The following is a 65,881-nucleotide window of genomic DNA, read 5'->3' on the forward strand; positions in this document are numbered from 1 at the left end:
CCACCCCCCAGCAAAAGTCCTCACCTTGGCCACTTCTGTGATCTCTAATCCACTTTCCCTACTAATCTCCCAAGAGCCAGGACAGCAACCTGGAATAAAATTTAGAGATGGAGGCAGCTTCCTGGCTAATCACCCTAGGGTTTTGAGGTGTTGTTGCCAGGCACACAGTGTGTGCTTTGTGGCACACAGCATCAAGCATCCTTGCACCATGTGGCTACACCCTGGCACAATAACTTAATCATCAAGTATTTGAATGCAGTTTGGTAGCTAGTCTAACAGAGGGGGAAATGAATTGCAATATACTACAGCCTATCTCTAGAAGGAAGAATAAGCAGCATTTCCGTTAAAGCATCACATCTGACAGTGAAAAGCATCAACAATAATCAACCCACACACTTGGCACTGAAAATATGCCATGCTTGCAACACTCAGTGGTAGAAGTGAGATACCTACCTAATCCTATTAATCTAGTGCTGTTGGTAACTGTCATAGGCAGTATGTGACTTATGAACAGAAAGATCACAATTTACTAAAGAGCCTACAATGAATTCATAACTTATGAAGAGAATCATAATTCTTTTGCTACCACTTGACATCAGAAAATATGCCCATAAAATACCCATGGATTTCCTACCACAGTACCTCCTGTTTAATAGTAACCACTTGGGGAAGGCTGGAGAAGTATATTGGAATTGTTGACATAACTCCTTTTGATCATGGAGACAGGATAGATCTGCTTACACTGCTTTGTGCAGCCTAGGGGAAGGAACTGGGCATTCTGGGGCATAATGTAGCAAAACTACCGCAGTTGGAGGAAGTGGCTCAGAGGAAGGCCCATCTAACGTATGGACTGTCATATTTCTGTTTTACTCTTAACAGTTACTTAGTTTAAATAAAGCTTTGGTACACAACTGTCCTGTTTTAAAAGATGGGAACATAGCAGTGTTTAATATCTGTATACAGTGTTATTGTGATGTATGTTGTGCTCATGCACAATTAAGATTAAGAGGTAGCACTCATTTGCTTGAGTAGATGACCAGGTACATTAGAACACCTGTGTGATCCAGTGAATATCATATTGAAACTCTTGGATCCAGGAGAGCTGGGTTGAGCTCATCCTCCGTTAATCTCTAAAATGGGAATTTAGAAGAACAAGGTGTACTGTGAAAATAAACGGGTTGAGTGTAAAGCCCTCTGCTCATTAAGTATTAGATCGATGATGTTCTTACCTAATACAGTATAAATCCAAAAGCAACCTTTTGTTAGGACCAATTAAGATGTCATAGAGTAATGAAAAAGCTTTTGAGTTTGGTATTATACTAACAGAAGGTACAGCTACTGTTAATTTTGATTCCCCTCCCCCCCATGGACCATCATGGCTACCCACAATTTTTGCTAGCATAGTACAGTGACTTAGAATAATAGAACTGTAGAGGTGGAAGGCACCTTGAGGGTCATCTACTCCAGGCATCCCCAAACTCGGCCCTCCAGCTGTTTTGGGACTACAATTCCCATCATCCCTGACCACTGGTCCTGTTAGCTAGGGGTGATGGAAGTTGTAGTCCCAAAACAGCTAGAGGGCCGAGTTTGGGGATGCCTGAGCTAGTCCAACCCCCTGCTACGGAGGAATCTCAATGAAAGCATCCATGAAAGATGACCCTCCAAACTGGGCTTTAAAACCTCAAATGAAGGAGAGTCCACCACCTTCTGAGGGGGTTTGTTTCACTGTTGAACAGTTTCTACTATCAGAAAAATTCTTCCTGATTCTTAATTGGAATCTCCTTACTTATAATTTGAAGCCATTAGTCCCTGGAGCAGAGGAAAACGTGGAGTTAACAACAGCCGTACCCTCCAGATTTTATCTCCTATATGGGCTAATAATATTTACCTACCCTTCAGGGTTGCTGTAAGGGGCTGCTGAAATAATGTACCAGTATATGAAACATGCTAAAAACTCAGACAACGCTGTATAATAAATAATAACTAAATGTTGTTCCATGTAGCTAGGAGATAAAGGTGCCTAGTTTTTGCTATATGTATAATAATATCCTGACAATTAGCACTGATTTTCACATTATCCTCTTATAGCAGCAATACACATACCGAAGGTTCTGTGCCTACCTGCAATTCCACATTGCAGTTTGGTGCTTACTAATATAATCCTAATAAAATACATGATATTACTAGGTTTAATTATACAGTCTAGATATTAAGAGCTTTGCCCCTTGCTGTTCTCCATCCTGCTCTCAAGCTGCAATCTCCTTTCATCTTATCCTCACGGCATGAAGCAGGGTAGGTGTTCCCTTTATATGGCTCAGGGCTGTGGTCATATGACTGCCCAAACTCCATTTAATCAGTTCAGAGAATCAGAAACCAGAGTCTTTTTATTACTTTAATCCTCATTCAAAGCATAAAAAGCTGGAAAAATATTAATATTCACACAGACACACTTGAACACCTTGGGAGTATCTGTGTTAAAAGGGCACATGAAAGGAACACCTGTGCCTTATGAGAATTTCTTACCTATTGTTAGGGCAACATCACTGACAATAGTTTTAATTGTGTGTCAGTTTCACAAACTGAAACCTTTGTAAATGCAAATTGTTGCAATTGGGTGGCTGCTATTCATCCAATTGGAAATGTGCAATTCAATTCATGACATTTTAGTGTAGATTATGCTAAACCATCAAAAAGAATTCTTTAGGGAACTTTTCTCCTCACAGCTTCATATATGAACATGCATACTATATGCTGCTTCTCTTATTCTTGTTTTAGGCAGGGGAGCCATTTCCTGAGGGGGGGAGGGTTGTAATTTGGTGTATTGGACATTTCTCATGAGGTGGCCAAAGTACTGAAAGTACAAAGTATTGGACATAGGATAGGAATATAACACGTTCAAAGCTTTCATATTTATTCTGAAATTGAGGTGGAAGGGAAGGACTGCCCTAGACCCTTATGGGGAACTTGGAGTGGGGACGAAGGTACTAGCCCCACTTTCTTCTTTTTTATATTTAGATTTGTTCCCCCTTCCAGTCAGCTTGCTTAAACACAGGCTTAGTGCAACTGTCCAGGCTACAGCACCTTTATTGTTCCTTTACAAGGTCCTCTCCAACTACAGAAAAGAGCCAATCCTCTTCTAGCACTTTCTATTTGTCATAGAAATCTACTCAATATTGATCCAGAGCAGATTCCAGTGTATAATTAGCAGAGTAAAAACTTAAACATGTTGCAGGATTCCCCCCAAAATAGACCAGAGGCAATTGTATTTCATCCAGCAGAGCTTTACTGCTGCTGAAGGTCACAAATCCCATACATTCAGGATTGACGCTGTCCATAAGAAATCCAGTTGCAGCCGACTTAATTAAACTCACAATAACTTATAATGTCTAAACTTTACACTACATACAGAACACCACACCAGAAGGAAAGAAAGACAGAGAGAAAAAGTGAAACCTAGGCTCTTTTGAGCCTTACTATTATAGTCAGCATGACCCTGAAAGAAGATATAACAGAACCAGTTTAAGCCAGCTGTACTCAGCTTCTCTGAAGGAATAACCCAAACATCATGAACCTTCTGTTTGTTTTTTTCACACAGAGAAGCTTCCAGAACCCTCTTGAATTAATTAGAATAGGAAAGATCTCTACACATCAGATCAATACTTTCTGTACTAAGAAATAAAAGCTGACACTATTCTGTCAACAATCAGCCATTGTCTTTTTAAAAAATACAATATTGAGTGGAACCATTTGAAAGTTCTATTCTTATATAAAAGAACAGGAGGCTTTTGGTGGAAGCTTTTAACAAACTTTTAATTTGGACATATCCTGTAGCACTAGTTGAGCACTACTGAGGTTTAAATAGGAAAGCATCGTCATATTTTAATGTAGATTTACATACAAAATATGATTACAACACTGGTCTAGATACTATACACGGAAGCAGGCATGTAGAGTACAGTTCGAAAATTACTATAGGCAGATTGGCCTGTGTATATTTGTTTGTGTGTTCCACCTGTGTTGAGAGTCAGGTGCAGGTACGCATTCATGTGCATTATGCTGAACAATGTTGAAGACCACATTGTACCAGTTAGCTGTACACATCGGTGTGTATGCAAAGTGCCCTCAATGGGTTCACACCTGTATTCATACATGTTATTTGATTTAGGCATGAAAAAGACTTATCTTTCGAACTGTGACTTTTTGCCCCTGTGTTCCCAATATGAGTTTGCATCCATAAGACCCACGCTTCTCACACAAACACAGCCCTTCTCCGCTGAAGGAACCAGTTGCTGGAACAGGATATATATTGCTTATAGGCAACAGAAATCCATCTGGACATAGTTGTACTTTTCTTTCTTAGCTTAGAAAATCAAAGATAAAGTAACATGCTTGTTGAATAAACATAAAAGTCTAGCTTTAAACTTTAAATAAAGCTATTGACATATTATTTGTAATATACAAACTGCAGTATCTGCATAAAAGTTTGTCAGAAAGAAAGGTTTTTGTGTGAATTATAAACCACGTTCTTTTTAAAAATTGCAAGTTGTGTTCTTGTTGGTTGAATTCAACTTGTTGATTGTTTTTAAGGATGAAAATAAATTTGTTCAAATGTTTTGAACATTTTGAAGCAAAAATGTTAAATGTTAAGCAATAGATTCTAAAGTCAAACGATACTAAAGCCATAAAATATGTAGTACAGTGCTTTAAGAGACCATTTAAAAAATACTAATTAGAGACAGATCAATGAACATAGATCATAGCAGGACATCAATTTCCTTTGTCCTTCCAAATCGAGTTGCATTAATTAACTCTCTCTTTGGCCTTCATCCTAATGTACAAGTTAGTTGCATTCATGATGTTAATAGTATTTCTGCATTGAAGTCTGAAGCAGCGGGAGAATTTTGCAGCTCATTTTACATATTCCTATAGGTTTATAAGGACATTCACTAGATGAGGTGATGCTCAAAGGCAACGGGGTGTTGTTTTTTTAAAAATGATCTGTGCAACTTTAGGGAAGTTCTTTTAGGATGCAGTCCTCCACTTTGTTGTTCTAGTTCTGTAAAGAGGCACAGTAGAGTTTGCACAGTAGAGTTCTACCGCTGGACTCTCAAGAGTCTCCTCCAGCACCATAATTCAAAAGCATCAATTCTTCAGTGATCAGCCTTCTTTTTAGTCCAGCTCTCACTTCCATACATCACTACTGGGAAAACCATAGCTTTAACCATATCCATTTATATATTTATTTTTCCTGATTTGAACTATAAAATGGTGATTGAGTCAAAATTAGAGTACCCCAAAACATTTTTTTAAAGAAAAAAAGCACTGCATGGGCCCATGGTGTCATTTTCCAGCTCACATAAACTGTCCCCAAGCCACCTTTTAATCACTGAGGCGTTTGTATCTTCCTCCATCCCTGGGTGAGAAAACAGCTTGGGATTCAGAGTTAAAAAACTATTGGAGTGTGAAGGATTGAGCAGCCTTCCACTGCTCTGACTCACAGCCTCTGCCCAGCCTGATTTTAGTGATTTCGATTTGACTTTGTGATCTAGATCCCTTGATCAGTATCTAGGGTGAGGGGAGATACTGTGTTGCTTAGAGGCATTTTGCCACACTGTGAACTGAACAGGGCAATTACAAGGATCATCAGCGGGGAGTTCTCCATGGAAGTTGAAAGTGGGAACCATATCAATTCAACACTGTATAAATACAGTGCTTCTGCGTATCTATATTGATGTTCATTTCCAAGGTATTGCACTGTGGCTAGTGCAACTATGAAGCACACTTAAGTGCTCCCATCCACTCCAGAACACTAGTTGCTTCTTTTCTAACCCATGGAAAACACCTACCATCACACATTCACACACATGCCTCTGGGGGGAGCATATCCGGCTTCTTTCTTTCTGTCTACATGTTCCAGATCCTATGTTCATCTTGGCACTCCTTCCTGCTCTTTGTATTGTGATAACTAATTCTAACTTGAGTATATTCCCTAGGACTTTTTAATGTGGAGATGAGCCATCTCAGGAATGAAGCGGTTAGACCCAGATTAAAGGATGTTCTTTTATTCCAGATGGAACTTGATTGTTTTTTTGAGGGGGTGTTAGTTTTACTTTGCAATTCAGGGAGCACTGGTAGTATCTTGCCAACCATTAATTTCCACAATTCCTTTCCTGTTTCCTTCCATAAACCTTGTCACCATGTTCCCCAATATCTCACTCGGTGCTGGATTATATTTACCATGAGGGATGCCACTGAAAAAAAAATATTTTGGTGGGCACTCTACTAGCAACACACAACAGTCAGAGGTGCTTGACATAAAGGGCACCAGCACTGTGTTGTGAATCTCTTGCTTTGGGCCGGATGGAGTGTTGAGAAAAAGCACAAAAATTCCCCACATAGTGATGATGTCCCAAAGGAAACTTCTATGAGGTCAGACCATTGGTCTATCTAACTCAGCATTGTCTACATTGACCGGTGGAAATATTAGTGGGGAAAAATCAAGGGATTTAAAACTTATGGGTAATATATAAGTTACCACATGGAAATGTATCAGAGTATCATTCCATATTCGTAATATACATAGCTGCTTATGGTTGTAGTTCCATATCCCGTGCTCTTTTTGATATCTGCCTGCATCATCCTAATACTCAAAGTCAATGAAAGGCAAAGCACTACTGCTTGTTGTATAGACTGGAGTGGCTCTTCTTGCAAATGCTTCACTGGAATGGAGAGCATATTGGTCCTAAAGGTAATGACTGTGCCTTTGCAATACAGCTGAGACCTAGGCTTATTTTTCTAAGCACACAATGCTGGCTTGCTCAAAGCAGCCTGTGTGCAGAAAATTCAGGTTTTGTCCATCCTGTCTTGGACAATTTTTCTCTTAGTGATGTAGTTACCGTAATCAAGCCGATAAGAACTGCTGCCAGACATAGCCAATCAGTCCCATGTTATCATCTGGAAATGATCAGAGCCCTTGGGTTAGATTGAAGCCATTTTTTACAGAATTGATTAGTTCCTTATTTCTGGGTTGTACCTTTTAAAAAGAATGCTGCCTGCTGTCCTTGCTTAATACATCAGGGTTGACTGTTTTACATTGTAAATAGTAAAAACTTTAGCTTATTGTGTGAATCCAAAGCCCTAAGCATGCTTTTGAAGTCTGCAGCTTTGTAATTCAAAACTCCTCTGGATAGTGTCTGCTCCTTTGCCAGCTTTAATCAATGAACAATAATCAATTATCATATCAAAGTGTTCAGTGGCTACCTTGTGATGTAGCAGTGTAGCTGTTTGGTCTCATTTCCTGCGATGACTGTAAGCCCTCCTGCTCCTCTATGCCACACTTTGTGTGTTTCCCAGTTCATAACTTAAAGATGTCAACTCTGTTCATTTCTCCCTTTTTCATTTCTCCTTTTTTCAAGATACAATTGTGTTCCAGTAAATGTGTCATCACCCAGCTCTTTAATTATGAGCCAACATATTATTAAATAAAATTAATTTTAAATAGTTGGAATTTGCTTTTGGGGAAGGGGGGTCTGGCTATTATTATTTGTATTTGTCACTTTGCTCACAGAAATGACTCAAAGTGACTAACAGACACAATAGAAATACTAAAAGCAATTACAATAAACCCAGTCAATAGAAACCTATGACAAAACACTCATATTTATACAAATACTGTAAAAGACAAAATCCTGCCCCACTAAAAGATGTCTCAAATACTATAAAACCCTTCAAACAAAGGGTCAAAAGCCTAGGTAAAAAGAAAAAGTGTTGCCTGGTGCCTCAAATTAGATAAAGATGGTGTCAGGCAAGCTCCTCTGGGGAAAACATTCCACAAGCAGGGAGCCACCACTGAAAAGACCCGTTCTCATGTTGCTACTCTTCCTTGGAGAGGGTGAACAGAGAAGCCCTTCAGATGACAATTGCTGAATCAGAGTGATGTCTTGCCCCACCAACTTGGAGAGTTGCTCCAGAACACCGTGGTCAATGGTACTGTAAGCTACTGAGAGATCAAGGAGAATTAGCAGGGACACACACACCCTGTTTCTCTCCTGACAGAAGTCCTCATACAGGGCTACTAAAGCAGTTTCTGTTCTAAACCTGATTGCGATGGATAAAAAAAAATGGTTTTATCCAAGAGACCCTGGATCTGGCCTGTCACCAGCTGCTCATGAATCTTCTCCAAGAAGAGACTTCAGGATAGGTTAGGGGATCTGTCTTCAGAAGTTAACTTTCATGTTGTACTCTTGAGCCCTGGAATAATCTTCATAAAGAGAAATAGTACTAGTAATAATAATTTATTATTCATACCCCGCCCATCTGGCTGATTTTCCACAAATAGAAACACAAATAGAGAACTGCAAGTTTTCCAAAGCTAGCTGAACAGCAGCACAAATACCTTTAAGGATTCTCTTGGTATTTTATGGTCAAAGTATCTGGAAGAAATTTTGTGTTTCAATAGCCAGACTAGAATGGGCTATTCACATTCACAGTGAATGCCAATCTGTTCCATGTGGGGTGCTGCTTGAAATGCCGTGTTTTAAAACGTGCCTGTCTCCAGCAATGAGGGACCAAAAATAAAAATTGCAGTATGCCTTCTCTGTTGGATCAAAGTACTGAAGCTCCTTGTGTTGCTTCTCTAAAACCAGATTTTCCTATGTGAGGACAGCTGACACGCCATGGGGTTGGACAAGGAAAAATGGGTTTTTAATCCAAAGAGGTTTGTTCTATTGGAACCTCACATGACATCAAGAAAGCACTGCTGGGAGAGGATTCATTGTACTCGGTGATCTCTTCCCCTGCCAGGAGGCCTGCTGCAGATGCCTTCTGGAATGGATTACAAGGGAATTAAATTTCTTCTTTTTAAAAAAAAATATGTTGGTATAGAAACAAAATGAGGCTGAACATCAGATAGGTAGGCTCTGTGATTTGAAAATAAGTCAGTTCTGGAGATCAGATCATGTTTTCTCCAATGAATTTTTTGTGCCTTAATAAATATTATTTCTGTCTCATGAGAACTGTTGCCCTGTTTTACCGTATTGGCCTGAATATAAGCCTCACTTTCCCCCAAATTCTGACCGTGAAAAATTAAAGTGCGGCTTATATTTGTGACTTTACGGTATGCAGCCAGGAGCAAGGGGCAAACAGCGCCAGGAGAGCAGCAAAGCGGTCCCCGCCCCGTGCGCAGTCCCCTGTCCTCTCCCCCAAGACAGGGAAGGGAGAGAGTGAGGAAGGGGCAGCCAGGAGCAGCAAGGAATGGAGCGGCTTATATTCAGGTTTTTTTTCCTGTTTTTTTCTCTCCCCCCACCTCCAATTTTAAAGGTGTGCTTCATATTCAGGTGCAGCTTATATTCAGGCCAATACAGCAATTGACAGTTTCGCCTGCTGCTAATATGAGTTAGACTGGTAAAATATGGACACTGCACAGATTACAGTGGTACCTCGGGTTAAGAACTTAATTCGTTCCGGAGGTCCGTTCTTAACCTGAAACTGTTTTTAACCTGAAGCACCACTTTAGCTAATGGGGCCTCCCGCTGCTGCTGCCGCTGCATGATTTCTGTTCTCATCCTGAAGCAAAGTTCTTAACCCGAGGTATCATTTCTGGGTTAGCGGAGTCTGTAACCTGAAGCGTGCCCAGGTGCAAAAGAGGCCAAGGGTCACTTGGATGAATAACTGAAAGAAGGAAATATCCCCAAGCCCCTCTCCTAGACAAATAAGAATGATACAGGAACCAGGTGTGCCAACTCTATGGGGCCAAGGTGTCTTCAGCCCCCTCAATATCTGTTGGGAGGGCCCCCCCCCATGTTGAGGGGGTGGAGGAGGCTGAGTAGAGAGACGAGCGTGGCTCAGCTTCAGTGGTCCGCTCCTCCCGAGTGCGAGAGGAGAAGCTGCCGGCCATTGAAGCCATGACACGCTAGGCTCTGTACTAGGCCTCCTCCCGATGATGTGATGTTGTGTGTGCATCATGGGCATGTCCCATGCACGCCGGGCGCATGACATCACACACACGTGGTGTGTGCATGTCACACATGCACTGGGCCCCCTCAGCACTGGGTGCAAGTTGGTGCCTCTGGCAGTAGCCCTGGCCTCTTTCTGTACCTGACTACCCTACTGGATTTGCAAAATATGGATAGTAAGTAGACTCAGCCGCCATTCTTCTAGGTGAGTTGTTAGACTTTTATTCCCCTCATAGAGGTACAATTCTCAGAGTGGGACTCAAACCCTGACTGAGCTTTCCCAGCTGCTAAACTGCTGTTGGACTCCTAACTCCCATAAGTCCCACCAGCATGGCAAATGGTCAGAGATGATGAGAGTTTTAGTGCAGCAAAATCTGAAGGGCCACCCCTGCTTTAAGTTGCTCTAGGATGGCCCCTGTGGGGATCTAGAAAGGTTTCACAATTATAAAAAACAAACAAACCAAAAATAAAAAAATGTACTGGTAGGTCTTGCTGGACAGTATCAGTAACTTTGTCTCCCAGATGCTTTGCTAAGTTCTGGTGGACCTGACCTGCAAACCTTGATGATGTCTGGACATATGAGACCTGTATCTTTTCTTCAATGTCCATTCTGCTCCCCTCACCCCACTGTCTCTTTTAAACCCTTTTGCTTTATCTACTCCCCTATGGACTCAATTTATTTCAGGGATGGAACAGATTGCCCAATTTCAAAAATTGGAATGGAACTATACTCAACCGTGTTCTTGATTATTCGCTATTAGTAGAAGCAGCCTTCTCTGCACCAAAGAAAAGAAAAGAAAAAAGAGAAGAGAAGAGAAGAGAAGAGAAGAGAAGAGAAGAGAAGAGAAGAGATAGTGATGGACTGGTGGAGTGGTTGGAAGGCAGCTACAATTAGTCACCATGGAGGATAACCTGTTAGTGGTACTGTGATGAAGATTCCTTTGCACTTGCTGTGTGATACAGCTACCTGATGCTGTTTTAGCTGTCTGTTGCTATCTGACATTGGCCATTTCATCTTCCCCTTTTAAACGCTGTGTCCCTCACACCCCGAAAGGTTATAGCCCTTCAAGAAACTTCAATGCTTCCCAACTAAGATATTTGAAGCTGCTTAATTCTGTACATCACCTCTGCATTGGCGCCTTGTATCTCTCCCTCTTTGACTTTTTATTGACATAGTCAAAGAAAATAAAACTGCAAAGTGCTGCTTTGAGTTTGAGTAAGCTTCGGCCCCTCAATTTCCTGTGAAGCATTCCTGCTGTGAAAGTGAAGCTGAAAGCGGAGCACAAGCTGACAGGATGCCATTGCAAACATGACATGTCTTAAAAATATTGAAACAGAAAATGCAGCTGAAAACACGAACACCATTTCTCAAGATGGTGGAGTGCTGCTTAGATTCATGGTATTAAATATTTCACTGTACTGTATCCCACAGTATCCCACAGAGATCTTTCTTTCAGGTCTATGGTCCAGCTACAAGAAGCCAGGATCCTTGCCTTCTTGACATAGTTCTAAACAGGAATGCCTTTTTTGTTGTGTGGCAGTCAACAGGGAAAGCCTGAACCAATTCCGACAGTGGTTTTAATATTGCTTCCCACTTCTCCTTTCTGGAGCAATGCAGGGTTCAGGATAGGGTTTATCACATGGTTAGCCAACATGGTGCACTTCCCATCATCCTTGACTATTGTTCATATTGACTAGGGGTGATGGGAGTCAGGAGTCCATTCATTGGGTGCCTTTAAAAGAGAATTAAGACAAACTCATGGAGGATAGGTTTTTAGCGGCTATTCGCCATGATGGCTATGTTCTACTTCCACTCTCAGAGGCAGCCTTGCTTTCGAATGTCAGCTGCTGGATATCACAAGAGGCAAGAGCCTAGTTTTCTGACTTCCCATAGATATGAGCTTGACCACTGTGAGAACAGGTTGCTAGATTGGTGTTTGGTTTGGCCCTTCTTATGTTCTTTTGAGATTTTGAATAAGAATGTATAGAAGAGTTACAACCCTAATTTGTTTCACTGTAAAGACCTGACTGGTGCTCAGTTTTGTGAACGTTGCAGAGCTTATAGAAACAACATGTCCACTACATCTGGACTTGCTTTTCAGCATTACAACTCCCTGCTCCTTTGCCGAAGGTCTGTCTTTATTTTTTTCTGTTCTTTTGTGGGCTTAAAATGTTTCTTGCTAATGCTTAGCAAATTGGTGGACAGAGAAATGGTAGATGCAAAATCCCTTGACAATCTTCCTTCTTGGAACAAAAGTAGTTCTGGCACTGTTTCATTACTCATCCAAAGATAAAAATTTCTAGTGTAAAGGCATCAAAATGCCATATAATCAGTTTTCCTCTGTACTCCCTGAACTCCTTTTCCGAGTTCTATAGGTAATTGGGTTGTAACTCCAGAGTCAATCTCAGGTCATCTTTCATTTGGTTAAAATATATTCTTATTGGCAAGCTCTATTCTTATTATTCAGGAACACACATCATGTTTTACTTACAGCTGTTTTGTATTTTATGTTCTCATATAAATGTTATGCTTCAATTATTACAGAAAACTGGATGTCAGTTTTATTATCATTTTTATTCTAATAAGAGAGCAGGATCATTGTATTTATTTTTTCATGATATGATCCTGATGTAGTAATGTGGGGGAAAAACTTACTATTTGCTGTATAAATTATTTCTAGTTGACTTAAAGCAGGCAGCAAACTGTCTTCCCCAGAGGAAGAAAAGTATTTGAAGGGTATGCACAAATATACATAATTTGAGTGATGAGCCTGCTGTGGAACTGTACTCACTTCATATTGTTCAGCCATACCACAGTTTCCCCTGGATCAAGTCTGATGTGTGTGTGCGGAGGGATCAGTTCTGCATATTTGCAACACAAGCCAAATGTGCAATGCTGATTGGCTGTAACTGGTAACATCAGTAACCTGTTCTGTAAACAGTTGTTGATTCTGCTTTAAATACAAACAAAATATGTGATAATGTATCTTTAATTGAATAAATGTGCACATAATACTTTAAAAATAAAAAGTGAGCAATCTTAAAACATGAGGAAGCTGCATAACAACTGACAGTATATTCATCAAAAAAATTATGAAAGGCAAGCAGAAGCCAGAGACACTTGTAGGAGGAAAAGCACAGAATCCTGGTGTGTGTGTGTGTGTGTGTACCCCAAGTATCTCTGCTCTGCCAGCTTGATGCATTTTTACATTGGGTAGTAATTGGAGGGGATGAGACATCTTGATTTTTGAACAGGTAAAGTGGTATCTTTTAAATAAGTATTCTGGATGAATGCTTCATGGTTAGCAAGTATAGGAGAAATTAGTGCAGGAGGCATTCAGTCAAGTTGATTAAAAATATCCTGGAACCTATGCAAAGCTCTGCATCAGATAAGATAAGCAAAGGTATGGTCCGTACCTTAAAGCTCCATTTCCAAGCATTTATTTATTTATTTTTGCTCTAGAGCTTTCCCCACGAAAACCCGCTCTTTAAAGCTGAATTGGAGCAAATGGCAATCTGCAGAAAAGCAACAACCAGGGTGCCTGAACACAGAGCTTGAGAGCACAGACCTGTGCTTGGAAAGAATAGGGCTGAAAGCAAGTGTGAATAAGCCCTCATTTTGAAGAACAGGCCCAGAATCAATAACAGGTAAAATTATGTTGGCCCCTTGGGCTACTTGACTTGCTGAGCTGGTAGTGGTAATGCTACCCTCTAGCTCCCAGCAGTGGTGGGTGGAAACATAGCACTGGGAAGGCCAATAGCGGCTTGCTCTGGTTCCTATTCCTATTGTTTCCCTATCTAACTGAGGATTAAAATAGGATCATCCTATGCAATCTTTCCTGTGTTTGTTAGAGGAAAAGCAGAATAGAAGGCTCTATAGGTAATGTAAAAGACCCAAGCTTTTAGCATTGTTGACACTGTTCAGCTAGTCTTCTTTCTCATCTCAGTATTGATGTGACTGCATGCCAGTTCTTCCATGCAGTATTTTTATATGGAGATGCCTTGAGGGCCCTTGTTGCATAGAAATGTGACATAAATTTAACAGTGAGTCTATATACTGCCCTTCCTCTGAAACCAAGCAGTGTGGAGAGCAAACACGTAGCCTGGGTAATGTGAATGGAGTCTCAACTACATACTGTAGGTTATATTTAGGCTTAGGTTTATTAACTGTTGCTTATTCAAGCTCCTGAGATACTTGGGTATCACTGCAGCTGTTAACTGATGTAGCAAGTCTCCTTAAGAATGCTCTTCTTCCAGATGTGAACATAGATTGAGTCTGGATTTGCAATGCAATTAATAAATGTTATAGAAAGAGCTGCCAATATCTAGTGTTCCAAGAAGAAGTAGATTAATGTGCACCACCACAACACACAAAGTGCTTCAGTTCACTTCTCTCTGAATATTTATATGAAAGTTGCATTGTTGTTTCATTTCTAACACCATTCAGTAACACAATAGCTTGCCAGTCTTTTATTATTTGCAAATACATCTTCATGGAATTGGATGGCACAGCTGGCTCAGAAGAGGAACTCAATACTTAAAATTGATTATAAGTTCCTGTTTCTCTGGGATTGCAGCAGCTTGGCTGCACTACAGTCAGTCAGCGTGAGAGAGGCAGACATTCTACTTGAGGGGATTCTTTGGCAGCTTGCTGACAGGAATGTAACCTAAAGAAGAATGTCAAGCCAAATGACAAGGCACACACAGTGAATTTCAATGATAATGCAAATGCATATCCCTCCCACCTTTCTGAATTGATTTCATTGATACATGTTTCAGCACAATAATGTTCCTGAAATACCATAAGACCACCTGACAATTAAGGCCTATCTTCTTTCTTGCTTACCCTATTCACCTGTAAATAGGCCAAAGAGGCTCCTTTGTGTTTACTTTAATGGCACTTAATGACCAAAAATTAGGTTAATTTTTTTAAGGATATTTGCTTTTGCAGGTTTAGTCTCCATCCATGATAAGGGTGATGACTGGGCACATAAAATAAAGGTTCTGAACTTACGGTTTTTCAAATTGAGTTTAATGCCTTCCTTTTTATTTTTCCGTAGATTCAATGCTTGGTAAAAAAAATCCAAAGTCATAAACTATAATGCAGTTATATTTCCCCCACTAATAATAATAATCCAAATGACCAAAACAAAAATAGGCAAGTGAATTTTAATTACTATACTCTGATGAATGCTAATGCATGCCTAAGTAATCTAAATTGTTTTAAAACTGTTGCTTGAAGTCAACATTTATCCAGCCTTGGCTTAAAAGCTGTAAAAAAACTCAGATATAGGAACACAGGAAGCTGCCTTATCTCAGGTCACACCATTGGTTCTGTCTAGCTCAAAAATGTCTACGTTGACTGGGAGTGCTCTCCAAGGGTTCAGACACGAATTTTTGCCAGTTCTACCGAAGGGCGCTGGGAAACCTGGGACTTTTTGTATACTGTAGAAAGTATTTGCTCTACTACTGAGCACACTGGGTAACGCAGCTGGCCCTACTGTTAGGCAGTTTGGCAGCTGCCTTTGGCAGCATGTCCTTTAGGGCAGGAAGCAACAGAATCGGAGGACGGAATCGTGTGCCACGCAGCTGGCCCTGCATTCTCTAAACCAGAGATGGCTAGCCTATGGCCTGCCAGATGTTGCTGCACTACATAATTCCTGATCACTGGCCATGCTAACAGGGACTGATGGGAGTCCAACAACATGGATAGACACCCCTGCCTTGTTAGCATGCTGCCCTCAGGTGGGCAGCGCTGCCTCATTATCTCTAATGTTGAAGTAAAATTCAACTGCCATCTAGTCACCATGTACAGATGAAATGAGGATGGAACAGCACCATCTTGTCCTTTGCCTCTTGCAGTGAAATGCCTTGGGTTGACCCTGAGTTAGGCATACTTACTTCCCATTTAAATAAATGGGATTCAGTAGGGACTCACTGAACTTCTCACGGGGATAGCAAAGAGTGATTACTTTAATCTAGATCTTATCTATTGCTTGTAACCACTCCTTGTGCCTGCATGCTTGTGTCACAAACAGCTAGCACAATTGGCTCACTGCCACAAACTACAGTGGTACCTCGGGTTACATATGCTTCAGGTTACAGACGCTTCAGGTTACAGACTCCGCTAACCCAGAAATAGTGCTTCAGGTTAAGAACTTTGCTTCAGGATGAGAACAGAAATTGTGCTCCAGTGGCATGACAGCAGCAGGAGGCCCCATTAGCTAAAGTGGTGCTTCAGGTTAAGAACAGTTTCAGGTTAAGCATGGATCTCAGGAACAAATTAAGTACTTAAGCTGAGGTACCACTGTACTGAATGGGGGTTGTGTGTAGCATGCAAAATTGATTTCTGTTCATGTCCAACAACTCAACATAGCAGGCAGGCAGGTCTGACCACCACTAGGGGGGAAAGTGTCACTCAGAAGGAGGCAGCCTAGTTTATTCGTTTTACCTTTAAAATATTTCTACCTTGGTAAATGCTCTGTATCAGGGATGGGGAGCCTGTAGCCTCCCAGATATTGTCAGACTCCAGCTCCCATCAGTCCCAGCCAGTGTGGCTAATGGTCAAAGATGATGGGAGTAACATTTTGAGGGTCCCAGAATCCCCAACCCTGTTCTGTATGCTTGGGAAGTATGGACAAAACAATGAATATATATACTTATAATTTTGTTCAAGCAAAATTGGAAATGACTCCTGCTCTAAATGGTGACTCTCATTCCTCCTCATTACACAGATGACTCTGGTTGCAGACAAATCAGAATCGATTGCAGACAGAACCGGCCCTTTTAAGACGCAAAGTTAATTGCATGCTCTCCAATTTTCTCCATTAGGAGGATCAAAGGACTGGTTGCCTTCACTGGCAAATCTCAAGGATGAGTCGTGGCAGCTAGACCAGAACTAGTCTGTGATGAACTGTAGCTTTCCAGAATGAATTGGCAGTAATTACAGACCAGCTTGGGTCTTCTGGAGTGGCAGTTTAAAACAGCAACAGCAACAAACAAAGGGCCTAAGCCTTTTAACTTAATGCTTGCGAAATCAAGCTCAAGATCACATCCTACTGATTGCAATGAAGTCCATTCATTATATTGTTCACCTCTTATACAGCATTTGTCTTTGTGCGTAAAATAAAAAATAGGAGGATACTTGTGATGTTGGCCAAGATATGGTTGACACTTATTCGTTGATTAAGACATGTTGTCATCTTTTTGGAACATTTTCAGGTAAGATAATCCTCCTTTCACCTTAAAATAAAGAGAGGCTCTAATTCTACCCCTTTTCTTTCCTTGGCAGTCTGTCTGTCTCTCTTTCTATACATATATGCACATATATATTATTCTGGTTTCCTCAAGCACCCATGTCCAGTTGGCTAGTCAACCAACAGTACTTCTTCTAATGCAGACTTCATTTCTCTTTTATTCTGACAGGATTATTGTGAAGCAGCTAGAAGCAAGAACACTTTTCCTGTCAGGTTCTTGCAACAGCTTGCCTTTGGAAAGCAAAGTTCAGTTTTCATATCTATTGTCATTTTTAAAATCAAGTTGAACCTCATTTCATTGTATTGTGGGGGTTTTTAATGTAAAATTTCTACACAGGAAAGTTGCCTAAGGCAATATGCATGCTTTGGGATGTTGATTTAAATTTTTTACAAGACTAAAGTGCAATTTTTGGAGCTGCAATGAAGGGTGTTTATTTTTACATATACCTATTTGAAAAAATAGTGACAGCTCAAGCCAAACGAATTAAGGCTCCAGTCCAGGATTTTCAACAGTACGAAGAGTGAATGGATGACAGATGCAAGAGGAACCATCTTATTATCTTCCTAATGGCTGCAGCTGTCCCTGATTAATGAAATAATTAATCCATCCTCAATTGTTCAGATAGTCTAGGTCAGTTGTAGACTGCAAAATAGCTGTAAATGCGGGGAACAACACAGAGCATAAATTGCTCTTAGTCCGAACACTCCAAATGTAGACTTTGGCTTAGTTCACTTAGACAGCGGGAGGGCTGGCAGACGCAGTGGAAGCTGGTCCATTAGGGGACATGGGGCCACCAACTTCACTTTGTCCACACCCAGCTCCCACCCGCCTGCCTTCGTATTTAGGCAGTGGTTCTGCTTATCCTTGGCTGTGGCTTCATCTACTGCTGGTTTCCCTGTTTGCTGCCCCACCAGTCCCATTGGACACCAGCTACCACTGGTTAAACCTGTTTCTGGATTGTGTTGCTTCAGATAGCAATTGGGGACTCCATATTACTGAACATTTCTTCAAACAGAAAGAGCGAGAGAGATCAAGCAATCCCTGTAACTGATACGCCTGGCTTAGAACCCTTCTTTCCAACACCTAGTTTCCTATATACCAGTGGAGATTTCTTGGGATATGTAGGTGACCTTATGAGTGACCTCCCCTTGGCATTCTGAAGTTCAGGCAGCAGGTATGTCATCCCATCTGCTGTTTTTTACAAACCAGGCCTAACCTATCAAAATTAGATCAGTCGTGTGTATAGAATATTATTCCCATCCATTCTTAATTGCAGAGTGGGCATATAGAGATTGTTGCACCAAATATCAATTCCCTTGTAATGGCAATGCAATTCCCCACCCCAGCCCTGTGGTGGTTTAATGTGCTCCTTTAGCTCCAGTTTTATTTCTATCTTTTTGTTTGTTTGTTTGCTTTTAACATACCAGGATGGGAGAAGGCCCACTGCAGAGGGTTGGGTTGCTACATACGTATTGCCAGAAAATAAGAATTGCATCACCAGCAAAAGAGGGTACCGATTTGCATAATAGTTGTACATACTAATTTATATGTATATATGCAAATTTATATAGAATAGCTATAATTTTAAAATAAATACAATCCAACCCTCATAGCAGGAAAGACTGTGAACAGGTGGCTTGTGTGCCTAATTCCTGATACTAATTCCTGGTACTAATTCCTGAAGGGCAATTTCAGGGCCCCTGCTCTCTCTTCTCATGGTTTAAATCTTTTAACCAGGATTTGGACAGGATAGCCCTTCAGATATAGGAATTTTCAAACAGAATACTGTCTTCTCTAAAACAGGACACATGTTCACTCTATCCTTAAAGCTGCAATCCTATATCCATTTACCTGCTAAATTTTACAATACCATTTTAACTGAAAGTAAGACAAACATAAAATTTACTTCTAAGTAGACATGTTTGTGGTTGTGCTGCAAGCAATCCAAGGGTTATTTTGCTCAGGCTAAGAAATGTTGTGTTTGAGTTGTTTTTTAAATAAAAAAATAAACTGTTCTAAGAAAATATTGTATTATATTTGAAATGGGTTTACGAAAGTTGCATTCCGCCCCCTTCAGAATAGGAGAGAGGGAGGGACATTTTCCAAAGTAGTTGAAGGGTTTAACATGTGATATCCCCCCCCCCCCCCGCGGCTGATGTTAATGAAAAGCACATGATAAAATCTCTAGCCAAGTCTTTGAAGATGTAGAAATAAATGTTAGAAATTCAGTCCATGTAATGCGCAAGCTGGAGTAACAACACACATACGTGCTCCCTGACACCTCTGCAAACAAATTGCTGCCTTATTTCACCATAATGTGATCTTATGCAACAGCTGGGGTGGTAAACAAACAAATCATGAAACTATTACTTAAATTTACTTAAATTCTACATGGTGCCATTGTATCTCTGGATAAGTGATATTTATCATCTCAAGTCCTAATCTTTCAAGCCTTTCTTTGGATGGAAGACATGCCAGGACTGATAGCTTCTCTTCACATTTTCCCCATTCTGCTGCAGACTATTAAAGATGATGTGATGTGAAGTGCCCACAGGCCTCATGGTGTGTACAAGCACCATTCAACTTATATACGGACTACAACATAAAGTACTTACGTATTTGAAAACAGGAGTCATTCCCACAGAGCTAGCCCAGCTCCTCCCAACTTCAGGTGGCAAATGGCCAATGTACTAGTATTTTGTTGGTTTGGTTAAAGGGAAAAATAGATGTGGTGAAATGAAAAGCGGTTCTGGCTTACTTGAGAAAGGAATATACCCCACTTAGGATGACACTACAACCAATTTGCAGTTTTGATTCTTTCAGTGGGGGCATCATTTTGTGAAGGTGTGAAGTCAAGATTATTGGAGACCTTCCTATAGGAATACTGTCATCCCTGATGGTCTTCAGAGAGTCCTTATCTCTTTGTTTAACCTGGCACCCAGGGGCTTGCGAGGGATGCTGAATGAGTGAGTAGTTGCCCCAGCCAAAGTCCACTAGGACTAAACATATCTGAGTTAACAAACTAGCAAGGCTTTAAAGTATTGTGGAGCAAGAGATGTACTGCAATCATATATGGTTATCTTTCCTTAGCTATCTTAAAACACACACACACTTTTATATAGTTCTGGTCCAATAACTGGATGGTCATTTCATGGTACAAATTGGGCCCACACATCCAAAAAGTTGCTACCCTGCTTTAGGCCTTTTGCTGTTCAAAGTTGCTTAGTTAAGTCACTGCATAAATGCTATACCCCATGCCTTATATACCTAGCATGAAATGGCTGGGGCACCTGAATTTGCACATTTGCACATAAATTAGTAGCTGCTAACGAGGTTTGTTCTTTTGTGGGACAAAAAGGAATTTTCTCCTGACCTCCAATTACAGTAGTAGTAATAGCCTGTATTCCCTACTCATAGATACTAAATGGCAGAATTTTCCAGAATTGGCTACATTTGTTTTCTGATGAACTTCAGCTTTACAATGTTTCCTGAGTTGACATTCTTGATTGTTATTTCCAATTAAAGTTATATCACTCGGGGTGTTTGCTGAACAAAGAAGGCTGCTTATTACCACTTTGCTGAGTCTGTAGCAGGTACAGGTTTCAAAAGCCCAGGTTGCAAAGAGAAGGGAGAATTTGCATCATTCATCACTTCCCTTGAGAATTTGTGAAGTGTAAGTTTGAAGGTAATTAACTGCATGAGATCAAAACAGTACTGCCAACTTGGAAAAAAAGAAAAACACCACCCACCCAACAGCTGTAAATATTTTCTCTCTGCAAAGGAAAGAAACTCCACTGATAGTATTTTCCATTTCTGCTGTTTCTCGGGCTTAAAAGCCTGCACACCTACTTTAGCTAAACACAAATGATTTTGGGTCACAGGAGATCCTCCATCAGGTTTTGTTAATTAGCAGTCTCATAGGAGTGCTTTGAAGATTGCGAAAGGTGGTGGCCTGGCCTTCTGCCTCTGTCTATGTTCTCCCAAACCTCTCATTCCATGCCACCAACATCACCAGAAAACTTTGCTGCTGTTGAAGGGAGGGAGTCTGGTAGGTAGGAATTTCTGCACACACATACAGCACGCACAGAGCATGGTGGTCAGGGTAGCCCTTTGGAACATTCTGAGCTTTTTATTTTTATTTTTTAAGAGCAACCCTTTCAAATGTTGGTCTAGGATCCAGACTCTGTGTTTTGCTCAGCAAAAATGTTGCTAGGGGCAAATTCAGAAGTGTTGGGTTCCTTCATGATAGTCACACCACACCCCCGTTATGGAAATTACGGGGGGGGGGCACATCTTAAAAGTTGTTAATAGTTACAAATATTATGCAAAAATGTATTCTTTTGACTTGACAATTCAGGGAAGTTACCTAGCTTTAACAATCATATAAAATCAACTCCTTTGCCAGTTTCCTCCATTCCAATGTTATTTTGCCCTTGAAAAAGGGACTCCAGGAAGTGCCTAGAGGTGACAACTGCTGAGCTGATTGTTGGCCAAGGAAAGCCTAATCCCATCACCAGACTTGCCCAGGGGTCCAGACATGCAAAGGAAGTTCTATTGTACTTTGGGTGGTGGAATTTCAGAGGTGTTTGCCTATGCTAATATTATACCTGGGTCTTGCCCTGACATGTCTGCTTATGCTAATCTTGTACCAAGGACTTGTCTGGACATGTTTGCCAAGGTTAAACTAGTGTAACCCCTGTCTACCCCTCCCCTTTTGTGACATGTCAGTGATGTATCAATGATGTATCGATGATGCTGTACGAACTGTATTCTGGGATATGGTGGGAAAGTATTAAAAGTCATTATCACCCCATCCTAGGGGTACAAAATTCCTCTTTGAACCTGTTGCACAATAAACTTTGGTCTATAGCTATTTGCTCCGGTTGGTGGCTGGACTCCTTCCTTTATTCCGCAGGGACCCGCGGGCTCTGCCTGACAAGCTGGGTGACTGAGCAGCCTCGCACCTAGATTTTTCCATAACACCCCCTTCTAAGATTATACAATAAAAATGAGCTTTCAGTCTCTTACTTTGTTTGGAGTTCTGTTAAGCAATGAATGCAGGATCAGGGTATGTCCTTTTGAGGTTCAGTAAGAAGAGGACAATAATAGAGAGAGCAAGAGTTTGTTGATTTTTTTGCAGAGGGACTAACCGCTTACAGCAAGCAAATCACACACACACACACACACAAAAATCACAGCAAAACAAATAATTATATTAGTGGAAATCTGGTGTGGCGGTGGTAGGGGGAGGGAAGGGAATTTCACTGCTATCACAGAATTGTTCCTCATTCCCACAAAAGTATGTGAAGAGCAAAACACCCTCTTAAAATGAAACCAAGCACGGATTTCCAGTGCTTTGTACTTAAAAGCAATCTAAGCAATTAACCTTGACACTACTGTAACGTTCTTTGATTACTAAGTTAATGGTTAATGTTCTCTTTATGGAGGCCATATACTTCCAGGATTCTCTTCCCTGTGGAGAAATGCTTCTGATACACCAAATGTCTGACCCCGTCTAGAGAAATGAAGGCTCTTTTTCCTTGTGGTAAGTGGCCGTGCTTAATTGTTTTATATCCACACAACAATTTCAGACAACTCCCTCCTTTTTTCTAAAAAAAGTTGGGCATTAAAAAAACTATTTACAAACTGCACTTTCAGAGGAAATGTAAAAATGTGGGGTACAACATAAAAACATAGCATTCCAATAATACCATCAGCAGAAGCAACAATGACATATACAGTAAATAAAACTGGTTGGTTAAAAAACCCAACAACAACCTCAAGTCCCAAAGGCCTTCTGAAATTTTAAAAAGATGTCCAAAAGAAAGCAGGGATGACTCCTGCTAGACTTCTGTTGGGAAGAAGTTCCAAAGGAGAGGAAATGCCACATTAGGGGCTCATTCCCTGGTGAAGGCTGGGCGAAAGGGGCAAGGTGGAGCAAAAGGAAGTCTGGGATAGCTCACTTGGTAGAGCAGGGGACTCTTAATCTCAGGGTTGTGGGTTCGAGCCCCATGTTGGGCAAAATATTCCTGCATTGCCAGGGGTGGACTAGATGACCCTTGTGGTGCCTTCCAACTCTACAATTCTATGATTCTATGAACTGGGATGTCCTTACAATACATTGGGCCAAAGCTGTTTAGGGCTTTGCCAATTAGCACAAGAACCAGGCCTGGACTGGTAGCAATATCTAATTGGCACCATATCTGTGTGTGGTATGTGTGACTGGAAAAGAATATAGTATAGCAGCAGAAGCTGCCTTCATAAATCCTTCCTTTTCTTTGAGTAGCTGATTTTACTGGGGATGGTTAATGACTTCTTTGAAATATTGTGCAACAGCTGCAGATGACATCAGATTTTTCTGCCATATTGGGCAAGATGAACACACGGGATGCATCAAGGGCAGACTGAGCACCATTTGTGGCTTCCATAAAAGGAATGGATGGAGGTATCAAAATAATGACATCATGAGAAGTTTCCCCTTCATCTGGTTGTGCTTTAAAATGTGATTATTTTCAGAGTTCTTTATAGAAAAGGAACAAGAGAACACGTCTGCCAGAAGTTTCACACACACACACCCAAACCTCTGCAACACAACCTGAAGGCCCCTATCCTGCTCTCCTCACAATTAGCATTAGCTAATAAGTAATTGCTCCAATAGTGAGTTTATCAAGGGAATCCTGATCCCATAATGCAGCCTTCCTCAAACTTGGCCCTCCAGATGTTTTGAGACTACAATTCCCACCATCCCTGACCACTGGTCCTGCTAGCTAGGGATCGTGGGAGTTGTAGGCCAAAGACACCTGGAGGCCCGAGTTTGAGGAAGCCTGCCATAATGTCTTAAGACAAATTAAAGAATGACCTCTGTGACTTTTACTAACTTGTGACAGGCAGGCATTGTCTGCAAGGGACAATGACAATAAAGATATCGTATCGTATCGTATCGTATCGTATCGTATCGTATCGTATCCACAGCTAATATTTTTCCATTACTGCAGCCCCAGGTTAACAAAGTTTTGTCCTGCAGAAATAATGGTGGCAATCTGAGAGTCATGTTAAGTAATCTGGAAACAGTGGTGTAGAAATGGTGTACGTTATGATTTATTTATTTCTTACACATTATTTTGCAACTTGGAGTTAATGCTAATTTTGGAGTGGTTTGCAAAGTAAAACTCCAAAATCATACAACACACAATTAAAACAAAATCATGTAAAAACAGCAGAGATGATAATGAGAAACCATACAGTGGTACCTTGGTTTACGAACTTAATCCGTTCCAGAAGTCTGTTCTTAAAGCAAAGCGTTCTTAAACCAAGACGTGATTTCCCATGGCAGTGGGGGACTCAGTTTACAAATGGAACACACTCAACAGGAAGTGAAACACATTATTATTCCAAGGCAAAGTTCACAAACCAAAACACCTACTTTCGGGTTTGCAGCATTCTTAATCCAAGTTTTTCATAAACTAAGTTGTCCTGAAATCAAGGTACCACTGTAGTTTCCTGTTACGAGAGTATGCTGAGAGTTGCATGCTCAACTTTTCCTTCCCTCCTTCTTGCACAATGGGTGGAAGTTGAAAGCTTCCATTCGCAGTTTGAACAACCTGCAGTCTCCCATTACCTCAGAATATGGGAAGCAGTGGATTGTTCAAACCACATTACTGAGAAGAAACTCTCACTGAATTCAATGGATCTTACTTATAGGGAAACCCAGATGCAGTTTTATTTATAACAAACACCTTGAGACCCAAATTATTCACCTGATGCTTTGTAGATGCTTTGCCTGCAAGAGAATTTAAGCTTTATTTTCTTTCCTTTTTTAAAAAAAAGTTTCTGGCTGCCATACATGTGGTAAAAGGACAGAGAACATAATGCCCAATGTGATGTAGTGGACAGAATACTGAACATAGACTGGGGACCTGGGCTGAAATCTCCACTTAGCTATTAAGCCCAGTGGATGAGCCTGAGAAGATCATTATGTCTTCCCATAACTAACTCACAATGTTACTGAGGGCATAACCCTGAAAAACACCATGTATACTGCATTGAATTCCTCGGAGGAAACCAAAGATATAAATATGATCACTGGCGGAGGAAGCAGGGTGCGGTGGGTGCAGACCGCCCTGGGTGTCATCCCTGAGGGGGGTTGACATCGCCGCCCCGCCCCTGAGATACTCGCTGCGGGCAGCACGCCCGTCAGATGCTCACTGCAGGCGGCGCCCCCCTCGGATGGTCGTCCCGCCCCCAAATGTGCACCGCTCCAGGTGCCAGAGCAGCTATCTCCGCCTCTGAATATGATAACATGAAACAGGCTATGATCCTTCTTCCCTAGCATCTCAAATGCCAGGAGGAAGTCTTAGTAAAGTTCCCAAATGTCAGATGGGGAGTAGGTAAGGAAGGAGGAGGAGGTTTGAGGCACATTGGCAACAGCCTTTCTTGTTACATCAGCACTGCTCAAGGTAAAACCATTAAGAAATGGAATATACTGCTGCCAGTGATGGAATCTGATGCTCCAGCTCATCCAGTGAGCAAAGCTGCTCCTAATTACCTGCAGGAGCTCTTTGGCACAGTTTGTAAGCTCCATACATTGCACCTTTGGGTTTTTAATGGACTTCAGCAACTTCAGATCAGCACAGTCAGTTCCAGGCCATGAATTGAGCTGCAGAGTGACACTTGTTGGAACGCTGGAGAACTAGGGGCAGATGTATATACATATTCACCCCCCTTTAGTCTACCATTGCCTATTTGTGTTTTAAAGGTGTTGTAAGATGCCTCAAGAACTTCCCATGTTTTTTATTTTTAAATAATTTTTATTAAAGATTTTCCTTGTTTACAAAAGCACATGCATTGCCTCTTTCTTCAGGTTGTGTTTCCTACAGATCAGTTACATTTGTTGTGAGACATTGGTGTTATATGCAGTATAGGGTTGGGAAGAAAAGAGGGCAAACGGGAGGGGGGTGCTAAAGCTTATGTTCTTTCACCTAGTGTATGTGGGGGGGGGTTCTGTGTCAGCGTCACTTGGGTCTCTTTCTATTTGCCTCTTATGTTTCCTTGGTGGTGACAGAGGTTGGAGAACTTCTCATATGTGTAAACCCATATGTGAATTACCGTATGTGAATTATGTGAACACCCAAAACATTACCTATAAAATGGAATATATAATCTAGGCATATTTATATTTATATTTTACAGTGAAAAATTTGGGTTTCCATTAAAGCTGTAAATCTTTAAGCCGTAGCACTTGATTCAGTAAACATCTATGGATGGCATTTCTGCAGAAGGCTGTTACATATAAGACTTGAAGGACTGCAGTGCAGGCTTCTCTTGCCAAGTGTGTGTATGATTTCCGAATTTCACTTAATTCCAAGTTCTTTAAAATATAAATAGAAAAGTTTTGGCTTGATTATTTTAGTATGAAAACCTAGCCAAATGAGGGGGTAGCCCCTTAGCACTGTTTAAGCACCATAAGGGAACTGTAAAACATAGAACAATGAATTCATTTTGCTTTGATGTTCAACAATAAAACTGCAGTTTTGTTGCCCAACAGCCGGTCTTATTTTAGAAAATTTATCATCCAAAGAAAGATGCAGGATATGTGATTCTAAACCTGTATTTTGCATCAACCCATAACAGCAACAAAGCTGTCCATTCATTTCACCGAGATTACTGAATGTTTGCTAAAAGTTAGCCAATTTTAAAAGGGCTCTTCTTGTATAACGGTCTTTAGGGGAAAATATAGTTGATACCTGTGGTCAGATATTCAAACATTATATTTATTCAGGATGGGTCTCTTAAACTGCTGCAATTTCTTTTCTGACTTTTGTTTTTTAATTTTCAACTACTAGTTATTAATCAATTAAACTGGGTGTGTCATTAGCTTAGAAAATTGCTTACACCAACATCACCAACCATTTCCATGTAATTATTTTTTTGGCCACAATCCAGCACAGAATTATGCTTGCTTATTGGATTGTGGTCTTCCTCCACAAAAGACTATCCACACTAGAGATTTAAACTAGCTGCTAAGGAACCGTGGTTCTGTGATGTAGTCTAATGATCTCTAACAGAATTTCTCTGTATCCCCACCAGACTACATTTTCAGGATTTGATGGGCAAAGGGAAGACATGCCTTAAAACTGATATATTTGTAGTGGCAGTTGTTAACAGTGATGCTATTCTAAACGAAATGCTTTCAATTGCAAACAAATATTAGGTGACATGCTCCAGTATCATGGGAGTTAAAAAGAAAAAAACACACAGGGCACAATAATGAAATGAACCATATATTTTATGCAGAGCTATTTTTGCTAAAATTAGTATCTAAGTTTGCATCACTCTGGGATTCTCATGCTAAAATACAAATGCAACTTCTAGGAACACAGGATGTGATAGTTGTCAATGATTTAACGAGAAGAGAAAATATTGACAATAACATATAGTATCAATAGGACTCTCAGTAGTCCTTAATTAAGATTATCTGAGCATATGCCCTTTCAGCAAAGATGCAATAAGTATTTAATAATAAACAGTTAAGAAACATTCCTGCTCCCTGGCCTCCAGCATCCAACAAGAGCCTTCCAACAGCAGAACAACACAGTTGGATATGACCTAGTGTTCTGGCCTCACAGTAGCCATGATTAAGGATTGTTTGATAATCCTATTGGCACACCAGGAAATATATTCCGGGCCTATGGATCAATCCAAGTCTCCAAATAAACTCTCCATGTCAGTGCTGGCCTCCTCAGTGTGGTTTTCGTATTTCAGAAGAAAAGTGATTTCCTATGAGTCCCTTCTCCTGATGCTAGGAATTTCTGCCTGAATTTCTTCTTGCCTCAATTTAATATTGGCCCATAAAATTAGTTCTGTTTTCATAATGCCAAGCAAAAAAGCATTTCCCCCCCACTACGGGGCTGTTGTTATTGCTGCTGCTGTTGTTTGTTTTGTTTTGTTTTGTTGTGGTGGTGGGGTATTTTCATGGTATGCCTTCTAAGAGAGTTGTTCCAGGAACAACTGCTGCTATCTGAGAGGCTGACTGGTTTGCACACAATTCCATAGCTGGTTTAAAATAAACAGGGACATAATCCTTCGGAAATTAAGATTCAACAGATGTAAAGCAATGTCAGGCTCTGGAAAGACATAACAAAATTTATGCAGCACTCAAGAGAGAATCCAGGGAGGAGGAGGCTGCAGATTGAAAACATCATTTTGGAGTCACTTCTGATGTTTTATTCTTAGAGGACAGAAAAGTGCAAGGCAAACAATACCTCAGATATTAGGCTCATCAGCAGGAAGCACATACATAATCATTTATGGACAGTGTGTGTAGTTCCACTGAAATGTCGTTTGTGTCTTGTCAGAAATATCCTACTGGCCAAACATAGCTGTAGTTAAATGGTAGTCTATGCCAGAATGTTAGGATGCCCCCAAATGCTCTAAATATCGGCAATAACAATATCTGTAACGGAACTTACCTTATCGATTGGAGCTTGGAATTTGTGAGGCGACTGAGGGATCAGAGATGAGAAGGAGCCTGGTTTCCCTCTCAGGAAGTGAGGCAACAGGGATGAAGCACAACTTTTTCAAGGCCTGGGATACTGGAAAGTAATACAAATCTTATGAGGAAGAGAAGCAAGCTGTTACCTTCTGTTATCACCGCAAAATGGTGATGCAGACGCAGAGCCAGTCACAAAAATGGAAGCAGAGTTGGCATAACCAGCAGGCTGACACTGCTGTCTACTGATAGCCATTTCCAAGGACGACTTAGGTAAGGTTTTTTGCCGCTGTTTTTTTTTCTTGTGGCAAAGAGTTCCATATTTCAGCTTTCCTTAAGTTAAGTCCATTTGCTCTGGAGGTATTGAATTTGCTGGTGTAGAGTCTCTAACTGAAGAAGGCTTTATTTCCTTTTACAGTGGTACCTCGGGTTAAGAACTTAATTCGTTCTGGAGGTCTGTTCTTAACCTGAAACTGTTCTTAACCTGCAGCACCACTTTAGCTAATGGGGCCTCCTGCTGCCGCTGCGCCGCTGGAGCACAATTTCTGTTCTCATCCTGAAGCAAAGTTCTTAACCTGAAGCACTATTTCTGGGTTAGCAGAAGTCTGTAACCTGAAGCGTATGTAACCTGAAGCATATGTAACCCGAGGTACCACTGTATATTTTTTTCCTCTCAGAGGACTGTCACGCATTTCACACTCAGCTTGTACCTCATCTCCACCCAGAAAAGAAAAGAAAAGAAAAGAAAAGAAAAGAAAAGCTGCCTGGGTCTTCCTTCCTTCCTGGGTTCAAATACCTACTCAAGCCATGAAGATCTTGGAAAGGTGGGATATAAATATTGTACTACTACTACTACTACTACTACTACTACTACTACTGTCACTTATTCCTCTTATAACCCCTTTCCTTTCTATTCCACAAATTTTAAAAACAACAACCATATTTATTGATGATAATAAATATTAACCTTTCACCTCTCTTTCTAATTTCCTTCGATACCTGCTATGGCCCTTTCCCCTCAGAAGGGAGAAACTTTTCTTCTGTTCTCACTCCCCTGAACTTCCCTGTCTCCCGCCCACCTTTACTCAGATTGCAAGGAGTTTGTCGGTGCTGCTGTTGGTCTAAGCAAAAGGTTGTGGGGCAGCTGAGGGGCAGGGCAAGTGAGGAGGCCCTGAGGCCTGCCTGAAAGTGGTCCACCGGTTTGGCCTGGCCCACCGTTGCGAAACACTGCCCTAGAATGGGACTGGATACTTGTGACCCCCTTGTGCCATGCAATTCAGCTCTCTCCATTATAATATCCTCAGCTATTAAAAGTCTGCGGCATTCACTTGCATTTGCTTGTCGTAGGCTATGGGTGTATTCCTTTCCTGGCAGAGCGGCTATTCCTTGTTAACCAGCTGTATCAGACCCTCCACGTGTCCCGTTTTTCCCCAGGGATGTCCCTGATTTAGAGAAGCCATCCCAGTTTCTGATTTAATTCCAGAATGTCCCGCTTTTCCTTAGGATGGCCCTATTTTCATTGGAGAAATGTTGGAGGGTATGGAGGTATCCCCGCCCCCCGAGCCGTCTGAAGACAATCCTATATGGGGAAGTTTAAAAAAATAATATTATTATTTTTTAATATATGTTGGAAGCTGCCCAGAGTGGCTGGGGCAACCCAGTCTGATGGGTGGGGTATAAATAGTAAAATTACCATTATGGAATGGGACGTGCCTATTTTCATTGGAGAAATGTTGGAGGGTACACTGTATGTGGGTTGAAGTGCACATATCCTGTATGAAGAGGTGGTTATTTGAGAGAGAGCTCAACTAGTGTGTTTTTCCCTATGTAGATATTGTAGCTGAATTCTGGAACTTCATCAGTGTTTAATTGGCTATTTAAGGCAGCCAATGGGTTGATACTTTATAAAATCATTACCCTTCTGATCTTATACACACTGGTGTGCATTTTTTAAAAGAGAAGATCTTCCCATTTCTTTTTGCAATAGACAGCTGCTGTTGTAGTTTTGCAAGAAGGCACTGTATACAAAGTTAGGAAAGATGTTACCTTTAATTAGGAGACTATCTTTTGGTATAGGAATATGCAGCACCCTACATGAGGCTAACCAGAATCTGGTATTGCTTGGAAGCTCCAATATTCCTACACCAGCCCAGCCCAATTTTAATCTACCATCTTCCCTATTTTGTATTTCAAATGTCCTCTGAAAACAGCCTGCTGAGTTTTGCCTGTCATCTTCTCCTCCCTTCCCTCTAGCCTTCACCACCCCTTTTCAATCCTAACCTTTCACACACCCCTCCCACCTTCTGTCCTTTACAAGGACACAATATCTCCTTCCAAGTAGGCTTTACACTGCTTGTGTGAGCAGCTGACAAAGAGAACAAGTAATTTCTTAGCATTTCAATGTTGGGCTGCTTCTGGTTTTGTGAGTGGCCTGTGCACCTGTTGTGATAAGCAGAGCTCCCTTCACAGCCCAGTTGAAAAGAGGCCACTTCCCCCCCACACCCTCGCTGTTTTGTGAATGCTAATAATTAAGAGAAAGGGTCGAAGCTGCGATGAATTCTTTAGCTTCACAAAACTTTGTGTTTTGATGGTCTAAAATAAAGGCAACCCCTCCCCCCCAAACCTCTACCTCAACTGTTTTGTGAGTAGCCTACAGAGAAAGTTTATAATACAATAAAAAGGGAATGACCAGCTAATTGAAGTGGATGTTTGCTTCTTCCAACAGAGTTTGGCCTGTACCGTATCCCTCTTTGGGGTGCCTTCCCCTCATGTGAACTTGCACGAAAGCTTCCAAAAACCTGTCAAGATAGCGAACGACTAAAGCCAGGGTTCCCCCTACCCCAAATGTGCCTCTGCTATTTACATTTCAGGTTTTCTACTTCTTGTGCCGCCTTGACAACTGAGCCAAGATGTTCATGGCTTTGGCATTTTGTTAGGAATTAGTGTGGCATTTGTATAAAGAGTGTGCAAACTTCAGCAGTCAGGGCAGCCCTCCAATTCACCTGTGTTGTCAGTCAGTTGGTATGTCAACTTGAAGACAAGGCAAAGCTTAAAACCCTGGAATTGTGACAAGTGCATTCAGTTGTCTGAAAAAGGCATGGTAGATGAAGAAGGAGAGGAGGGAGGGGGGAATAAAAGGCTGAGAAGGCTACCCAGCTGCCAACACAATGCAAGCAGAGGCTTTGGCTGCCGTTCAAAGCCACTCAAAATGAGTGTTTCAATTTAATACCAAATTAAAAGCAGGCAGTGTTGTATAGCACAGGGAAAAGATTATACATTAATACTTCCCCCACCCCCCACTCCCCACTGTAATCTAAATGATCACACAAAAATAAATAAAAGTTAAGCTTCCCATCTCTCTCCCCCCTCCTACATTAGCTCCCTTTCCTTTTCTGGGTTTTTTTTTTTTGTAACCCAGATTCTTTGGCGGGGGCGGGGGGGGGAGAAGAGGAATGTTTAATGCACAGATTCATCCATGCATCTCTTAGTTGTGCTTCCAAAGTCATTCTGCCTTACTTGCTGTTGTTTTTTTTAAATGCTCCATTGCTATAACTCAGCTAAAGCCGTACTGCAATTAAAAGATCTGCTCGAAAGTTGTAAGCTTGCACCCTGTTAAGGAGAAATGAGCTTGCATGAGGGGGCCTATGTTCTGAAGAGCTGAACATGTAATATCCATAGAATATAACTGGTGCCTTCATCTCTTATTCCTTGTGTGTAAGAACATTTTCACAGAATGGACTTGTCCACACCCGAGTTTACTGTGTGTTTGCAGCTGTTTGCGTTCCCATTTAATTTGCACAGTCCACATGACATTATCCTCAGCCAACGTGAATCTCAGTGCTTTCCTGCTGTAAATTCAGGTTTAACTGATATGAGGATAATCTGATAAACTGTGGGAAATCAGGTTCCAATCTGCTCCACTTTGGGTAGCAGACAATTTGTTTTAGTGTTTTGGGGTGGGTAGAACAATCCTCACTTTCTGCTACTCCTCTTTCCATGCCCACTGCCTCAATGCTTTTCTTTCTTTTCTGGCCATGCTTTTAACTGTTTTGGCACGCTCCTGACCAGAGCAAAGCCTTTTACATATTTTCTTTTGATCCCTCTGATTTGCACAAATCTAGAAAACTGCACAAGCAACCCATATTAAAAACTGTGTGCTGAAAAATTATAATTGCCTAACTATGATTTTGCACACTTCCTGGGTGGGGATTTTTTCAAACAACAACAACAAGGTGTGCATGCAGCTATCTGTTTGCATGCCCTGTCAGTACCTGATGAGCATAATAGAATCCACAGATTAGAAAGTGGGGACAAACACAAAAGGGAACACCTACTGGTATGAACAGGAAAGACCTATACAAATTCAAGTGTGTGTGTCTGTGTGTGTGTGCGCGCGCTATTCTGGTCAAATTCAAATGGGTGAAAAGTGGATTAATAGATAAATAATGCTCAAATCTGGACAAGCCCAACATAAACTGTCCTTTATTTCACAGTCCCAGTATGTTTCCTGAATTCAATGTGGTGTTGTGACAATTCTTGTTTGTGGATGTTTGGCCAGAAACTAGGGTGGCAAAGTGTCTTATTTTGCAGAGGAGAACCATCTGTTTGAATGACTATCCAATCCAAGTTTGGTTTAAAGATAAAAAAAACCATGAGAAGGGAGAGCAAAAGTACCAAAGTCAACAGTACCTGAAGAGTACCAAAGTCAACAGTACCAGCACATTGTCCACCTAGTTAGTCACAGTCTTCCCTGCTCTGGTGATATGTAGTATTTCTATTTACCGTATTTTTTGCTCTATAAGACTCACTTTTTCCCTCCTAAAAAGTAAGGGGAAATGTGTGTACGTCTTATGGAGCGAATGCAGGCTGCACAGCTATCACAGAAGCCAGAACAGCAAGAGGGATTGCTGCTTTCACTGCACAGCGATCCCTCTTGCTGTTCTGGCTTCTGAGATTCAGAATATTTTTTTTCTTGTTTTCCTCCTCCAAAAACTAGGTGTGTCTTGTGGTCTGCTGCGTCTTATAGAGCGAAAAATACGGTAAATTATAGTTAAAACCAACACCACACATCTCCAGATATAAATTAGCATGTGTACATTTTTTTGCAAATCAGTGTCCTCTTTTGCCCTGTAGTGCCCTGTAGTATATTCTTAGGGCTGGATTAAGTTGGCAAGTCCCACTGGCTACTGAATCACAGTTAAATGTAATGCGGAAAGATGATATGGCTCTACTTCCTGTCAGAAAATGGTAGCTGGGGCGGGGGGACATAAAACAGTTTTGTTTTACAGAAAGGGAAGGGAAATATGAGAGACAAGCAGGAGCTTTGTGTATGGCAAGGGATGTGGAACCTTTCAGATGTTAGACTACAACTCCTGTTGCTCCTGGTCAGTAAACGTTTTCAGCAGGGGGCTGGTCCACTGTCCCTCAGACCTTGTGGGGGGCCGGACAATATTTTTTTTGGGGGGGGGATGAACAAATTCCTATGCCCCACAAATAACCCAGAGATGCATTTTAAATAAAAGGACACATTCTACTCATGTAAAAACATGCGGGTGCGGGCCGGATTTAGAAGGCGATTGGGCCAGATCCAGCATACGGGCTTTAGTTTGCCTACCCATGCTCCTGATCATTAGTCATCTTGGCTGATGCTGGAGGGAACTGGAGTCCAAAACAAAATATAGAAGGTCACATGTTTTACATCCCTACAGCATTATGTGTGTGTGTGTGTGTGTGTGTGTGTGTGTGTGTGTGTGTGTGTGTTAAATTTTCATTTTAAACAAAAAGCTGGAAAATCAGTATACTCCTCTGTCAGAATATAGCACAGAACGGTAAATCAAATGGGCTATTCTGACAGGATATGCCTTTTGAATTTCAAGCTGATAGTATTCAGGTACTATTACATCTGTATCTCGCCCTTCCAGGACAGAATACAAGCTTCTTACTCTTATCTTTGCCTCACAAATGCCCAGTGATGTAGGTCAGGGATGGTCAATGTAATGCTAATCAGACGTTTTGGGTTCCAAGTCCCATAATTTCTGAACATTGGCCATCCTTGCAGATGCTGAAGAGAGTCCAAAAGATCTGAAGAGCACCACTCAGGCTACCTCAGCATAGATTTTCCTGAGAGAACATCACTGTCCCAAGGTCACCCAATGAATTTCGTGGCTGAGTGAATATTTGAATCTACTTCCCTATCCTACTCTAACTGCTACATCACACAGGCTCTTGCACCACATCTGTCTTAAAGGTAAAGGGACCCCTGACCATTAGGTCCAGTCGTGACTGACTCTGGGGTTGTGGTGCTCATCTCGCTTTATTGGCTGAGAGAGCCGGCGTACAGCTTCCAGGTCATGTGGCCAGCATGACTAAGCCGCTTCTGGTGAAGCAGAGCAGCGCACAGAAACGCCGTTTACCTTCCCGCCGGAGCAGTACCTATTTATCTACTTGCACTTTGACATGCTTTCGAACTGCTAGGTGGGCAGGAGCAGGGATTGAGCAACAGGAGCTCACCCCGTCGCGGGGATTTGAACCGCCGACCTTCTGATTGGCAAGTCCTAGGCTCTATGGTTTAACCCACAGCGCCACCCGCGTCCTACCAATCACATTATTACCATTGTTTCAAGTGTGGAAAGACTTAATTCAGACAAACCTTTCCCACTGGGGATAATGCTTTTCATACTGACCATGCTAAACACCCATTTGGCTTGAGAAGAAATTTGAATACAGCAGCAAAGAAATGTATCCGATGTGGGAAAAATCAGAGATTATTTCTTCTTCAGTTTGGTTAGCTAAAATGACTTTGATATGAAAAGGGTCTTGTTTAATTGCTTAGTGAACTTTATCAATCAACTTTATCATTTATATTAGTGTTTGCTAAAAAATTGCAAATATACTAGTGACTCCTTGCTTGTGTTTTTTTATAGCTCTGCTATTTAGCTTCTTCGGTTACTCTATAGCTAGAATGTTCTTCCTTTTGTTCTCTTCTTATTTGATGTGATGGTGCCTACACAGAATTCTTTTGCATGTGCCCTTCTGCTGCTCTTTCCTAAAGAAACAAGAGATTTGTTTGAATTACTTTAATTGGCAACTACTTGTTCAAACACCTGAGTTTGGCCGAAACAGCTCTTTCATTTGTGTATCCAAACAATAATGGCTCTTCTCTTTATGTAGCTTGAGCTGCGGTATTAATGGCCAAGGATTTATGGAGCTCTGCATTGCACTTGATCACAGATACCCAAGGATAACTTCTAAATGGGATTAGTGTGCTGTTTTTCAGATGGTATATTGAGTCTCAGAGTTTTGCCATAGGAAGTTGATCGGAACAGGTGTGGAGCTCTGATTCGCTTGTATCCTTCTGCCCAGCGGACTACATTGGCTCTTAGCATAGTCAGCATAAGTAGACTTTTTACATGGATGTTGACTGACTTGTTGGTCATATGATTCTTCTGGCCTATTCACATTCATCTAGACTTAGTTACAGCTTCAACATTTAATGTTGCCTGACTAATTTCATACAACCTTTAGAGCACATGGCAGCATTGTTTTTTCAGTCAACCTGTGCTGACTTATCATAACCAGTGAGACTTCTATCCATTACTGTCAGCCCAGGCATGGCTTACCATAGGTTCAAAGCATAATTTAGTTGATTCATCAGAACAGTGAAATTTTTCTGCTGCTTTCTAATATTCAATCTGGGCTTGAGCTGTGAGTTAAATTTAGAGAGGGGCAGGGGCCCAATCCAAGTCCCTAATAGAGTAGATTGATACTGTGCATGTCACACATTTGTTGGTAATCTACAGTTAAAGAAAAGGGTAACAAATAATGTATTTCCTAAGAAAAACCTGAAGTAGGAGGGTTGCACACACAGACATTTTTTTATTTACATGATTTATATGCCACACTATAACAAAAGTTCTCTGGGGGCTGACAACATAAAAAACACACCATTAGAATAAAAAGGCAATGTAAGCAACAAATAAAAACAGTACAATAAGATCATAACAGTTAAGCCAAAGCCAAGAGGAAATAAGTAAAACCACAGAGGCAAATCAATTTAAAATAGAAGGCAGAGGGATAAAATTTGTCAGGATTCAGTCTAACCCAGACCATGGAGAGACCTCTTCTGATGAAAAAGCTTAAGGACCTACAGAGAACCCCAATCCTATAGAAGACCAGAAGGAACTCACAGTACTTCAAAGACAGCCTGAAGAGACCCATCTCTGGGGAGCCTTGCCTGGGGTCTCCAAGCCCTCCCCCATCCTGAACCCTGTCTTGATCCCCAATTTTCCTTCATCTTTCTTCGGACGTCAAGAGTAAAGACAGCAATGGACCCAAGAGGAAGCCAAGAGTTGCCTGTTTAGCTGCCAGATGTCTCTCTTGTCAGGGGTCTACTCAGTAGAAATGGCCTACATGGAAGGAAGGGTCTGATCGGGAGAAGAGAAAAAACCTGCCTGCAAACATTAATCTAACACATAATCTGGAAGCAGAACAGCTAGCTATATAAGACTCCAACTGACCTTTGGCAGGTTCATACCACCCGTTTGAGCTCATCAGTCTCTAGTGTGGGAAATCTTCCTGGCTCATCCCCTGCTACATTCCCGACTCTGGCTCAAAACTTCACACCAGGTGCTGGCTATGGATAAAACTCCTCAGAGCTAAGCTAAACAATTTAAAAGTGTTTTGGAGAAAGTGCAGTCTGGCAAGGCTGCTGTGCTGCTTCTACTGGTTGTTTGAGAAGCAGAAATGGTCAGCAAGGGAGGCTTCCGGTCCCACCTGCCTTAATGGAGGCAGCCCCCACGACAGCAGGGGGATCGTTGGTGATCAAAAAACAAGGATGATGGAGGGTAACTCATCCTTGCAAATTCCCCCCCAGGGGGTGGTGGAATGGGTTTACTTGTAGTTCGTCTTGGTACCTGGCTGTCACTCTGGCATGGAATGTGGGAGGCAGGGAGGTGCTGAGTGCAAAAGTACTTTGCCTGGCAAAAACCCTCCTACGCCACCATTAAGAAGCAGAGGTTCTCCATTCAATTGGATCTTTAAATCGGCTTTAAATTACTGGTGTGTGATGGAAAAGGGTTGCAACAATACACTGCCGGATATACCAGCTACATGGATCAAAGGTTTGAATTGAGATAAGATTTTATTTGGAGTGAGAGTTGGTTGGGGAGAGGGAAGCCCACGCTTTGTTTATTCTAAACTTCTTTTATATATTTATGGTTCGGCAACCCACTCTGGAATATAAGATAAAAAGATATTTACAGGTGAGGAAGGGACGTTGGAATAATATTAGCAAGCAAAAATGGAAACCATGTGATCTGAAATGAAGAAAGGAGGGGGAAGGGAAGCTCAAGTATGACTGTGTTGGAAAGACAGAGTAATTCCCCTCACCTCTGTTTAAAAAACAACAGACAAGGAAAAAGAGACTGAGATTTGTATGTGCTACTGACTGAATGTAATCTGAGATAAAGCTAAATGGGCCATAAATCTCTTGCTGGAAGGAGAAGAATTTGGGGGCTGTGATAAGAACGTTGCAGAGATTCTGGGAGTTGGAAAGGAGTATTAAATCTTCAGCGCGTTCGAAAACTGCCCATCTTTTTCTAGGCTGAGGGGGAAATGGTGAAGATCTGCGACATGTTTTACTAGTGAGACAGAATGGTTTCTTGCAGACTGTCGCCTGTTCTGAGACATTAAAGCAAGGAACGGAGAGATTAGACCAGGGTCAGCAAACTTTGTTTGCAGGGGGCCGGTTCACTGTCCTTCAGACCTTGTGGGGGGTTGAACTATATTTTGAAGAGGAAAAAAAATCCCCCTGACTCTCCCTTCCCTTCTCCACAGCACCGGACGAGCTGCGGTAGCTGCTTACCTGTGCCTTGTGAGCAGCAGGGGCTGGCAGTGGCGGCGGGATGATGAGTGGTGTGAAAGGGCTGGCTCCGGAGAGGGGCTGCTTAAAATGGCGCCCAGCCCCCTTCCTCCTCTAGGCAGGGCGGGGATAAGCCAGGGAAGAGGCACCGCCGCATTGTGTGTGTGTGTGTGGGGGGACTGGAATGGCGCAGGGGGGGAAAAGGCACAGCCCGAACAAACAGAATTCCCACGCTGATCCACGCGGCAATTCCCAGACCGTCCGTGGGCTGGATCCAGCCCCCCAGGCCTTAGTTTGCCGACCCATGGATAAGACCTATGAGATTCAGTTCTGTGGCTTTCACCCCAAACCATGATGGGAGAAAAAAACAGCTGGGAAGGGAAAGAGACAACACCATATATGGACAGAAGGAATCTCCATGGATATAACAGTTTTCACACACAGGACAAAATAAAGATAATAGTTTGAGTTCCTCACTTGAAGCTTTATACATTTATATATTGTAACATCATGAATGGAAATAATTATGTAGCTGTTGACTAAGGGATTATTATTATAACTGAAATGTAACTGACATTAATTAAAGATTATGGAACACAGTGATATAAGATTGGAAATGCACCCAATCCACCATGTGGGGAGCCACTTTAACTAAAATGTATTAATTGGAAGTTGATTGGCACTTTGATAATTGTATATTTTGGGAATTAATTGTTGTTATAATTTGGCTATTATTGGGAGTATGTTGAAAAACTAATTTAAAAATTTACTTTAAAAAGAAGAAAAGAAATGGTAAACAAGCAGGATTCGTTCCAGAAAAAAGCTGGTGGTTTTTATTGTCCATTGAGACTTCCTAATGGTGCTATTAGTGAGACTGATTAAAGCAAGAAATTATAGTGAAAAGGCCATCAGATAAAAAAAAAAGTACTGAAATGGATACATGCAAACAGATTTACTTTTATCTGAGTTCTCTTTTCTTTTCTTCTCTTTTCTTTACGAGAAGGAAGGCAAACTTGCAGTCTGGTTCTTTTCCTTCCTGTCCACCCTGTTAGATGGCGCTGATGGATTGATTTCCATTGTGGCACTTATTTGTTATTGTAAGTCCATATGTGTACAGATCCAAGTGTAAGATTAGGTTCTCCCTCCATTGTTAGGGACAAGCCACTCAGTTCATTAAACCTCCCTGATTTGCTCCACCACCTGCTCCTCTCTCCTCCTGACCCTGAAGACCCTGACCATTTATTTTCTTCTTCCTCTGGTTTTCCCACTTGATTCCCTTCCTTTCATATATTTTCTGATGAACACCCCTCCTTGCACATCCCTCCTAGATCTAGATCTTACTGAATTCAAGGAAGTAAACACATGTGCTTGTTACAGTCTTGTTCACAAGGCCCATTGTCACTAGTTTTGTAGTGGGGAGACTAGTTAGGTTTGCAATCCTGTACGCAAATACTTTAATGTCGGGCACCTTTTACAATTTATTGAGTTCTTCCTGAGGGCCACTTGTTTGATCTGAAAGAACTAAGCATTCTTCCGATCTGGAAGCAAGCACACCCTTACCACCTATCCTTGTTTCCTTAGACATCAGTCCCACTCTTTCCTATGAAGACTTCTTCCAGATAAGCCAGGGGACAGCACTGCAGCCGAACTTTAACTTTAGTAGGCTCTCTAATCCTTTCTTGAGAGAACTGGGGAACTATGTGCTACCATTCCTTTTCACAGAAAATTTCTCAAGCCTGAAGGTGAAAGAGAAGCTGAGGCAGACTGACATGAGAAGTGTGAGGAAGTAAAGGAATCGCTTGTCCCGGGGTCACCTGCAGTATTTGGGCAGTGTGAGATTTATGAGGGGCATTAGCAATTCATTTCCTGGCTTTAAAAGCTTGAGTGCATAATGAAGGTGGGATAGAGAATTACATTGCTCTTGTTGAACAACCCTTGCTTAAAGGAAATCTTACTTTTTAAAAAGACATTACCAGTTTAGCCAGAAATCCAAAACGAAAAGTGGATAAAATAAAAAAATTCCTTCCAGTAGCACCTTAAAGACCAACTAAGTTAGTTCTTGGTATGAGCTTTCGTGTGCATGCACACTTCTTCAGATACACTGAAACAGAAGTTGCCAGATCCTTCTATATAGTGAGAAGGTGGGGAGGGGTATTACTCAGAAGGGTGGTGGGAATGGGAGATTGGCAGATAGCTGAGATGAGCCTGTTGACGACTCTTAACGACTGCAATAGGTCTTACAGGAAAAGGCAAGGGGTGAGAAGGTGAAAAATGGCTTAGTCATGTATAATGAGATAGGAATCCAATGTCTTTGTTCAGACCAGGTCTCTCCATGGTTTTAAGTTTGGTAATGAGTTGCAATTCAGCAGCTTCTCTTTCCAGTCTATTTCTGAAATTTCTTTGTAGTAAAAAGTGGATAAGTCCCTGCCCCTCCAACTTCCTGTCTGCAAGAATAATACTAGCAAGCTAAGTTACTGGTCTTGCTGCTTTTCCTTTATACAGTCATACCTAGGGTTACAGACGCTTCAGGTTGCGTGTTTTTGGGTTGCACACTGCGCCGAACCCGGAAGTACTGGAACGGGTTACTTCCGGGTTCCGGCGCATGCTCAGAAGCGCTAAATCACACTTTGTGCATGTGCAGAAGCACCGAATCACAACCCTCGCGTGTGCAGATGCGGCGCTGCGGATTGTGAACGCTGCAGGTTGCGAATGTGCCTCCCGCACAGATCACGTTCGCAACCCGAGCATCCACTGTATTGACATTGAGGGCCAAACTATGTGTGAAGTTAAATGCTAAATGTGCCTTTGCATCTAACCTGCAGGGTTTTTGTTTTTTGTTTTTTAAAAAGCAAATTGCTTCAGTTGAACAGCAAGCAGCTACCAAACAATGAATGCAGCTTGGTGGCCACAGTGTTTAATGTATGAATGAAGCTCTCTACCTTTCATTCTTTGTTAGGCAGCAAATGCCTTGCCAAAGCATTAGGAATGATGTATCCCACAAACGCAAAAAGGGAGCTTTGAGATTGCTGTGGAGTAGAGTAGGTGAAGCTGGGCAGAGGGAAGGCAGGGCTGCTGTACCTTTTAAGACCCGAGAAAGAGATTTTTGCAGCAGGTACAGCCTTTCTCAGTCTTACACCATGGCAAGCTGTACCTGCCAAAATTCCCTCTTCTGGTACAGGAGACTTCCCTCCAGTGCACTTGGTCATCCTGGTAGACTGAGGGTCAAATATAGAAATGATTCTGCCATAAACAGTAAGATAACAGACCCTCCAAGTGTCCCTATTTTCCAGGGACAGTCCCGGATTTACAGAAGCCATCCCAGTTTCTGATTTGATCCCAGAATGTCCTGCTTTTCCTTACGATGTCCCTGTCTTCATAGGAGAAATGTTGAAGGGCATGGTAGTTATGTGACCCCCGAGTCAAGGAAATAAATAACTACAGTATACAATCTTTAGAAGATACCTGAAGGCAGCCCTGTATACGGAAGTTTTTTTAATGTTTAATGTTTTATTATGTTTTTATATATTTTGGAAGTTACTCAGAGTGGCTGGGGCAACCCAGTCAGCTAGGCAGGGTAATAACAACAACAACAACAACAACAACAACAACAACATCCCTATTTTCATTAGAGAAATGTTGGAGAATATGAGATAACATGAATGTCTGTATGTGAAGCAAAGTATTTTTTTAAAGGCAATTAAAACAAGATGTGTGTGTGTGTGTGTGTGTGTGTGTGTGTGTGTGTGTGAAAAGAGTATTTTTAATATATTTCTCCTCCCTCCATAATGTGTCAACATGGTGGTTAGCAAATCAGTAATTTCCAAAACATTAAAAACACTCATGCACTGTATATGGAATATAGAATGGAAACTGTGGATGAAGAAGTGAATGAATGCCAGACTAGTAATGTAGCTATCTAACATTTCAAGTTAGATGCAGGGTGATATTTAAGTACTGTGTGACATTCAAAAGCAGAACCATACACCTAACCTTATGATGATGCTCCTAATTTGAATACTGTGTTAAATAAATTCTTCTAGCTACTTCATTCATTAGAGCCTTGAGTCTAACTTAGGCCTGATTCAGACAATCTTTTCTGGTTTCCTAAATCATGATTTATGCATTTGTTAACCCCAGTTAAAAGCAATTGTCTGAAGCTGTGCACTAAATATGGTTTACTAATGATGGTTAATAGGCACTCACTAACCAGTGTTTATAGTTGGTTTATAAACATTGGTTTCTGTTAAGCGTAGCTTAGCATGATGTCTGAACCCAGACCTGGTTAAGGGGCTGAAGCCACCAGAACACCACTAGTAAAGAGTGGCTGAAAATTTATAACCCAGAGGGACATTTCCCCACTGCCCAGGATACACCATGGGAAACAGCACTGGGGTTGCATAGCGGCTCTATGGCTAATTTTGGATTTCAATTATTTAGATCTTCCACCACCCTGTTACACACCACATGATTATAATTTTCTCCCTTCTCAGAAGTCTTCTACTTCTTTCCTCTTCTCATTTCCCTTCAGACCAGTAAGATATAAAGTTTATTCCCCTTTGGCTACTAATCTGCAATGTGATCTGATTTTTGTTCATTTATTTTTATAGTTGCATATTCCTTAAAGAGATGTTACTCTGTTCCTTCCTACTCAGAAGTAAGCTTCACTGGGCTCAGGCTCCCTCCCAGGTAGGTGTATAAAGGATTATCATGTGAAACTGTTTTTTTGCACTTCCTGCTTTTGTAATTCAGACGTGGGTTGGGTTGGGGAGGATTTGATTACAATGTACATCTGATTTTAAAAGTGACTCTCTTCTTAATTTTGCTAATGAAAGACTGAAAGCAGGAGTGACACATCTCAGACTAAAATGGGTTCTATCCTTCCTTGTGAAAACGACCTCTGCTTTTTCCTTGCACAGCAGATGGTAGGATAAGTCTATAAATCTACCCTGTTTTTGGCTTTCAGATGTTGGCAAGATACATGCAAAATTGCTTCTGATTTTTGTTTCAGGGCTGGTTAGCTGGAGCAAAACATATTCCATGCTGTTCTATTACCACAAGGCCTAAGGAATTGAGACTGTTTGGCTCAGAGGACAAATGAAATGAATCCATCTTTTATAAGCAACTTGGCTCCCCCACCCCACCCTTTGGGGCTGTGTGACACAAACTGGGTCCAGTGCCAAGTCCCAAGTTTAAATTTGGGTTTAACTTGTTTTAAAACAACCCCACTGCTGTGTGATAGTAAATCACTGTGAATAGTGTAGCAGCTGAAACTTAATGGGATTACCTAGGGTTGCAGCCCCCACTGAATAAACAAGACAGGGAGGCTGTGAAGGGCACCAAAACTGGTTTGCATGTTGTCAGCTGTACGATGTCACAGACCATTTGGGCTGCTTTAAGACTGTTGACACTACTAGTCTTAGAATTCCTCAGAAAGAGGATCCACTCCTTGTTTTCTCTTGTATTGTACATTTATTGAATCTGATTAAGCAGATTCAGTGTCCTGCAATTTTAGTTTAGGTGTGCTCTTGTACTACTTTTATTTTCCACACTGTGTTAATTGCTCATCAGCAGTGCATGTTTTAATTTCAAAGGCCATTTAATTTCCTAGGTGCTCTAGCTGGCCCACATAAATGGTAATTAATTAGGCTCAGGGGGATGGTATCAGGGGTCACTGAGCATGTTCAGTGTGTCCTCTGTTGCCATAATAGGGTGTGCAGCAGTGGGGCGGGGGACAAGAGGGAGCAATATTCCTTAACTGAAGGGAACTTTGTGGGCTGTGCATGAAATGTCATAGGGTAGATCAAAGACTCTCTGCAGGGAGCAGGAAAGAATAGCTGCATTGTATACGAGACAGAACAGAAAATGGGGATTCTTAAGCCGGGCTCTCTGGAGCCCTGCATAGTTGCAAAATTCGCTTTAGTGCTGGTTCTGGAGTATATCTTATTAATTTTCACATTATCATCAGTTAATCAATCATAATAACAGCAGCACTTTCAGCTGAGCCCAGAAACAGAATGGCTACTTTAGACAAACAAATCCTTACATTTTAGGAGGAATCTCCATACTTTGGGACACACTGTGTTTTCATTATACTGACTGATTGCAGAAATTTAATAATTCAGCCACAGAGTAGCTCAGAGTAGCATTCAAGTTTAAGCACAATAAGGTCTCATTCCATAAAATATTAAAATAAGCAAAAATTGAGGCTGTCATAAAACCAGAACTATACTCTCAATCGGTCCAAAAAATCTTTAAATGCCTGGGGAAATGAAAAGGTATAGAATCACGACTCCACCTATCGGAAGGCCTAATCTCCAACCACCTACAAAGGTTGCCCCATATAAAGTGCATTACAGAACTTCAAACAGGATGTTATCAGATCACGGATCACTTCGTTTTATGTTACGGTTTATTTATACACCACTCTCTGGAACAAAGGCTCCCAGAATATTAATGCAAAGGAAACATATACAGTAAAAGTACAATCAATACAACCAATCAATCCATCAAAATAATATAAAATAGCAAAATTGCTAAATACTTGCTATGAATACACTGGATATACACTGGTGAGCTGCATTTATGCTCTCATCACATTCCTCACTTAAAAGCTAGGTTAATTTACGTCCCTGTTCCCTCCTCACCTCTCAAGGCTCTCAGCAGTCACCCAGGGGAGTGCCTTTGCCCTCATCACAGTGGTGATCTAAAGGGCAATCCCACCTAGTGAGGTCCAGCAGGTGGCTAAAAGAGAAAGACCCTCTTTCCTTTCTGGGCTGACCAGGTGAGGCTGGCGCACTAGGGGTTACCTAGTGCCCATGGCAGCCTCCCAATAAAAAGGCCTGCCTCACCCTACCCTGGGAAAGCAACTACAGCTGTGGCAAATTTCTTACTCTTGTTCTTTATGGGTGGAACTAGCTGCCCAAGCCTCCTGGTTTCTGCAACAGGCTGCTCTTCTCCATTTGTAGCAGAAAGCACTGGGAGGTGCATGTAGGTATTCACCTCCCAGCCAGCAATAGTGTTTTTACTGCTACATGCCTTCTACGACCAGGCTATCTCTGTCTAGGAGGGGCCACAGCTAGTCTACCAGTCTACCAAGAGGACAGTACATGCTATGGAAGGCAATATGAACTCCTGGTTTGGATCTAAAGTTGGACAGTTTGTTGGTTTTGAGCGATTTGTTGTTCTTAAATACACTTATGGGGAGGGTTATCTAAAACAGCCTTTGTTGTCGAGGGCTGATGGAAGTTGAAAACATCTGGAGCGCACCAACTTTGTGAAGGCTGAATGAGATGATGTCATACATGGTCATGTTAGTGAGAGTTCATTATCAAAACTAATTTCAGTATAGGAGATCGGCAGATACACCAACCATGAAATAATGGGAACAAATTTATGAATATGCTACAATGGCAAAATTGGACACAGAAAAATGTATATTTTGCAAGTTGGACTCTATTTTTAAAAAAGTCAAATTGTGGTGCAATGTGTGTTTAATGTTTTCAATATGTGTCAGATTCAATGTATTGCATGTGTATTTAAATGAAATGCTTCATTGTCTTCTTTGAGATTGGGAACAAAGTTTGTCTTGGCAGGACTGCCTAGCAACATTATAATTTTCTTTCTAGTAGAAACTGATTTAACAAACTTGTTTTTTTAATGTAGTTTTGCAAATTGTGAATATAAACAGAACAAGGCAATGTTTTACAAACAGGCCCAGAAACCAAGTGAAGCTTAACATTTTAATATGAATTTAACATAAATGTTCAGCTTCAGGTTTTGTGAGGTTAATTTGGTATTCAAAACCCAACATCTGAATTGTATCCACAAGGCTCACGGTATTTGTATTTGGATTCAAATTCAACCGTTTCTTCTTAAGTTGTACCATCTATAACTTCAGCACTAGTTCTGCCCCCACTTTATTCCAATTCCCAGTTAAATGACAAAATTCTGATTGTTTTACTAATCGGAATGCAATGATAATTTCACATATTTCACAGGAGCTTTATGAAAACACCAGGAATTCAGACTGGAAAAAAAAAATAAGTTTTGAGGACTTCTTGAAGCTGATTGGCATCAGGGTTCACGTAGGTTGGAGCTAGCCACCTAAACAAGGTCAGCAAAATCTGGCACTCTGTTGTCACTCTGTTTAACTGCATCCTGTTAAAACGCTATCAGCTATGAAAAGAGGTGCTGTAGAATAGTGTACTTTATGTTAACTGTTATCAGGCTTTTTCAGAAACCACACTGATTTGAATCAGTGACACTTTTGTGAATGTTTTATGGGTGCAGAAGTCTGCAAATCTCTAATGGTAATTTGGGAATGATATACATCAGTATTATTCTGCATATTCAATCAAATCGCTGTGTGTGTCTTGCCAATTAGCACACAAGTGATGCTGTAATGGGTATTATTTTATGTTTTTGAATGCAATTCTGCAGATGAAGAGTATTAACCTTTTCAGGGGCTGGGTAGACAGTGAGAGGAGATTGCTTTCTTGTTTTGCTTTCGTCTGAGGACAGAGATGTAAGGAGTTACGGTAGGTTTCCTATATCCACCAAGCTCTGTGGGAGTAATTTTGAGTCCCAGAGGGTTTGAACTGGCATGCCTTGCAATACTTCCCAAGGTTGCATCACTTCTAGCAAGTTTTTCAAGTTCTTCTCTGTGGTATCTGAGATGCTTATTAATAAGTAATCCTAATGGCAAGCTAGAGGCAACCAGATTAATAGGAGAAAAATATTGAACAGCATGGTTGTATTATCATTAACTAGGAGAGGTGATGCAAACAATAAACAAGGAATGGGTTATATTTCTCTGTTGCATCTCAGTAACTTGGTCTCTGCCAAGTGTGTTTATATGCTGCATGGACCATTCCAAATTTTACATGAAGAAATCCAATATAAAATAAGAAAAGTTTTATCCAAGGATTTGCAGGATTTGTGCATTGGTTTGGATGCCATTTTTGGATCCCATCCAAGCTTGTGGTTTGCTATCTGTAAAGCTGCATTATTTTGTAGAAGGAACTGCTGAAGTGGTCAAACCAGTTTCTTTGTTGGATTATTTGTGGGGGGGGGGTCATTCTTTGTTACTATGTTAACTATTTTTTTTAATACAGTATATTGTAAACATTCATGCATGGCTATAATATCAAAAGGTGACATTTGTGAAGGAATTATCATAGACCTAATACCACATATAGTGCTTCAACTAATTTCCAGTGCAATACTTTTAAATGGAATCAGTTCACACATTAATTTGCTAGTAACCATAACATTTGTAAGCTGCCCAAAGCTGTAGCAAGTGAATGTATGCATGTATGTATTAAGTAGTGGGTTGACAAAGTAGACGACAGAGATTTCTCCAAGTAGTTCTTTATAAGTAAGCTGGAACTGAACTGAACTGAACAGCTCAGCTAGCCTGCTTTTATAGGCAGCTGACTGTCAACATTGTAACAACAACAACCTAGGGTTTCCTGCCTAAATTAACTGACGTGGACCTGAGTGAAAAGTATATACACAATACCCCTGGTAGCCAGGGTGAGAACTTCAATACATAACAGTATGTATGTGAGAAGATAGCGAGCAAGAAAGAAGCAGAAAGAGAAACATTAAAACATGTCTTCTTCAAGCAATTTCAAGATTGTCCTGCTCACATTTAGCCAATCTGGGATTTACAGTTCAGACTTGTGCATGTTTATTCAGAAGTAATGATGCTTTCAGGTAGGAGTTTATTGTGGGATTGGCACTGCTTATGCATACAAGCTTTTCACAGCATCTACATTACATCATTAACATTAAAAGGCCAACCCATATTCTCCCCTTTAATCCAGATTTCTCTTTTCTGCAGAAAATCCAGCAGGTTAATTTTGTTTGTGTGAATGTGTGTATATTTGATATGTGTTGTAGACTTCTAAACTGCTTAGACATCTACTTTGGCATTAAGTGGTATATAAATTCCATAATAGTAAAGGTAGTTAAAAATAATAACCTGTTGCTAATTTCTTTTTGGCAACATCTGAACCAGCCCCTATATAAAGTACCCTAATTCTCACTGAATTCAATGGTACTTATTTCCTAATCCCTTTCAAATGCATCTTGGATTCCAGCCTTATTTATTGTGTGGATTTTCAGAGGATATTTTCTCCTCCAAATAGAAAATTGTGAAGGCATAGATACCATTAATTTATTACACTTTTATTCTCTTCTTCCAATGAGCTAAGGATAACGTGTGACATACATAGCCCCCCAGCCCAGTTTTTACCAAGGTCATTAAAGACCATGGCAGGATATAGACAAGTGTTTCAACAGGCATTTTGAAAAGGTATATATGTGTACGGAAGGCTCGGAGATGTTTTATATTATTTACCCTCTCTGTGGTGACTCCTGTTTTAAGGTTTGTTTATGAAGGAGGTCTACAAGGGTTATCTCACCATGTGATCCATTTAATTGCAGGGGATGTTTGATTTACTGTCTAGGCTTAGGTGCAGATGGTTCTATTTGTCTTTTATCGATAAGGGTTCTCCAGTGATAACAGGTGCTCTCTAAAAAGCAGGCCTCTTGGTACATTCCCCACCCCCCGCACCCCTTTCTGCAATATTTGTTTAGGGCAACAGAGCATTGCTGAATTCTCCCTATACAATGACTGTTCAGGATCCCTGCCCAGTAGAGGAGGGGACAGATGGTAAAACAGGCCCAGGGGTTCCAGTTTACAAGGGCTTCCTCAAATAGCACACGAAGAATGATACGGTAATAAAAAGCCAGCCACCTTGTGCCTTTGTCCTTCTTTGTAACTACCAATTAGCTGCAGTTTTATTGTCGCTGTCCATGGCTTACATGCTACAGGAGCAACACCAATTTCTTTGTTATTGCTCTTGTAATGTTAGTAAAACTATTCCAGTGATTTGAGAACAAATCAGTAAATACTTCCCTGGGTCAAAAATTATTTCCCCCCTTCTCTTAATAGTACCACGTTCTCATTCATTCTCTTCTTAATAAGAAACACACATGAGTGGTCTACGGTTCAGGTTAATTTACAGTCATGTACCAGTTTCCAGGGACGCGGGTGGCACTGTGGTCTAAACCAGTGAGCCTAGGACTTGCCAATCAGAAGGTCAGTGGTTCGAATCCCGCAACGGGGTGAGCTCCCGTTGCTTGGTCCCTGCTCCTGCCAATCTAGCAGTTTGAAAGCATGTCAAAGTGCAAGTAGATAAATAGGTACCGCTCCAGCAAGAAGGTAAACAGTGTTTCCGGGCGCTGCTCTGGTTCGCCAGAAGCGGCTTAGTCATGTTGGCCACATGACCCGGAAGTTGTACGCCGGCTCCCTCGGCCAATAAAGCATGATGAGCGCCACAACCACAGAGTCGGCCACGACTGGACCTAATGGTCAGGAGTCCCTTTACCTTTACCTTTACCAGTTTCAAGCAGACAGCGATATGGAAACTTTTCATTTTCCATATGATTGTCTATCTTATTATTGTGAATACATTGTTTCGGATCTGAAGCTAGGGTGGCCAGGGACAAAACTGAACAGGGCTCCTACAACCTGTAATAGTTATGTAGAAGAGAGGATTTTAGCAAATGTACTGGCATGACAGGCCACACCTGTTGAGATTCCATCTTCTGCACAGGTACTAAAGGTCCTCTTTTGCACCTGGCCTCTCTACCTGAAGTCCAAAGAAGCTTCCATGAGAGGCAGTCATGGCCACCGATGTAGATGGCTTTAAATTCATGGAGGATAAGGCCAGCAATAGATGGGCGCATTCTACTTCCACTGGCCAGACACAGTATGCTTCTGAATACCAGTTGCTGGAAAACACCTGAGGGAAGAGTGCTCTTGTGTGCTTCTGACAGGCATCTGGTTGGCCACCATGAGAACAGGATGCTGGACTTTGATGGGCCACAGGTCTGGGCCAGCAGGCTGCTCTTTGGGCAGACTAAGGTCCCCCATTGTGTATGTCACACTGGAGCCTACTATATGGCTCTGAATAGGCAAGCAGTGGCTATATCAACTAAACTAGGGGGCAGCAAACTTTTTCAGCAGGGGGCCGGTCCACTGTCCCTTAGACCTTGTGGGGGGCCGGACTATATTTTGGAAGAGAAAAAATATGAATGGATTCCTATGCCCCACAAATAACCCAGAGATGCATTTTAAATAAAAGCACACATTCTACTCATGTAAAAACATGCTGATTCCCGGACCGTCCGTGGGCCAGATTGAGAAGGCGATTGGGCCAGATCCAGCCCCCGGGCCTTAGTTTGCCTACCCATGAACTAAACTGAGGCTATGCAGAGTCTTCTCCCCACCCCAGCACTTTTCTCATCTATTGCCATCATGGCAACATGACTTCAAACTAGTTCATGGGTCTTGGTTCTTTAACTGTAATAATGGAGTAGGGTTTTTTTTGGGGGGGGGGGTGTAATAGCACTATTAAGCCGAGATTCTGAAATTACTTGTGCACCACTGATTGCAGTTCTCCTTACTAGGGCCAACCCAACACATTTTGTTGCTGTATCTGCTTTGCACCAATGAGACAGGACAGTACTTGCTCTGCAACTCTGGGGGAAAAAATTGCCCACACAAAACTTACATAAATCACCTTGACAATTTTCTGAAAGGCAATTGTTGTTACAATCCCCCTCCCCCCCCTCCATGAATTCACTGAACACATGTGGCCATTTGTCTAAGCAGTTCTAATATTAGTTCTATATCTCAAATCATCATACTGACGATTTACTCAAAGCGACAGTCAGTGGATATTTGTCAGGGTAACATTCTTTGATGTTCCCTATCAATGAAAGTAGCTTTGTCTGATGAGCCTGAAAAGCAATCTTACAGTTTGTCTGGAACATGATGAGGTTTTTTAAATATATATACCGTGTGTGTGTGTGTGTGTGTGTGTGTATATATATATATATATATATATATATGCTTTCGTAGATTTTCACGGGTACAGGAATGCAGGTTTTGGTGTCTTCGGGTGTCTTCCCGTGTAAGAGTCGGGGTGTCTGTGCGACGTTTCGACGAGGTCTCACTCGTCATCTTCAGGCTGGTGCTTTCGGCTTCTTGTTACTGGAACAGAGCAGAATCTGGTGTTTGAGTTCCTATAAATACTGTTGAGGGGTGTGGTGTATAGCCTCCAACGTTCTGGGCAGAGAGGAAGTTCCTAGATTAGTGTGCCTTTTCTTCTTTTGTTCCTTAATTACTTGAGGGATATCTTGGGTGATTTCATGAGTGATATTCTGAATATCACTGGGTGGGTCATTAAGTGTAGATTAGTTGCTAAAGCTTTCGTGTCTTGACCTCTTGAGCTTGTGAAGAGTTTTTCTGAGAAGATGGCTGTGCTGCATTTAGTTGTGCTCTGGCTTGGCTTCGTGTATAGGGGCGAGCTGTGGTTTTGTGCCTTGTGCCAGCCAGATCTGTGTAGGGATTGCAGGGGGGTGCAGCATCCGGAGGTGCCACTATAGTTTGGCTACTGGATGGAGTCTGTAATATGTCTGTGGAGAGGGTCTGGGTTTGGGTCTGGTGTGGTTGATTGGTGACGGCGTTCTGTGTGCCTCTGGTTCTGGTGTCGGTTTTTGTGGGGAGGGCCAGACATCTGGAAATTAGCCCTCCCCACAAAAACCGACACCAGAACCAGAGGCACACAGAACGCCGTCACCAATCAACCACACCAGACCCAAACCCAGACCCTCTCCACAGACATATTACAGACTCCATCCAGTAGCCAAACTATAGTGGCACCTCCGGATGCTGCACCCCCCTGCAATCCCTACACAGATCTGGCTGGCACAAGGCACAAAACCACAGCTCGCCCCTATACACGAAGCCAAGCCAGAGCACAACTAAATGCAGCACAGCCATCTTCTCAGAAAAACTCTTCACAAGCTCAAGAGGTCAAGACACGAAAGCTTTAGCAACTAATCTACACTTAATGACCCACCCAGTGATATTCAGAATATCACTCATGAAATCACCCAAGATATCCCTCAAGTAATTAAGGAACAAAAGAAGAAAAGGCACACTAATCTAGGAACTTCCTCTCTGCCCAGAACGTTGGAGGCTATACACCACACCCCTCAACAGTATTTATAGGAACTCAAACACCAGATTCTGCTCTGTTCCAGTAACAAGAAGCCGAAAGCACCAGCCTGAAGATGACGAGTGAGACCTCGTCGAAACGTCGCACAGACACCCCGACTCTTACACGGGAAGACACCCGAAGACACCAAAACCTGCATATATATATATATATATATATGCACCACTTCAAATCTGGAATTCAATTATTTATAAAATAATGTGCTGTTCACACTTTGGAACTAGAGTAAGCCTGTTAATGAAGAAAAGTGTGAGGGTGGATGTCAGTCATCCATATGGGTTTTGGACTAGAAATTGATTGCTCAGGCCAAACTAGATACAATGGTGTGATGATGGACCTACCGGTATTTTGTTTAAACTTTAAACTTGGATCTGCCACAGTCATGCATATACCTTGTGTGTGTGTATATATGCTGACTTCAACAACTTAAGGAGTGAGTAAATGAAGTGTATAAAATTTTCCCCACATTCATGGTTTACGCTCCCACATTCCCCCCCAACCCCTCCACCAGTTGGTTTTCTTCAGCTGAGCTCCAAAACTAGAAGGAAACTGTGCTGGAAGAAAAGCATGGCCCATTCTTCTCATTTCCAATGTCTTCTGCCTGTATTCCTGCTGTTGCTTGTCCTTGATTCTGAGAAAGTGATGAAATCTTATTTGTTCACTAATGGCTGGACCCTTGTGGGGCTTCCTTCCTCTTAATCAGCAACAGGCTGTTTCTTTGGGGAATGTGGTAATATTTGCATCAGTCATATGCTCCAGGGACAGGGATGTTGCTATACCGAAACTTTCAAGTTATTAGATAAGTTTAGCTGCTGAGTATAACTACCTGTTTGAGGGTTTATTTAATATTCATTTTGTAGGAAGGAAAGACACAGGGGTATAAAGTCCAGTGTTGGAAACATGATTGATATTCAGTACAGGGAGTTTTCAAGTTTACATCTTGCTTCCAGTGTCATCCCCACCCTGTTGTTTTTTCCTTCAACCAAGATTGTTGTTGTTGTTTAGTCGTTTAGTCGTGTCCGACTCTTCGTGACCCCATGGACCAGAGCACGCCAGGCACTTCTGTCCTCCAAGATTAGACTCCTGTAAAGTGAGTGTGTTGCTTATTCTGCAAAGGTAATAGAAAGGAGACTCTGGAGAGCAGGGCAACAGAGGAACTGCTCTTCATTTGTGCTGCTCTGTGCTATAGTTCAATTTTGCCTGCCATTTAACTGTTTAACATGAGCTCAACTGAGGAGCAAATGTAGCATGTACATGAGATGAGTTTTCTTTGCTGTATTTTAATATATTTCTATCTAAGCCTTGATATTAGGAACATGTTCCAATTGTTTTGCTAAAAGACACTGCTTAATGATACCAAATAGGCCATCCTGAAAGGGTCAGGAGATGTCATGAGGTGAGCAGTCTCGTGTTTAAATATACTGGAGGTGGTAGGGCAACAGTTCCCATTTCTCTGCACCTGTATGTCCCTCCCCCAATACGTATTGGGGCACACTGCTGCTGCTTTCCCCCTTCATTCTTCCTCCCTCCCCACTTCCTTGATTCCTAACTGGGGTTTAAGGTCCAAGGTTGGTATGGAATTATTCTGGACAGCAAGGAAATGATAGATTAAAGCACATTGATCCATGAGCAATCAACTTTGTACTCTGTTACAACATCATATGAACCAGAAGCATAGAATCGTAGAGCTGCAAGGGACCCTGAGGATCATCTAGTCCAACCCCCTGCAATGCAGCTGTCCCATATGGGGATCAGACCTGCAGCCTTGGTGTTATCAGCACCATGCTCTAACCAATTGAGCTATCCAGTTGCCAGCTGTAGCAATTGAGCATCCACTTTCACACCATTCCCAATGAAATGAACTCATGAAAGTTAAGGTCTGTTAGCTGTAGTTGTGTGTGGAGAGAGGAGAGCTTGGGGAGGAGGAGGAGGAGGAAGGAAAGTGGTTATCAGTCATTCATTCCAGTTTGTCTGTAGTTTGTTTCATTGTACAAATGTTACTCCACACTCTCCAGTGCATTTTCCCATTACTTTTTGAGAAGTCCGTTTTGCGGGGTGGGGTGGGAGAGAAGACAACAGGTTTGTTGCAGAAGTGCTCAATCAACTTTAATTGTGCAAACCCTGAATTTGCCAGAATGTGATTGAATCCCACCCCAAAGCTGTGACATTCTGGAAGCGCCTGTGTTTTATGTATTAACTATGAAGAAGTATATGTTACTTCCAATGAGCACCAGAAACGCAGAATTAGGTTTGCTGAATCATTAAGATGGTGCATTGTTGTTCTTTTGCTTTATATTTTCGCACTAGCCCTGAAGAAGCCCTGGGGCAGCATTGCTGCCACATTTTTTTTTTTTTTGGCTTCAGATTGGGAGCATCTTTCATTTTTTGGGGTCAAGGTAGCTTTTGTAAAAAGGCACTGGATTAGAACAATGTCAAACCCTCATTTGGCCTATTCTGCCTAATATTTGTGCCGAGTTTTACTTTCTCTGAGGTCTGCTCTCTAGTTTTTCTTTCCCGCAACAGCCCTACTACAATGTGGAGACCTGCCAGGATAAGGCTCACCTCTCACTAAGATGTACTTTGCTGAATCCAATCACTCAGGTATGATGAGCCAGGCTTCCTGAGCATCAGAAAAGAGGCTTGAAAACAATGAAAATAAAGACAGATGGATATCTTTCAAGTTTATTAATATAAACATTCAGATTTAAATGTGATCACATTTTAAATGGAAACTAAAAGAAATGAAGCCTTAAAAACAACAACTCATAAATCATGAGATGGGGTTATTAGTGCACCAAGGATACCTAGTTTGTGGAAGTGACATGTGCTTGTAATGGTGGAGGAGGAATTCCAGGTGGATGGTGTCTGTTATTTTATCACCCCACATTTATGTAAACAAAGGGATGAAGCAGGCAAACTTAGTCAAGTGAATCTCTTCTTAATTACAGTTTGCCCACCTCTTCTTGCAGCAGTATTCCAGGAACTTCCAGCTCAGTTTTATAAATGGCTCATGTATCTGCAATGGCAGCAGAATTTTTGTCCTAATTTGCTCCCACATGAATAAACTGAAATGGACATCTCATCAGCACAAAGGATGCACCGTTTTGCATCTAGATTCTGCTCCCAAGAACAATTGTGCTGAGGTAGGGAAGAAAAAAAAGAGAGAGCTAAAATCCCCAAGAAAAAGAAAACCGATGATACAGCAGCCTGAACGCAGTTGCTATTCAAAGATGCTTCCCCCATGTGCTGCACTTGCACACAATGCCAAAGTCACAGCTGATGCGTGTTCTGTTTTATTTCTTTCGTGAAGCGCACCCCAAGGTGATTTAACAATGAAAACATCAACAATAAAAATGTATATCGAAACAATTTCAAGTCCTGTACAGATGCAGACTTGGATAAAAAAAACCTTCACTATAAATGGCTGGCTGAAAATGGAAGGTCTTCAGTAGGGGACAAAAAGATAACAGGCATGTTGCCTTGATTGTATATGTCAGGGGTTCAGGAGCAGAGGCGAGGGCAAGGGAGGAAACAGAGAGCGAGGGGGAGGAGGCAGAAGAAAGGATGAGTGATGACGACGACCCGAGATCTCCGAGTCTTTCCAGTGAATCAGAAGATTCACAAAAAGGAGCACCAGTGGCCAGGGCAAGGGGGGAGACTAGGGGGACACCCCAGGAAGATAGAGCCAGAGGGGACTCAGAGGGGAGCAGTTGGAGATCGGGACCAGCGTCACCGCCAGAGAGTAGGAAAGAGGAGGAGCGCCAGGGATCAAGCGCTGGCAGCTCGCAACAGGAGGGAGGGCACGAGTCAGGAGTGGCCACACCTTCATCGGGGAGCGAAGTGACGGTTAGACGGAAAGTGGAAGGTTGGGCGCGCGCGCCAAGTTCAAATGCACAGGAAGGTGGCGCAGTAGGCAGCCCGGAAAGGGAGCCAGGTCCTAAAGCCCGGCGCAAGGAGACAGGAGAGTCAGGGGGGTCAGCGTCAGAAGAATCCCGGAAGGAAGAGACCCAGGGGGGCAGTGGGACCCAGAGGAGAACTGTCAGGCGGAAAAGGTGGAGCAGGGCTAGGATATTAAGTTGGTGCGCAAGGGGCGGAGACTCAGACGGAGCTTCGCCGATCTAAGCATAAGACGTAGGGTTGCACGCAGCAGCTCGAGAATGGAGACTGTAACTCAATAAAGACTTTTATTTAACGATCGCTGGCTAGCGTGATCCTCTGTGAGCTAGGATCTGGAAGTAACCCTGACAGTAAGCTCCGTCACATCAAATTGTGGGCATCCACGGCCTCGCGGAGAGGAGAGAAAGCGGGTGCCTACAAGAGAGCTCACGAACGGCAGGCAATATGACGGCCGAACAGCAAATAACGGAACTCAGAGAAGCAGTTTCACGACTGAATGCCGAGGCGCTGGCGTCCAGGAAGAGAGAGGAGGAAGCAGCTGCCGCCTACAGGGATCTCCAGGTCAGGTTGGACGTGCTTACGAAGCAAGGGCAACAGACACCCAAATCAGAGGGGATTGGGTTGGGGAGACGCACAGGCGGTCTGGTCTCTCACTTCGATGGGAATTTGCAACAGTACCCCAACTTTAGAGCAGACGTAATGTGTGCACTGCAACTACTGCACAAAGACTTTAGAGATGAACAAGAGAAAGTGGGGTTCATCATGTCCCATTTGCATGGAGACGCAAAAGCATGGCTGCACAATTTGTGGAGAGATAAGGATCCTGCGCTCCAAAATGCGGACGCCTTTATTAAAGCGATGGATGGCTGTTTTTTATCAAGCATTGACGTGGATCTTGCCCGAAAGGAGGTGCATGGACTAAGGCAAGGGAGGGCCAGCGTAAGGCAGTATCATGCCCGCTTTTTCGCTTTGGTCAGTGCCCTGGAATGGGACAGAGATTCGGCTCCCGTCAGAGACCTTTTTTGGGAGGGCTTGCACAACTCGGTTAAAGATGAGATTGCGAGGGGGGAGAGACCCCGGACCACGCAGGAGATCGTTCAGAGGGCGCTGGCGGTGGGGGTGCGGCTGGAAGAACGTCCGTGGAGCAGGGACGAAGGGCGCAGCGGGCGCAAACCAGCCAGGGGCTCCTCCTTCCTTCCCAGAGAAGCAGCGCGTGCGCAATCCACGCCTCCAACAGGGGGAGGGGTGGAACCGATGGAGGTTGGGAGTGCAAGGGCTCAGTCAGCAGCCAGAGCCCTAGCACCGGCAGCAGTGAAAGCGAAGCCTCCTAGAGGGAACAGGAAGTGTTATATCTGCGAGGATCCAGGGCATATGGCGAAAGAGTGTCCCCGGAGGCTCCACAAGCACACTGCAGCCTCAGCAATGGTGACTGCAGCAACGCAGCAAGGAGAACCACAGCAGGGAAACGACGATGTCTGGCTGGAGGAAGAGGCACTGGGGCCCAGCCAGACGTGTCAGTGAAGCAGTCCCCAGAGATTTTACCGCCCATGGACCCCCTCCCGCCCAAGCCAGTAGTGAGGCTCACCGCATCGCTCCAGCTACCCAATGGAATCACCATGGACGTGCCCATCACCGTCGACTCGGGAAGCAATGCAGACTTCATAGGGCAGGACTTTGTCGACCGGCACGCTATACAGTTGCTGCCTGCCACGCTGCCCCTGCAGGTTGTCACGGTGGATGGCAGGGAGCTGTTAGGGGGGCAAGTGGTGAAGCAGACGCCACCTATGGTGCTGCGGCTTGGAAATCACAGGGAAATCATCAGCTTCAACGTCACTCAACTGTCGGACACGCCTATTGTATTGGGCATGAGTTGGCTGGACAAGCACAGCCCGGCGCTGGCTTGGTACCAGAGGCAGCTGACCTTCGGCTCTTCCTTTTGTGCTGAACACTGCATCATGCCACGGCAGGAAGGGGAGCAAGAGGACTCACAGCTGCTGCTAGGCACGCTGCAAGCGATTCCCCACAAGTACGCAGAATTTTTGGAGGTTTTCTGCGAGAAGGAGGCAGACAAGCTACCCCCCCACAGACCATATGACTGCAAAATTGACCTGCTGCCGGGGGCGGCGCTGCCCAAAGGGAAGCTGTATTCCATGTCTGAAGACGAACTGCAGGAACTCAAAGAGTTCATAGATCATAATTTGGAGCGCGGTTTCATCCGAGAGTCCCAGGCGGCGGGGGGCAGTCCTGTATTCTTTGTGAAGAAGCGAGACACGCCCCAAAAAAGACTCGTAGTGGACTACCGCATTTTGAACAGTGTGACCAAGCCATCGGACTTCCCCATGCCCCGAATCGACGACCTCCTTCCAAAAGTACGCAAAGGCAGCGTGTTCACCAAGTTGGACCTGCGAGGGGCGTACAACCTCATTCGCATGCGGGAAGGAGATGAGTGGAAGACAGCCATGTTCACGCCCCTGGGCACCTACGAATATAGGGTTATGCCTTTTGGATTGCAAAATGGCTCCCACGTTTTTCAAGCTTTCATGCATCACGTGTTGGCGGGGCTCCTCTACAAAACGTGCGTCTGTTTCTTGGATGACATCCTGATCTTTTCGGAATCGCAGCAGGAGCATGACAGACACGTCAGGGAAGTACTGAGCAGGCTACAGCAACATAGGCTTTACGCCAAGCTGGAGAAGTGCCAATTCGACGTGACGGAGGTGGATTTCCTGGGCTACAAGTTGTCTGACAAGGGGCTCGCCATGGACAGCGGCAAGGTTCGAGCGGTGTTGGATTGGAAAAGCCCACGCAACCGGAAGGAGGTCCAACGGTTTGTCGGCTTCGCGAACTTCTATCGCAAGTTCATCAAAGGCTTTGCTATGCAGACAGCGGCCATCACGGACACGCTCAGTTCCAAGAAAAAGAAGTTCATCTGGACAGCACAGGCGGAGCAGTCCTTTCAGGCACTCAAGCGTCTTTTCGCGTCGGAAGAACAGCTACTTCATGTCGACCCCAGCAGGCCGATGAGAGTGGAAACAGACGCCTCGGACAGGGCCGTCGGAGCAGTCCTGCTGCAGAAGGACCCGCAGGGGGTTTGGAGGCCGGGAGCGTTTTACTCCAGGAAGCTCAGCAAGTCCGAACAGAACTACACCATCTGGGACAGGGAGTTGCTGGCTATTCATGCAGCGTTCAAAGCATGGAGGCACTTCCTGATTGGAGCCAAGCACACGGTGCAGGTCTGCACGGACCACAAGAATCTGGAGCACTGGCGCACGGCACAGTTCCTGAACCAGAGGCAGATACGTTGGGCTGAGTTCTTTGCGAACTTCGACTTCCGAATAGAGTATGTCCCGGGGGACACCAACATCATGGCGGACGCGCTCTCCCGTAAGCCACAGTATCTGGAGGACGCCACGCCAGCGGCCGCCATGCACATCTTCGCACCAACAGTGTGGGCGTGCGCTGCGGCGACAGTGGACCTGGAGGCGGTGCGACGAGCGTTGCAGAATGACTCCTTCGCGCAAGCAAAGATGGCAGAGATGCAAAGGGGCACGGCAGCGACCGACGGGTTCCAGCTGAGAGATGGATTGCTCATCCGCAAAGGGGCCATCTACGTGCCGGGAGACGAACTTCGCGCCAAGGTACTGCATCAGCTGCACGACGCGCCCACTGCCGGGCACTTTGGCAAGGAGAAGACGGTGGAATTAGTCGCCAGGGATTTCTGGTGGCCCGGAATGAGAGGGGAGGTCATGGACTACGTGGCGAGGTGCGACACCTGCCAGAGGGCCAAACCAGTGCACAGACCGCCGGCTGGACTGTTGGAACCGCTGCAAACTCCGGTCGAGCCATGGGAGAGAGTCGCCCTGGACTTCGTCACGGATCTGCCCAGCTCGAGGGGCAAGACGGTCGTGCTGGTGGTGGTGGACTTGTTCTCCAAGATGGCACATTTCATCCCGTGTGCGAAGGTGGCCACGGCGGAACAAACCGCCAAACTGTTCATAGACCACGTGTTCAAGGTTCACGGTCTGCCACGGTCTATTCTGTCCGACCGCGGGCGGCAGTTCATCTCGAATTTCTGGCAGAAGCTGATGGGCTTCCTAAACGTCAAGATCAACCTGGCGTCGGCGAGACACCCGCAGACCAACGGGCAAGCGGAGCGGGTCAATGCCATCATGCAGCAGTACCTGAGATGCTATGCGAATCAACAGCCTGCGACGTGGGTGGATTACCTGCCGCTCGCCGAGTTCGCCTACAACAACACGAAGCACGTGTCCACGGGGGTCACGCCGTTCTTCGCCAACAATGGGAGGCACCCCAGAACCTTCCCGGGACTGGAAAGAATGGTGGAGGGGGAGCCGCAGACAGCAGATGCGTTCGCGTCGGAGTTGCAGGAGGTCCACGATCACCTGCGGCGGCACCTGGAGCTGGCCAAACACGCATACAAGGTGCAGGCAGACAAACACAGAAGGGTTGGCGAAGAGATCCATGTGGGAGACTGGGTCTGGTTAGCAGCCCACGCAGTGCTGGCCAGGTCATTGGCCAAGAAGAAATTAGGGCATAAGCAACTGGGGCCCTACCAAGTCGAAGAGCAGGTCAACCCGGTGGCTTTCAGGCTGGCGCTTCCGGAGGGTTCCAGAATGCATCCGGTGTTCCACAGATCGGTGCTCACTCCCTACAAGGCACCGCACAGGTTTCAGGAACCCGGAACGGCGCCGAGTCCGCTCCGAGAGGGAACCAGGCAACGGGGAGTGGCACAGGAGGTGCGCCTCAACGAAGTCACGGAGATTTTGGACTCCAGATGGGGGGAAGAGGGGGTAGAATACCTTCTCGCTAAGGAGGGCACCCCGGCCAGTGCCAACAGCTGGGTGCCGGGCTACGCTTTAGATGAACCTCTGCTCAAGGAAGAGTTTCATGCCCTCTTCCCCCATAGGCCAATGCCAGCGGACTTTTTCGACGACTGGCTTTTCACGCCCACGCTTTCAGCCAGCACGTTCCGGGGGTTCGACTCGGATGAGGAACCGACACAAGACGCCCGTTCCCCGGAGGGGTCGCCCTCGGGATCTGCTTCAGAACCCTCGTATTGGTGGGATGATCGACCAGAGGAGCAGTGGCGCAGAAAGTGGCTGGAGGGTCCAGGACGAGCAACGCCTCCAGAAGGAAGCGAGGGAGAGACGGACATGGACGTTTTCGGGGACGACCAGGGTTTCGAGCACGGCGGCACAGAGATGGAAGCAGAGGTGACCGTCGTCGACGAGAGCAGGGAGGAAGAACCGGAAGACTTCGGATGGAGGTCCGCCACGGGAAGCGAACTGTACCCGAAATTCGTCCCCTTGACACTGCAGCACCCAGTTCCCGCACCGGAAGGAGGGGAGGGGGGAAGAGGGGGCTTCGAGGGGGGGATGGATGTCAGGGGTTCAGGAGCAGAGGCGAGGGCAAGGGAGGAAACAGAGAGCGAGGGGGAGGAGGCAGAAGAAAGGATGAGTGATGACGACGACCCGAGATCTCCGAGTCTTTCCAGTGAATCAGAAGATTCACAAAAAGGAGCACCAGTGGCCAGGGCAAGGGGGGAGACTAGGGGGACACCCCAGGAAGATAGAGCCAGAGGGGACTCAGAGGGGAGCAGTTGGAGATCGGGACCAGCGTCACCGCCAGAGAGTAGGAAAGAGGAGGAGCGCCAGGGATCAAGCGCTGGCAGCTCGCAATAGGAGGGAGGGCACGAGTCAGGAGTGGCCACACCTTCATCAGGGAGCGAAGTGACGGTTAGACGGAAAGTGGAAGGTTGGGCGCGCGCGCCAAGTTCAAATGCACAGGAAGGTGGCGCAGTAGGCAGCCCGGAAAGGGAGCCAGGTCCTAAAGCCCGGCGCAAGGAGACAGGAGAGTCAGGGGGGTCAGCGTCAGAAGAATCCCGGAAGGAAGAGACCCAGGGGGGCAGAGGGACCCAGAGGAGAACTGTCAGGCGGAAAAGGTGGAGCAGGGCTAGGATATTAAGTTGGTGCGCAAGGGGCGGAGACTCAGACGGAGCTTCGCCGATCTAAGCATAAGACGTAGGGTTGCACGCAGCAGCTCGAGAATGGAGACTGTAACTCAATAAAGACTTTTATTTAACGATCGCTGGCTAGCGTGATCCTCTGTGAGCTAGGATCTGGAAGTAACCCTGACAGTATCTTTTACTTCGTTTTTTAACATGCTGCAGGCCACTTTGAAACTTTTGCATTAGCAGTGTATAAATGCCCATAAATAATAAAGAAGAAGACCATCTACAATGCTGTTTGCCTCTCTGGTCCCACTGTAGTAGAAATCTATCACTTTCTTCATACAAAGCCTGACTTCTACCTGTACATATTCTTACTTTCCATTGCCATAGCAAAGCAATATAAGACACACTTATACCACTCCCGTGGGTAGCCAGAAATTGCTCTATGTCAGGACCTCACACCTAGAACAGTATCCACCTCCCCGGTACATATGCTAAAATTTGACAGCTGGGGTTGTTAAACAATATGATGGTGAACCCGTGCCTGGCAGGAAAAAAATTATTGCTGAAAACCATCGCAAGCCAAACAGTTAACTGAATGTACATTCTCAGTCCCAGGCAAAGAGAAAAAAACTGGGTGGTCCTGCTATATTTCTCCTAAGTCGCCCAAGAGCACTCAACTAGCAGGATTGTAGGGAAGGTGAGGTCAGTTTATTTTCAGAGAACCTATTTGAAAACTAATTTGTCAAATCCTGGCAGAGTGATTTAATGGTGAAACAAGAATAGCCCGCTAATGGCAAGTTTTAAAACATTTTCTAAATGCAATCGAAATTCACATATGTGAAGTTCTGGGCTGATAGGCCCTGTCAAGGGAAGATGAAATCTGCCAGGCCTTGCAAACTATGGCCCTGGGTCTACTGAGGGTGTGTGTGTGTAAGAAGGATAGAGTGCAAGGGGGACAGTATGAAGTGTTTTATTAAAAACCTTTCTTTCCTACCTTCATCGTTTCCAGTTCCAGGGGGATGGGGGTGGCTAGAGCATCTACATCATGGGTAGGCAAACTAAGGCCTGGGGGCCGGATCCGGCCCAATCGCCTTCTAAATCCAGCCCGCAGACGGTCCAGGAATCAGCGTGTTTTTACATGAGTAGAATGTGTGCTTTTATTTAAAATGCATCTCTGGGTTATTTGTGGGGCATAGGAATTCGTTCATTCCCCCCCCCCCAATATATATAGTCTGGCCCACCACAAAGCGCGTTCTCCAATTAAATGAGAGCGCGTGTTGCGGTGTGGGCTGCCAAGCCAGCCCTATGTTGCCAGGCAGGTTAATGGTTGTTGCCTGGTGCTTTGATTGGATAACCGGGTTGCTGAGGCAAATTGTATGTTGCAAATTGGGTGGGTGGGACTAGAGTCTTTAAATATTGGGGCACTCTGGTTTTCCTTTCTCTTTTGCAGAGTGCATCGGATCGCCCGCCTGCCCTCTTTTCTGGTTGACCTTGCTTTGCCTGTCATGGGGTCGCCTGCCTTGTTGCAGGGGCCTAGTAGGAATTTTGCCATTTGGCTGATTGGCTGTGCCATTTGGTTTTTGCCTACTACTTAGCAATTCGTCACAACTTGTAAGGTTGTGGTTAGGCATTGGTTATAAAAAGCTGGTGGTGGAGGGGTCAGGATAGGCTGTGCCTGCCCTTCCTATTGCGCTGAAGGGAATTCCGTTAAAGGAATCCTGGGGCTTGCCACGATTTCGTCCAATCCCTGTCATGGGACCAGGGCCGGCAAGCCTTTGGGGAGCTGCTGGGGTGAGTGGCGTGGGTCCGACGCTTAGCTCAAATGGTCCCCGACTTTGACTTTCCCTTCTACTGGCTTCCGATCGGACCTTGGTATGTCAGTTCTGTCCCAGGCAGGGGGACAGATAGTCATAACCAATGTCTAAACAACCACTCACTGATTTTGTATTTTAATAAAGTTGTGGCCAAAATATGGCCCCAAAACCAAAACTAAAATTACGTGTGATGTGTGAAATTATTTGAGGGGTGGCCTGGGGACCTACACACGCAAAGTCTGAGGGACAGTGGACTGGCCCTCTGCTGAAAAAGTTTGCTGACCCCTCTACATCATTGGGGGACGCGGGTGGCGCTGTGGGCTAAAGCCTCAACACCTAGGGCTTGCCGATCGAAAGGTCGGCGGTTCGAATCCCCGCGGCGGGGTGCGCTCCCGCTGCTCGGTCCCAGCGCCTGCCAACCTAGCAGTTCGAAAGCACCCCCGGGGGGCAAGTAGATAAATAGGTACCGCTTACCAGCGGGAAGGTAAACGGCGTTCCGTGTGCGGCTCTGGCTCGCCAGAGCAGCGATGTCACGCTGGCCACGTGACCCGGAAGTGTCCCCGGACAGCGCTGGCCCCCGGCCAATAGATGTGAGATGGGCGCACAAACCCCACAGTCTGTCAAGACTGGCCCGTTCGGGCAGGGGTACCTTTACCTTTACCTTTACCTACATCATAACAATGCAATAAAATAAAATAAGAGAAGATAAAAGTGCAGCAATTAAAACACCATTATAAACTTTCTTCAGAACAGTTTTTCATCACTCAGTTATCCAGGTCCTGGAATTTAACTTTAGATCTAGGGCAGAGATCAGAAACCTGTGGCTCTGCAGATGTAGTTGGAGAACACCTTCCATTGTGCCATGCTCCCTGCTGGTAATGGAAGTTGGAATTTAACCCCACTGGTGGTTGTTTCATTGGGGCATATGGGGCACAGCCCCACCAACTTTAACCACCCCCAACTCCTGCCATCTGACAACCAGTCGACTGCCTGTTCGCTTCCTCTGTCTTAGTCTGCATACACACTATACATGTAAAGCACATTCAAAGCACAGTCTTTCCCTCAAACAATTCTGGGCCCTGTAGTTCATCCCTCACAAAGTTATAATTCCCAGCAGCCCTTAACAAACTGCAGTGCCCAGAATTCATTGAATGAGCTTTAAAGGTATGGTGTGCAGACAGCTTCAGGTTTGTAGGAATCAGCACAGAGGAGGATGGGGACAAAACTACCAATGGTTGGCTCCGTCTGCCATTGGTTCTGGCACCTCCTGTTGTCGGGGTCCCTGCCTTCTGCCCTACCAGTCCCAATGGGCACCATCAGAAGTTCATCATCATCTCTTTTTTAATATTTAGGCCCAACATCCCTCCTTTTGGGTTGAGATAGTCATACAAACTGCCTCATAAAGTAAAGGTAAAGGGACCCCTGACCATTAGGTTCAGTCATGAGTGACTCTGGGGTTGCGGTGCTCATCTCGCTTTATTGGCCGAGGGAGCCGGTCACGTGGCCAGCATGACTAAGCCGCTTCTGGCGAACCAGAGCAGCG

The 65,881-nt window shown here is 43.5% G+C and overlaps 2 long non-coding RNA genes across 3 annotated transcripts; one reads left to right on the forward strand and one right to left on the reverse strand.

Moving 5' to 3' along the window:
- Positions 1-25,982: 25,982 nt before the first annotated feature.
- LOC309538926 lies at positions 25,983-30,144 on the reverse strand. 2 transcript variants are annotated; one of them, XR_014222510.1, is made up of 3 exons: positions 29,673-30,144; positions 28,679-28,793; positions 25,983-28,333 (listed from the first exon to the last, which is right to left on the reverse strand). It is a non-coding gene; the product is annotated as an uncharacterized lncRNA (long non-coding RNA). The 2 variants fall into 2 exon arrangements; XR_014222511.1 differs by having other exon boundaries at positions 28,679-28,801; positions 29,666-30,144.
- Positions 30,145-43,168: 13,024 nt separating this feature from the next.
- On the forward strand, positions 43,169-56,117 carry LOC309538891. Its single transcript, XR_014222466.1, has 3 exons — positions 43,169-43,243; positions 46,555-46,669; positions 55,177-56,117. It is a non-coding gene; the product is annotated as an uncharacterized lncRNA (long non-coding RNA).
- Positions 56,118-65,881: the final 9,764 nt, after the last annotated feature.

Source organism: Podarcis vaucheri (genome assembly GCF_965113315.1).
Source record: "Podarcis vaucheri genome assembly, chromosome: 8".
Lineage (NCBI taxonomy): Eukaryota > Metazoa > Chordata > Lepidosauria > Squamata > Lacertidae > Podarcis > Podarcis vaucheri.